At 41.8% G+C, this 72,089-nt stretch overlaps 1 protein-coding gene across 7 annotated transcripts; it reads left to right on the forward strand.

Moving 5' to 3' along the window:
* The first annotated feature begins 29,062 nt into the window (after window positions 1–29,062).
* On the forward strand, window positions 29,063–51,004 carry LOC118386760 (single-minded homolog 1-like). Of its 7 annotated transcripts, XM_035774538.2 has the most exons (13): window positions 29,063–29,228; window positions 29,638–30,185; window positions 39,631–39,713; window positions 39,845–39,865; window positions 40,093–40,182; window positions 40,404–40,512; window positions 40,618–40,703; window positions 40,922–41,121; window positions 41,660–41,766; window positions 42,363–42,510; window positions 46,435–46,600; window positions 47,031–47,424; window positions 48,810–51,004. In XM_035774538.2, the coding sequence occupies exons 2-13, from the start codon at window positions 30,011–30,013 to the stop codon at window positions 49,604–49,606; spliced, it is 2,376 nt and encodes a 791-aa protein (XP_035630431.1). In that variant the 5' UTR covers window positions 29,063–29,228; window positions 29,638–30,010; the 3' UTR covers window positions 49,607–51,004. The 7 variants fall into 7 exon arrangements, with proteins under 7 accessions (XP_035630431.1, XP_035630432.1, XP_035630434.1 ...); XM_035774539.2 differs by lacking the exon at window positions 39,845–39,865; XM_035774541.2 differs by lacking the exons at window positions 29,063–29,228; window positions 29,638–30,185 and adding an exon at window positions 38,284–39,029.
* Window positions 51,005–72,089: the final 21,085 nt, after the last annotated feature.

Genomic DNA, 72,089 nt, shown 5'->3' on the forward strand with positions numbered 1-72,089 from the left:
GTGGCTGAATGACTCCCCCCTTGAATCCAGATTCTTGTTCTTCTGTAAAGCCGTTTCTGAGCAATCGATAATGCAGGTTTTTCCTGGGTAGTTTTTCCTGGGTCCTTAAAACATTATGGCATTGTAGCACGGATGGTCTCCCTTGGCAGCCATGGAATGTACTCCCTCAGATTCTCTTCCATCATGTCAATCCAATAACTAATGACTCGGCTGACAATACTCTGGGTAACACCGAACCTTCCTGCTAGGTACTGCTGCAGCAATTTGAGCTTCAGCTTCATCAGTGTCATCAGGAGTTGGTCTGTCAGGTCTAACTGAAAGCTGCCTTTGTAGATGGGTAGAAGATGTTCTGCCAGGGTAGAAAAGGCAGCAAGAGACAAGCCTGTATGCAGTCAACAGAGTGGAATAAAGCACCGTACTACATGGACGCTCCTAATAATATTTATTAATCACAAAATGAGAGCAGAATGAGAGCAGGCAAACTGCTCTAGCGTTTGGCTTACCTGTCACTGATTACTGCCTGAGCAACACCCGACACTTCTTCACAAGTGGAGCATCGTAGCCAAGCCATTTGTCTGGGTAAGGATGCTGCACTGTAGGCTTCTTGTCAAAGAAGATGTGGGGAGCACACAAAGGTACGTTTTGGTGTTTTTCTTAATATTCAACGCTTTGAGACAAAGCTTCAAAGACTCTGTGTCTTTAGGAGGTGGGTGCAGGTTGTATGGGGCACCTCAGGTACATTCAGATCGACGTGGATGTTGGTGTTCAAAACATTGCCGTTGTAAAAAACTGCCTCCTCTTCATCCACTTATTGTGACAGCCTCGAAATGAATATATAACGTCTATTATGGTGATAGATTTTAAGATTTGGGCGGTTCTGTCAGTGTAAAACTATCGAGCCCTCAACGGAAAGTATCACTTTTGCATGTGCTAGCGTCACGCGAATGTTGCCGGAAACAGAAACACAATTGCAATGAACTCGCTGTGACCACTGTGACGTTCCAGAATAAGGAGAATAGGGCTCTGATCAAAAGCATTGCACTATATAGGGAATATAGTGCCATTTGGGATGCAACTATATGGGTAGAAAGGAACTCACCCCAGTGCTAGACAAAGAAAAAGGTTGTTTCCCTGGTAACTAACATACAGTTGAAGTCAGAAGATTACATACACTATGGTTGGAGTCATTAAAACTTGTTTTTCAACCACTCCACAAATTTCTTGTTAATTAAGAAACTATAATTTTGGCAAGTCAGTTAGGACATCAACTTTGTGCATGACAAAAGTAATGTTTTCCAACAATTGTTTACAGACAAATTATTTAACTTATAATTCACTGTTTCACAATTCTAGTGGGTCAGAAGGTTACATACACTAAGTTGACTGTGCATTTAAACAGCTTGGAAAATTTCAGCAAATGACATCATGGCTTTAGAAGCTTCTGATAGGCTAATTGACATCATTTGATTCAATTGGAAGTGTACCTGTGGATGTATTTCAAGGCCTACCTTCAAACTCATTTCCTCATTTCCTCATTGCCTCATTTCTTGACAGCATGGGAAAATCAAAAGAAATCAGCAAAGACCTCAGAAAAAAAATGTAGACCTCCACAAGTCTGGCTCATCCTTGGGAGCAATTTCCACATGTATCTGCACAAACAATAGTATGCAAGTATAAACACCATGTGACCACGCAGCCGTCATACCACTCAGGAAAGAGGCGCGTTCTGTCTCCTAGAGATGAATGTACTTTGGTGCGAAAAGTGCAAATCAATCCCAGAACAACAGCAAAGGACCTTGTGAAGATGCTGGAGGAAACAGGTACAAAAGTGGCTATATCCACAGTAAATCGAGTCCTATATCGACATAACCTGAAAGGCCGCTCAGCAAGGTACAAGCCATTGCTCCAAAATCGTACTAAAAAATCCAGACAACAGTTTGCAACTGCATATGGGGACAAAGATTGTACTTTTTGGAGAAATGTCCTCTGATCTGATGAAACAAAAATAGAACTGTTTGACCATAATGACCATTATTAGGTTTGGTTGAAAAAGGGGGAGGCTTGTAAGCCGAAGAACACCATCCCAACCGTGAAGCATGGGGGTGGCAGCATCATGTTGTGGGGGTGCTTTGCTGCAGGAGGGACTTGTGTACTTCACAAATAGATGGCATCATGAGGTTGGAAATTTATGTGGATATATTGAAGAAACATCTCAAGACATCAATCAGGAAGTTAAAGCTTGGTTGCAAATGGGTCTTCCAAATGAACAGTGACACCAAGCATACTAAGTTGTGGCAAAATGGCTTAAGGACAACAATGTCAAGGTATTGGAGTGGCCATCACAAAGCCCTGACCTCAATCGTATCGAAAATGTGTGGGCAGAACTGACCTGACTTAGTTACACCAGCTCTGTCATGAGGAATGGCCCAGAATTCACCCAACTTATTGTGGGAAGCTTGTGGAAGGCTACCTGAAACATTTGACCCAAGTTAAACAATTTAATGGAAATCTTACCAAATACTCATTGCGTATATGTAAGCTTCTGACCCACTGGGAATGTGATGAAAGAGATAAAAGCTGAAATAAATCATTCTCTCAACTCTTATTCTGACATTTCATATTCTTAAAATAAAGTAGTGATCCTAACTGACCTAAGACAGGGCATTTTTACTTGGATTAAATGTCAGGAATGGTGAAAAACTGAGTTTAAATGCATTTGGCTAAGGTGTTGCCAAGACTTCCGCCGAAGTCGGTCTCTCTCCTTGTTCGGACTGCGTTCGGCGGTCGACGTCACCGGCCTTCTAGCCATCGCCGATCCACTTTTCATTTTCCATTTATTTTGTCTTTGTTTTACACACCTGGTTTCAATTCCCCAATTACATATTCATTATTTAACCCTCTGTTTTCCCCGTGGTTTTTGTGCGTGTTTGTTTTATGTATTTCGGTCCTTTTGTGTGGGCTTGGTATTACTCATGTATTTGGTCATTTTGAGTAAAGTTACTTTTGTTACTCATCTCTGCTGCCCTGCGTCTGACTCCTCTGCACCAGCTACACCCAGACTATTTACAGGTGTATGTAAACCTCCGACTTCAACTGTACTTTATTTTGTTGGTTCACACACAGAAGATTGGTGATCAAACATCTATTTCATAAATGTTGCTGTTGCGACTGTGTGGCTGGGTTGTTGGGAAAACATTTTTTCCACGTTACCTACAAGACTTTGGGGAACTCACCTCAGAATCATATCTGTGGGTTTTGTTTGTTCGGAGTCCACAGTACTTTTTTGGGGCATAAATTGACCATAAAGTTACATCAAATGACAATAATTATGTATCTTTACCAGGGTTGAATGACTGTTTTCCAGCATTACACTACCGGAGATGTACATGTTAAAAACATCTTGGAAATACAATTGAAAGAATTATTACACAACAATAAATTGTATTGTAACACAAATGGATTTGTAACATGTTTAACATACTTTCTACCTTGTCTTTCCTTTCACAAACACCTGAAAACTTTGTTTGGAGTTCATTTTCAGTTCCCAAATACATTTGAAATGTATTGGAAGCTGGTTATCAAGTCATTTCACATGCCGTGGAATTTTAAAATACCAATATATTTGCCTATTCTTGTGTGAAATAAGGGTATCCCTACACACGTTTCTTTGTGTAGGCCTATGTTTGCCACACAAACGAAGCTTCACCCAGTGAGTGGCTACTCTGTAGTCCGCACCGAGGTGATCCTCAGGGGCCTAGACTCAGTTCTTCCAATGATAAGCTCTGGGTGTTAGCATTAGCATTGTTAGCATAGTATTAGCATTTCCCCTTTGCACTTTTAGCGTTAGCATCCCAGCTAATCCCAGTTGTCTGAAGACAGTGGCTGTGTTTGAGCTAAGCTTTTCCCCCCCATGTATGCACAGTCCCTGCCAAGCTGCCTCCCACATCCCCGTAATCCACAAACAATTATCATATTTGCCTCTCCAGACAACTCACAGTTTGTTTACCCATGACAAATTAACAATTTACACAGCTGTGTATTTAGTCACGCTTCTCATTGGCTGGCACAGGTCCACACAGAATCAAAGCTGCAATATTTTGTTTGGATATTGACTTGGAATTGGAAAGGACTATCACTGTAGCCATGTACAAATAGATTAATATTGTTGTGGAAAACTTAATCCAAAGATTAGGCAGAGACTAATTTATCATTATAATAGTGAATCTTTAATACATATGAGCAGCTGCAACGTAGATCCCTCTCTGATCGCAGTCAGGGAAGAAGGTCAGATAATAAATGGTTCCATGTCCCTTTATATAGTGGGAGGTGATAATACAATCATATTGTTTACGTAACAGTTAGTTTATACAAGGAACCGTTCCAGAACACAATGGACTTGTTTTAGGATGCAGACATACCAGGAGTCTATGAAATGCATAACATTACAGTCCAATACTGAACACTAACATGACCCTTGAGAAGTTATAACAGAGCAACCCAATTCTGCAATAACAATGTGTTTGATCGATGGAGAGAATAGCTCTGGTTGGTTTTGTTTGAAAAATATGTTGATGGATGTAGATCTTCTGAAACTGAAAAAGGAGAAGAAACCAGTGACTCGTTCTATTTCCTCATTTCCATGTCAAAACAATTACCCATTCATACTCTACTATGGCAGCAGCAGAATGGGGGAAAATAGCAACAAAGCATTCCCAAAACATCAAAACTAGGAATTCTAACAATTACAAACTGGAGTGACTATTTGATATTCATGGCTAGTTGACCTTTTCCTGTTAAGCGATTGAGGAATAATGACTTAAAAGAGGCATAACTGTTAAGTGAGGCATGGAGGCAGAAGTGATAAAACTGTCAGACCACAGAGAGATGCAGGCTGAAACAGACTGGCCATAGGGCAGTTCGGGCATCTGCTAAATGGGCTGGTCCATCTTTAGCCCAGTGGGCCTGTCTAAATTGTTTAGCATAACTCCTCGATGCCATTGAATGAATCCCCAAACGTGTTCCAGTCTGTGCTAGCCAAACTGTCCTGTAGCTTAGCATACGCCTCAGAGTACCACTTCCGTATCATCCCAGACACCCTGGACCAACTCCAATTTGCATACCTCTCCAAAAGATCCACAGATGACTCACTTTTGCTCTCAACAAGAGGAACACCTATGTGAGAATCTTGTTTTCGTAGACTACAGCTCAGCGTTCAACATCCTCAACTGCGTGGCCACGCACGACTCCAACACAAACCATCACGTTTGCAAATGACACAACGGTGGTATGCCTGAACACCAACCACCTACATTTTGTTACACGTTTGCCAAAATCCATCTCTTTCACGCCACCGCCAGCTGCTGCACCGAAAATTCTGGTTGTGAAAATAGCTCAAATATTTCTGACACACCCCTACCTCTAGCTCTAAGATTTATCATTGCGTTAGGTTTGTTCAAATAGATTCCAAATATTTGACAGATTTTGAGTAGCATTTGAACTCAGGTTTGACTGTCAAATGTAATTTCACAGAAAACAGTTGCCTTCTAAGAGATGGACCATCCTTAGCATTAGGGAAAGTGTATGGGTCACATAGAAACGGATACGTTGCTTAAGTACAGTCAGGTCCCAAATTATTGCCACCCTTGATAAAGATGAGAAACAAATGCTGCTCTACATTATATGCAAAAGAAAGGACAATTGTATAATTGTATACTAATCCAGTTGCTAAGAGAGATTTTCTCCAACATTTTGTTTTATTTATTTAACCTTTATTTACCCAGGTAGGCTAGTTGAGAGCAAGTTCTCATTTGCAACTGCGACCTGGCTAAGATAAAGCATAGCATTTTGACACAACAACACAGAGTTACACATGGAATAAACAAACATACAGTCAATAATACAGTAGAACAAAAGAAAACAAAAAGTATATATACAGTAAGTGCAAATGAGGTAAGTTAAGGGAGGTAAGGCAATAAATAGGCCATGGTGGCGAAGTAATTACAATATGGCAATTAAACACTGGAATGGTAGATGTGCAGAAGATGAATGTGCAAGTAGAGATACTGGGGTGCAAAGGAGCAAGATAAGGAAATAAATACTGTATGGGGATGAGGTAGGTAGATAGATGAGCTGTTTACAGATGGGCTATGTACAGATGCAGTGATCTGTGAGCTGCTCTCACAGCTGGTGCTTAAAGCTAGTGAGAGAGATATGAGTCTCCAGCTTCAGTGATTTTTGCAGTTCGTTCCAGTCATTGGCAGCAGAGAACTGGAAGGGAAGGCGACCTAGCAGAGACTTGTAGATGACCTGTAGCCAGTGGGTTTGGCTACGAGTGTGAAGCGAACATGTAATTCTTTCTCAAAAAGATAGGTGTCAAAATGATTGCCAATCCTGTTTTAAATACCTTTCAATACCTCACATTGCAAGAATAACAACACTGAGCCTTTTTCTAAAATGTTTAATGAGATTGGAGAACACAAATGGTGAGGGATCTTAGACCATTCCTCCATTTAGAATCTTTCCATACGTTGATGGATGTTGTCTTTGCTCACAGTATTCCGATTGGTGTTGTATAAGGGTTTTTGAAGTGTAAAATAGTCACACTAGAATGTGATGGGCATTCTAGTGGCAGTGCCAGTCTTATTGAGACATGTAAAACTCTGTCACTGGCAGAGCTAGGATATATAAGAGTTTTGATGACTGCATAGGAGAAATATGCTAATTCAGTATGCATCACATTATCCCACCTGTCACAATTTCAAAACGTTTTAAAAAAGAATGATTGATTATTACAATTGTTACTAATGACACATGATTTGTATATGTTCATGTCTGGGAAAAAAATGTGGGTTTAAATGAGTTAACAAGGGCCCCAGGACCAGTGGAAGCAAAATAGCCCGTTAACATCCACTACCATATTTTGCAGTAGGTCCGGGGTTCTTTTTTTTTGCATATGCATCTTTCTTTTGACACCAAACCCACCACTGGTGTGTAGCCAAAGAGCTTTATTTTCATGTCATCTGACCATAGCACCGGTTCCAATGCAAGTGCCAATGCCATTTACCAAATTACAGGCATTCACATTTTTTGGATGACATGAGCTTTTTGGCAACGCACACCAGTGGTGGTTTTGGCGTCATCAAGGGTGACAATAATTTTGGGCTTGACTGTATGTGGCTAGAGTGGATGTAGAGAGGACACGGAGCTCTGTCTATACATAAAACAGCCAACTAATCAGGAAGGGGTGATCAGTGAAGAGGAGCAATTGAAGAATGAAGGAAGATGTTGAGGAGAGGAGAAGAAGAGCATGATCGTTAAGAAAAACATGAAAAGAACAGTGGAGCTTTGGAGCAGATTACTAAAGAGAAGTGGCTAAAAGCCATCATAACCCACTTAAGCCAGCAGGTCTGTAGACAAATATAAAAATGGCTGTGAAGTAGGAACCCATGAATTGTCATGCTTATGGGTGGGAGCATGTGTTTGTTGGGGATGGTCATCATCTTAAGAATGGATGGAGGGATGAGAGGGAAGAAAGATGAGGAGGCTCATCTGGGGCTAATTATTACTCCCTGTTGCTATGTCCCCTTGTCTTTCTACCCCCTCGTCCCTCTCTCTGGCTGGGTGCAGGCAGGGGCTGTGCGTGTTTGTACATATCTAAAAGTAAGGGTAATGGATTGGCTGGTTAGCACTGTGGCCCAGGCCAAACAGCTCTACTCGGGATTTATGAGCTAGGCCAATCAGTGCGTCTACAAAGACAGCCTTCTAATCTACTGCCCTACTCTTCCCCACCTCCCCCCACTATCAATTCTAGCACCCATTTTCTCTCAGCAAGCTTGCCTCTTGATAGGGTAGAGTAGAAACAACACAGAGCTAATGTCTAGATTTTTTTTTAATCACTTAAAAGGGTTTAATTTGTATGACCACTTTTTTGCCATCTGTCAAGTTAAAGGTTATGTTGGGTGTGGTGAAATTGCTTTCCTAGATTGGTGTATTTTGAGATAACATATTGACAAAATAACATTTAATGAGTGGTAGCTCTTTTTATTTTATGCTACATAAATGACCAGTTATTTCTTTAAAAATTACATGATAAAATGGTAGTAACACAGTAAATGCCTAAGGAATTACTTGCTTGGTTCTTTTGGATTCATTCAAACAAACACCACTAGGTACAATTTGGTACCAGGTAGTTAGTTATGCATTGTGTTCACTTCTTTGGGAAAAAAAAGCTGAAAAAAACAGTTTCCACCAAACAAATTCCTTTACCAGGTTAATACCAATGGAAACGGTACTGTAAAATAAAGTGCTACTTAAAGTGATTACGCAACATGAAAGCTCCAGCCCAAGAACCCTGAAGAGACTTTGTACCCCAGTATTGATGAAGGTCAGGCAGTTCGGTAAATCACATGTAAATGAACAGTCCAAGAAACCAGCAGAATTGTGTAAGTGTAACCTCAGGCCACTCCAAGAGAATCACCATACGACTGATTCTCCAAAACAAGACCACAACCCTGACAATTAGTGAACCCTACTTCACCGGCTCCAACGCTCGTCTTGGCTTGGAAACTATTACGAACTACAAAGGGAAGCACAGCCACGAACTGCTAGGTGACGCAAACCTACCAGACGAGCTAAATAACTTCTATGCTCACTTCGAGGCAAGCAACACTGAAGCATGCATCAGAGCATCAGCTGTTCCGCACGACTGTGTGATCACGCTCTCCATAACTGATGTGAGTAAGACTTAAACAGGTCAACATTCACAGGGCTGGAGGGCCAGATGTATTACAGGGACGTGTACTCTGAGCATGCGCTGACCAACTGGCAAGTTTCTTCACTGACATTTTCAACCCATCTGACCGAGTCTGTAATACCAATATGTTCAAGCAGACCACCATTGCCCCTGTGCCCAATATCACCAAGGTAACCTTCTTAAATGATTACTGACCCATAGCACTCAAGTCTGTAGCCATGAAGTGCTTTAAAAGTCAGGTCATGATTCACTTCAACACCATTATCCCAGAAACCCTAGACGCAATTTGCATACCGCCCCAACAGATCCACAGATAATGAAATCTATATTGCACTCCACACTGCCCTTTCCCACCTGGACAAAAGGAACACCTACGGGAGAATGCTGTTCATTGACTTCAGCTCAGCGTTCAACACCATAGTGTCCTCAATGCTCATCACTAAGCTAAGGACCCTGGGACTAAACAGCTCCCTCTGTAACTGGATCCTGGACTTCCTGACAGGCCGCCCCCAGGTGGTAAGGGTAGGTACAACACATCTGCCACGCTGATCCTCAACACGGGGGCCCCTCAGTGGTGCATGCTTGATCCCCTCCTGTTCTCCCTGTTCTCCCTGTTCAAGTTCCTTGGTGTCCACATCACCAACAAACTATCATGTTCCAAACACACCAAGACTGTTGTGAAGAAAGCATGACAACGCCTATTCCCCCTCAGGAAAAGATTTGGCATGGGTCCTCAGATCCTCAAAAAGTTCTACAGCTGCACCATCGAGAGCATCCAGACTCGTATGGTATGGAAACGGCTCGGGCCTCCGACCGCATCTCACTACAGAGGGGGCCAAGCTTCCTGCCATCCAGGACCTCTATTCCAGGCGGTGTCAGAGGAAGGCCCACAAATTTGGCAAAGACTACATCCACCTTAGTCGTAGACTGTTCTCTCTGCTACCGCACAGCAAGCGGTACCAGAGCGCCAAGGCTAGGTCGAAAAGGCTTCTTAACAGCTTCTACTCCCAAGCCATAAGACTCTTGAACAGCTAATCAAATGGCTACCCGGACTATTTGCATTGCCCCCCACCCCAAGGTTTTATGCTGCTGCTACTCTCTTTTTATTATCCATGCATAGTCCCTTTATCTCTATCTACATGTACTGACCAAATACTTATTTTCCACCATAATTTGCAAATAAATTCATAAAAAATCCTACAATGTGATTTTCTGGATTTCTTTTCTCATTTAGTCTGTCATAGTTGAAGTGTACCTATGATGAAAATTACAGGCCTCTCTCATCTTTTTAAGTGGGAGAACTTGCACAATTGGTGGCTGACTAAATACTTTTTTGCCCCACTGTATCCCTTACGCCACAGAGTGAGTGAAAGCGCCTTGGAGGAGGTGAGATATATATGGGATGGGTCATTTTTTACAAGCCTGGGACATACAGCTTCATGTACACACAAGGCAGACACAATTATCAAGGGTTCTACATCCTTGTTGTTCAATCACCCTTTTCAGTGCAATGGAGATGGTATTAGAGCTTTGTCTTATAGAATCAGCTTACAATCTGCACATTCGGGTTGTGTTCATTAGGGCATGCAACATAAATGTTTTAATACGTTTTGCAACAGAAAAGTTGTGTTTCTTATTGTAGAAGTCCACAGAAAGCCCCTTTCAGTCACATGTTTCCATTTGTTGCCTAATTAACACAACCCAGTTATATAGTTCACGAGACAGAATCCCTGACTGCATGTCGAAGATGAATTTGAAGATGAGACGGACAACATCCTGGCAGATTGATGCTCTGTCTTTGTGTGTGTGGGTTAACTTATAACTGACTACAACGCATGTAATCATAAAAGACATCTCAGTGCTAATATTAGAGCCGTCTAGCAGTGCTTGTGTCTCCACGCATCTTACAACAATGCTAAGTGTTGGGTGGAACTTTTCTACGGCTCACTTTCTTGTCAATCCCTTTCAGCCACTGTGTGTGTCAAAAACACTCACACGTACTATGAATCTACGAAATGCTAATAAGCAGGAATAGCCTACTACATTACTAGTAAAGGATCATATGTTCAGTATGTCAGACTGTATAAGTGAGTTAACAGCTGTAGGAAGCTGGCTTAGATTTTTGTCACAGTGTAGGCTACAAAGTGGAGACATGGTTGGATGGGTGTAGTAGCCTTCTAAGTAAGCTAGCTAGGTAAGAAAGGCTTGGTTATGTGTATTAGCTGCAGTGAGCAAGCTACACTTTGTGTTTTAGCTGTAATGTTGGCACACAGGCTTGGATGTCTCTGTTCCCTGTAACAGGAAAGATATAGGCTTAAAGGGTCTTTCAAGCTAAGCTTGGCTTGGCAACTAAAATCTAGCATCAACAATTTTTTTGCTGCTCGAAATTGACACACAATATACAAATAAAACAATGAAAAAGGTGACATGGCCGACGGCCCATTTAGCTGTTACGTTTTTGTTGTTATTGTCTTGAGCCCTGTAATAGTAATTTACACTTAGGGTAGGTGTTGATTCAGGAGAACACATGACAGGCACTCATTTGCAATATTTACATTTACATTACATTTAAGTCATTTAGCAGACGCTCTTATCCAGAGCGACTTACAAATTGGTGCATTCACCTTATGACATCCAGTGGAACAGCCACTTTACAATAGTGCATCTAAATCTTTTAAGGGGGGTGAGAAGGATTACTTTATCCTATCCTAGGTATTCCTTAAAGAGGTGGGGTTTCAGGTGTCTCCGGAAGGTGGTGATTGACTCCGCTGTCCTGGCGTCGTGAGGGAGTTTGTTCCACCATTGGGGGCCAGAGCAGCGAACAGTTTTGACTGGGCTGAGCGGGAACTGTACTTCCTCAGTGGTAGGGATATAGTCTTGTTAGCTTGGCATTTATAATGTATAAGGCTTAAGCAGGCAGGCAGACAGACAGACAGACAGACAGACAGACAGACAGACAGACAGACAGACAGACAGACAGACAGACAGACAGACAGACACGAAGAAGCACAGAGTGACAGCAGAGAAGATGCCGAGAAAGATAGAGAGCACAACAGGAAGGCACATGTAATGGAGCTAAGAACATACCGTAAGCTCACTCCACAACTAGCTTGAATTGTTATTGATGGAGCCATCCAATTGGTACCTTTTGGGTGGCTCAACCCATTTGGACGTTGTCAAGGAGGGCGGTCATGTGTGTTGCGAAGCAGAGGATCACTGGTTTGAGCCCAGTATGGGGCAGTCGGTCAGTGGAGGAAGCTAAGTAGTACACTGACCCCCGTTACACAAACCTTAGCCTTAACGGACATCCTTAGTGTTGAAGAGAGTGCAAAGCTGGCCTACATGTGTTAGCAATAGCCTGTATGTGTTAGCTATAGCGGGTGTGCTAAGCTGGCCTGTGTGTGCTAGCCTAGCAGACATGCTCATGCCAAGGTGGGCTGTATGTGTTAGCCGTAGCAGGCGTGAGAAGGTGAGCTGTGTTAGCCGTAGCAGGTATGCTAAGCTGAGCTATGTTGTACATGTTTGCTGTAGTGGATGTGCTATGCTAGACCGTCTGTATTAGCTGTAGCATAGCAGTATTGCTAAGCTGGGCAGTGTGTGTGCCAGTGATTTATGCAGCTCTTCTGCCATGTTTCTGCTGAATGCAATGTAGTGGCTAGAGTCCCTGCTGCTGGAATGACAGGTCTCCAGTTTAAGCTGCCAGAAACCTCAGCGGGAGAGCACCACCTCCCTGCTGGATCCCTCTCTCGTTCTGTCTGTCTATATTTGTATCTCTCTATCTCTCTCTTTTGCTCAAACAGTCTTATTCACCCTCAGCTTCTTGTTAGCTTCCTCTATCTGTCTTGGATTCACATACATGCAAACATATGTACGTACACACACACACGTACACACACACAAGCACTAACACACAATCCCACACACACACACGTTGGCCTGATAAAACTTTCAAGATGAGTGTCGAATTGGCTATCAAACATTTACACTTTTCCATGTATAAATCCAACCCACTTGTTTTAACCATGAAGGTTCACACTAGTGCTTGCATGTCCATTTATTTAGCTTGAACATTCTATTCTCCTTTGACTGGCAGCACCGTGCCCCTCCCCTTTCTTCCCTCCCAACCAAACATCACTCTTAAAAGACATATCAATCACAAGTGGCCATATGTGTTGATGGTAAACCCTCATGGAGAAAGGGAGGGGCCTGGTAGGCCCATCTGCTTTGGCTCTTGGAACATTCCTAAACTCTTCCATTTTCATGGCTGTCAGGCAGACATTTAAGAGTTAGTTTCTGTCTGTCCGGGAGAAGAGAACACAAACAACACCATTATTCCAGAGCCATATATTTGGAAATACATGGCTCTGTTCTATCAGTTAAATTAGAAGACAGAGAGCATATTTTATAGGCCCACTATCTGATCTCCGATGACTCATAGGCTGAGGGCCTGAGATTGGATAACACTTTCAATTGGACTTCTATTGAAATAAAGAATGTGTACAAACACAAAACTACATGACACGTGAAACCTAAATGCTATGCATATAAAGTTAGAGAATTAAAATGAAAAATGTAATGTTTTAATACACTTACAAGAACCCATTAATTTGATGAATGGTTAGTTATTCATGGTGCCAGTCCTGACTAGTGATTTACTCTCTCTCACAGACTCTGTGAAGACTTTAAAGGAGTGTTGATGACCCTTAACTCGGGGCTGCAGAGGGCACAAACTGACCTTTTACCCTAACTCCTGTAACACACACACACACACACACACACACACACACACACACACACACACACACACACACACACACACACACACACACACACATGTCACGTCCTGACCTTAGTCCCTTTTGTATGTTTCTATTTTAGGTTGGTCAGGGCGTGAGTTGGGGTGGGCATTCTGTTTTGTTCTTGTGCTTATATTTCTGTGCTTGGCCTAGTATGGTTCTCAATCAGAGGCAGGTGTCGTTCGTTGTCTCTGATTGAGAACCATACTTAGGTAGCCTGTTTTCCCACTCTTGTTTGTGGGTGGTTATTTTCTGTTTAGTGTCTGTCACCTTACAGAACTGTTTCGTTTCATTCTCTTTGTTATTTTGTTTAGTGTTCTGAGTTGAAATAAATATGAACATGGACACTTACCACGCTGCGCATTAGTCCGATATTTCATACTCGTCGTCAGACGACGAAGACAACCGTTACACACCAGCCTCCTAGGATGCTTAGTGGGACTTTCAAAGCTCTGAGCAACAGCAGTCAAACACCTCTCCTCCTGCTACATGTGCCATGAAGCAATTACCACCATTAATCTACTCACCAACTATTCACTGCCATGTAAATATTAATTCCAAGCAGGCTCAGGGTTTTTCACTACCTCCCTGCATGGAAAGCACTGGCCCAGTAAATCACGCTGTGACAAGTCAATGGTGAGCGACACAAAATGTTATTGAGCTCATGAAATGTAAATGTCTATGATACAGCAGGAAAACATACAAAGGTTGAGGGTAGGCGGATATTGTTTGGCAAGTGGGACTATTTCAGCAGAGACATATGCATAAAATGTACTTACTCCTCATGGATAAATCTATTGCATATTGTCTGGAGTTGATCTCACTTTGGATAGCAGTTCAGTAAGGATACAGGATTATAAACAGCTTTGTTGTTTGCTTTTGCCTCTGTACCAACCAAGGTTATAATCGTAAACAAAAACTAAATGTAAGACTAAACCAAGCCATGAAAAACTATTTAATAAACTTAAATAAAATTAACGGATCCGTTTGAGAAAATAAAACTATACTGAAACTATTATCTTTGGCAAAAAAATATATACTAAAATCAAATCAAAACCAAAGTAAATTATATAGTTTCCATTCTTTGGGTTATGATAGAGAAAGACATTTATGTAAAAGCTTATGAGGCATTTCTAAGTCAGGCTATAATTCAAGAATCAACGGGTATCCTGATAAAAATTGTACTAGATTGTAGGCTAGCTCTAAAGCTACAAGCTGTAAGTGTTCCTACATATAGGCTACTTTTTGTCCCTAACACTAAAACTACATAATATAAATATAAACTATTAAACTAAACAAAACAGGTTTGACACTAAACTGAATTACACATATTTTTTTATACAACTAATAGAAAGAAAAACGAATGGAAAAATACAAAACAGTAATAACCTTGGTGTCAACCAACAACTGAAAAACAACTGGGTTTATGACTCTGGCAGGGAGCACAGCTGTTCTGCGGTTGAGTGTTTTTCATGTGGAAGTGGTTAGAAAGTGAGTATGGAAGCCGTATTTGCTGCATCAGTGTCCTGCCTCTAAGTACATCAGAGGGGTATACTACGTACTGGGTTTGAGGAGTTAGCGAGGAGACTTTAGTCAACTCTGAGTTCAATTCGGCATAACCGGTCATACGAAGTGGCTCAACTTTTATCAATGGTACATTTCTATGGCAATGAATCCTTCAGACCTAACCTGCTCCGGAGCAGGCTAACTCAGACCTAACTCCTGAAAGACAGTGTCTGAGCCACGAGTTGAGGACCAATGAAATCAGATACCCACCTTCTCTCACATCCCCTTCATCTGAGGTAGACAACTGATTCTATATTTTATTTATAAAATGTGTTTTTTTTGCATGTGAAAAAAATGTCCCGTTAAATAACTATCACGTAAGACATTTAGTAATGATAGCAGTATTTTGACTTTTGCAAAAGGAAAATGACAGCCGCAACCAGCAATAGATATATAATCCATAGATTGCCATTCCCATTCAAGTCAAGACCGGCAGCCATTGCTAGTGTACCCATGAGTCAAATTGACAGGTTTAGGGGTTCCAAAACTCTTCTATGGATTATACTTCTATGGCCACAATGCGACAAGCTGTTCCACAGATAAAAGAAGGAGCTATAGGAGAGGGAGCACACCAAAGAAGGCATTAACGATAAGTAATAAAATAAAGATAGCACTTCTAAAAGCCTATATTACACCATAGCCTACTGAAATTGCAAGATAACGTTTCTTTCATTTTGATTTCGGTACAAATAAAAATGTGGCACTGACTTGCCCATGGATTAATGTTTCAGCTTTGAAGAGTTTGGCGTTATACACATGCAGTTACAAGTCTGCTGGAGTTAGCGGCAAGCGCATGAGCAATATCCACCATCGTAGTACGGATGAAGCCTGAGCTGGAATGTGTAAACATGTTTTTCTGCTTTTCTAAATGTGTTCCACGCATAAAATTGTTCTCTCACCATCATTCCCTCCACTCTGCATTATAGCAACATGAAAAAATATATTTTCATCACCTCTTATCAAGACATTGACACTGTATTGTGTCTGGGTAATCTATCCCTTTGTTATAAAACCGGTCCTCTACACTCTCAGTGCTACCATGTAGCTGGCTGTCTAGACATCATGACACCGTACACTTGTTGCATGTGTCTCTGTCCACCCCTACCGCCAACCCCAGTTCATTGATCCCAGTTCAAATTGCACCCTATATTCCCTTTACTTTGCACTACGTTTGACCAGGGCACTATAAAGGAAATAGGATGGGTCGTGGTCTAAAGTAGTGCACAATAAAGGGAATAGGGTGCCATTTGGGATGCACCCCCAGTTCAGCTGAGATGCAGTTTGTTAAGGGACGGAATTAACGATCTGCAACCAAACAGTGTTTTGTAAACCAATATTACATTAAAAGGTGCCGGTTTTATGTCCCACCACTTCCTGGCTTGTGTTTTACGACCAATGTGGGATTTGTACTAGACTGGAATCCAAAATTCTATGCTCCGTTTCACCATTGATCAATGCAGCGGTGGCACCACGGGTACGAAAGTGGTGTGGCAAAATGTGTAATTTGTCTTTTCTGGGGCCTGGATTTTTCCCTGTTCAAATGACCTGGCCAAGTAAAACTCTGGGTCCTATTTGTAGGCTATGACAAAATAGTATTATTGTACTATTGATATGCAACAATTTCAAAAATGTTACTGAATTACATTTCATATATGCAAATCAGTCAATTGTAAAAAATTGATTAGGTGATTAATCTATTGATTTTACATGACTGTGAATAAAAGGCAATCCACAATTTCAATTAAGACATTAATGAGCGAACAAGGATGGACATAGTTAATATAACTATTTGTTCAGCACTTTTGAAATGTACAGCGATATAATTCAGAACATGGGCCGTTCTTTCAGTGTTTTCTCTGTACACCAAGTCAGAATTGTAGGATAAATAAAGGGGGCATATAAGCAGACAATGAAAACTCTTAAAATATTTGATGATTGCATTTCTCAAAAACAGGTTGTAGGCTACATGTGCACCACTGAGTCAAAACAGTAACGTTAGGTGAAATTAAGAGGTGAAGATAGACCAAATTATTAGGGTGAGGAACATGGGCTACTAACAGCTTACGACACAACATACACTTAGTATTACTTTCTTAGCTACAGTATACATATCTCCCTGGAATATTACATAATTAATACAGCAGCATATAAGGCATTTTTGGACTCACCTTGTTGTGCTCACTTGAACAGGAAGGTGGCGCGGTGGTCCTTCATGGGCAAATTCTGTCATCAAAGAAAGAGGAAGAGAACTCGGATTTACAATTCCGAGTTGGATGAGCGTTCAAAACATATTTTCCCAGTCTGAGCTCATTTATTCCAAACTTCCCAGTTGCAACGCTTGTAGTTAGCCACTGTCACCGATTCCTTCCAAACAACTCATTGTTGAATTTGCAATTTTTAACTTGTTGAATAATGTTTATTTCCAATGACTGATGAGCACCGATACATTTTATCTATAATTTCTCTTCATTCTTTCTCTTCAATGAACAAGGATTAGAAAGGATTTCTCAGTAAATTGTCGACTTGATTAATGATGATGACTGCTAGCTAAGATTTTGAAAGTATGATGTTGACATGATCAGTCCAATCAAAGCTACTGTAGATATAACGTGATTTGACGTAATTTTATCTGTGGCCAATAACATTGAGCCTTCTTAGATGGGAACTACTAATGTAACTCTATGGCAGGACCCAAAGGGCTTGAATTTTTTATGTCTGCCCTTACTTAACACTTTGGCCGTGACGTAGTTGGAGTGACAGAACACTGAGCCAATCATGGGGCAATGCTCCAATTTTCTGCTGGCTTGTCCCACCACAGAAAGCACTGAGCTAGGCTGAACACCTGCATTTTGGAGCTGCCTTAGTCAAGAAAACAAAAAAGAGACCATGTTTGTATTCGGCTTCATAAGCTCAATGATATATTTTTTTACATTGTTTGCAGACTGATATGTGACTCGTATTAATGCCAAACATGCAAGAGGCAACCCCTGAAAAAAAATATGTAAATATATATTTTTTAAATGCAAAAGAATGCTAGGAATGTGGGGCTCAAAACAGGTGGGGGCTCTGCCAAGGAAGAACTGGGACATGTTCAGCTTCCAGGAATTGTGTAGAGATCGGTGCGACATGGGGCCGTGCATTATTATGCTGGAACATGAGGTGATGGCGGCGGATCAATGGCAAGACGAGGGACCTCGGGTCATTATTTACACATGCTCATGCCCCATAAACTATATGACTGTAACGATACACAAACATGCATGGACACACGTACACACACACATGTCATCCTTACAAATGGACACTCATGTACGATGTGCGTGGACAAACAGAGAGACACACAAGCAAACCTGTGTGTGACTGTGTACACATACAAACTCACATGGATATGGCACATTCATCTTCCCCTCCCCCTACACACACACACACACACACACACTCTCCTATCTTACGCTTCATTCAGACATGCCTCCTTATGAGTCCCCTGACAGATCCCTGCCGAGTCGGCTCAACACATACACACACACACAGACATTCAATCAGCGGTTAGAGGACTCTGGACCCTGATATAAATCCATCCAGTAAGGTATCTCCCAGACTGTTTCCAATGTGAAGCCTTGCATGCATTCCAAATGGCACCCAATTCCCTTCATAATGCACTTGTTTTAACCAGGGCACATAAGGCTCCTGTAAAAAAGTAGCGCACTATATAGGGAGTAGGGTGCCATTTCAGATGCAGCCCCTGGTTCCGGCTAAGGAGTGTCTGGAGAACAACGTCTGTGATCTAAGCCCCTGTAATTGTTAGGAGAACAGTTTGAGGCTTGTGAGGTCATTGAAACGGAGACAGGCTAAAATGTAGTGTAAATCCGGCTTGTAATTTGCTGTAAATCCTGACGTGTAAATATATTTTTTTCCATTCTGTGGATCGGTCTTTGCTGTTATTAAATGTTTTCTCTTGCCTGTGAATTCTGAACCGTAGTTGCTTTTTTTCCCTCCTCAGCCTGAATGTGGAGAATAGCGCTGTCTTGTCTTCGCCCTTTCTGGTCTTCGTGCCTGTTCTCCAGAATGGCTGGTTAGCTCGTGCCCAGCAACTCACAGCTGCCAATCCACAAGCCCATGTGACCAAGGGGCCGTGTCTACCCCGCTTGGGCATCAATGTAGGGTGGCAACGGGCCTCTCTGCTTTGCCTCTTTATCAGTATTGGGAATAGCGAATTACATGTAGTTCAACTAGGAATTTAACCACATTTTGAAGTAGCGTGCTGGTAGCTGAACTAAATTCAAATCTAGGTAGTGTTTTCAGCAGATAATAACTGTTTTGCCATGTAGCAGTGTATCGAACGATTGGAACTACACACTAATCGAATCAAATCAAGCTTTATTTATACAGCACATTTCAGACATGGACTGCAAAGCAACGTGATTTACAAGAAAAATCGAATGAAAAACCATGAAAATAAAAACAGACATTTGTATTACACTGGAGAAATTACGTAAAAGCAAAAGAATGACACAACCTGAACAACTAAAAAGCACCCTGAGGAAAAGCAAAGAAAAAAAGACGCGTTTTAAGATCTCTTTTATATATGTCCACAGTTTTGCCCCCCCCAGGTTCTCTGGCAGGCTATTCCAGAGGCTGGGAGCATAATAACTAGAGGCTGCCTCTCCATGCCTCTTGTTCTTAGTGTTTGGGATAGTTAAAAGGTCAGGACCTGATGGACCAACTGAGTACATAACTTAAAAGCATGTCTGACAATCGTGGATTGATTAAAAAAAACAATAGAAGAATCTTAAAATGTATTATAAAACTCGCAAGCAGCCAGTGGAGAGACCTTAATACCGGTGTAATGTGTGCTCTCTGTCTGGTCTTGGTCAGTACCCACGCTGCAGCATTCTGTATGTTTTTCAGTTGACCAATGGCTTCCTTGGGTAGACAAGACAGGAGAGCATGACAGTAGTCAAGCCAGTTTGTAAAAAAGCATGGATGAGTCTCTCTGTATCAGCCTGAGAGAGAAACGGCCAAACCGTGGCAATGTTCCTCAGGTGGTAAAAAGCTATTTTGGTCACATTACAATTGTGTGATCCTACATTTAGTTCAGAATCTAAATTTACACCTAGGTTTTTGCCTGGTGTTCTATCTTTATTGCCCATGAATTAAAATGTGAGGCTTGATTCTGTGTTTTCTCTGAATTACGTTCACCAACATTTTTATAAGTTGGGGGAAGGCAAACTATATTTTCAGAGTAGCTTCCCCAAAACTGCTCTTTATGGAAGTGTATAGTATGAGGGTGCAGGACTAGAGCGCAGGAACAGTAGATGTCTCTAGGTACAGATCTAGGATCAGGTTCCCATCCCCCAATCCTAATTATCCATTGAGTGTAGACAGATGAGCACAATATTTTGCTGCCATGATTTACTGTATATGACAGTCACGGCAATGGTTCAATATGTACAGGAGCAGAAGACTCAGAAGACCCATTAGAAAACCGTTCATATGTATAGGTCTATGGAGAGTTAGCCGTGCATCGGTCTGTGTCTTTGTCTTTGTGAGCAGAGTCGTCTGCATTTAGCCCGTTATAGTAGAATTGGACACACACACACACACACACACACACACACACACACACACACACACACACACACACACACACACACACACACACACACACACACACACACACACACACACACACACACACACACACACACACACACACACACATCCTTCTTCTACTGCAAGCTGCCCTGTGGGTGACCTCTGGGCTGAAGGCTGGGTGTTAATGATCGCCCCCCTGGCAGGGTCAGAAAGAGTTTACTTTAACGACATGGGAGAGGGGATCCCAGTGGGGAACATGACCCCACCCATCACTCATAAGGAGGAGGAGGCGGGGGGTATCGACAGTGCTTCATTTGTAAAGCGAGAGGGTACCGGAACGCATGAGAAAAAAAATCACCTTTATAATAAAGCATTGCATGCAAATCATCACATTTCCATAGTGGCATAGAGCAGTAGAGTAGAGGCATATACAGAAGTTGTACACATGGGGGGAAAATTAGGTCAAGGAGAATTAATGAAGATGCAACTACAATGAACTTTGAGTGCGTTTATTCAAATTTTTACATTGCAAAATGAAACAATTATTTTTCATGCTACGAGAGGTACCGGATCCGGCCAAATAGGTTCTGGAACGAAACAGTCCAAAGCGAAGAGGTACCGGATCCGGCCAAATAGGTTCTGGAACGAAACAGTCCAAAGCGAAGAGGTACCGGATCCGGCCAAATAGGTTCTGGAACGAAACAGTCCAAAGCGAAGAGGTGCCGGATCCTTTGTGAGGAAGAATCCGGCTCAAATTAAGCACTGGTATCGAGGTGGCAAGGGCAAATGACATGGATACCCCTGCTGCTGTACTGTTCTCCTAGTAAGTATGAAGAAATGCACGAGTATCAAACATTGTCTGAACATGATGGGCTTAATATGTAGGTGTCTAAATAAACTAAAACATTTCATCAGATTAAACAATAAATGCCCAAACAGGGTTGACAAGATTAAGAAAACTTGCAGCAAAACATTTCAACACTTTCACATTTATATGTTTGTGTGTGTATGCGTGCGTGGTGTGTGCTTGCATGCCTGCCGGTCGTGTGTGTTTGTCACCATTCTTATGAACACGTGCCTCACACACACAAACACACACACACTCCATCTGACACACAGGAGAGAATCCGAATCGCAGACCCCAATTCCGCTCAATTTCTCCAGGAATCTTGGTAATCCCACTGAAGGGCTGCCTCCCTCCCACAGTGACATCCCATAATGGCCCTAACGCCCAAGTGTCTTGGGCCCCCCAGTTACTTCTTCACATCCCCGGATCAGCCGGCGTTCTCAATCTCCCAACCTGTCTGTATGCAAACAGAGACCCCCGCCTCAGCCACTGATCTGACAGCCCTTTTACTGATCCCTGTGTAGACATATTTAATGCCTCAATAATGTCTCAATAACCACTGAGTGATGAACGAAGCCCTGTCAGGAACTTCTGTTATTTTAGAATGTGTGTGTATCAGTAGTGTTTGTGCGTGTCCATGTGTGTTAGAGTCAGTGGTCCCACATATAATATATCTTTGTTTAATTACCTGTTCTGATAGGGAGCATTTTTTTTGGGGGGAGATTCCAACTAAAGAGAGCACAACATTAAGGGGATACCATTTCTCATAGGATTACAGATGTCCTCCAGGCACTTCCCCCTGTTATCTAAGAATCACTGCTTTCCACTCAGCAGCTGGAAGAAAAAGGCAGAGAAGCAGCTGAGACCATAATAACAGCAGGATAACTGTGCAATGGCATCAGTATCAGGGCTTTATACACACGTGGACACGAAACAAAAAAACATAGAAACATATGCACACACACACACAGAAACACAGGATGCAAGTTGGTAGAGGTGATAGAAAGAGCCAGGAGTTTGGTCCTCTGGTCTGTCTTCTCTCTTTGTGTGTGTGTGTGTGTGTGTGTGTGTGTGTGTGTGTGTGTGTGTGTGTGTGTGTGTGTGTGTGTGTGTGTGTGTGTGTGTGTGTGTGTGTGTGTGTGTGTGTGTGTGTGTGTGTGTGTGTGTGTGTGAGAGAGAGAGAGAGAGAGAGAGAGAGAGAGAAAGAGAAGTTCCATCGAGCCTGGCAGAGGGATCAATTTGCCCACCGTGCGCAGAAACTGCTAAATGTTAATCACAACTTTAATTTGGACTGTATTAGCATTTTGATGAACTTGCAGTGGTTGGCTGGCGCACTCGAAGCACCTTCAAACGCGACGAGCGCAGAGGAAATTACTGTGATTAATTAGGACGCACACACACCAGATGGGCACCGTGAAGGGCCTGAGAGAGAAGTGTGTGTGTGTGTGTGTGTGTGTGTGTGTGTGTGTGTGTGTGTGTGTGTGTGTGTGTGTGTGTGTGTGTGTGTGTGTGTGTGTGTGTGTGTGTGTGTGTGTGTGTGTGTGTGTGTGTCTTTAAGAGAGAACGAGAGAGAGCCAAGAGAGAGAGCCAAGAGAGAGAGAGAGGGGGGAGTTGATATGTGGTAAAGAAAGAGAAAGAGGGAGAGAAGATTGTTGCACACAATAATTGTGTGTGATCTCCAACTGTCACTCTCTACATCAGACGGTTGGTCTACAAACACACACACACACACGCACGTGTGTGGTCACCGTAAGGGTATATAGTGATTCCTACACACAGACTGAACTCAATGAGAACGCAGGAGAGCTAATACAGTCTTTATCCCAGAAACAAACAGCCAATCCAATCATGTGTCAGTGTTGGCTTACTGAAAACACAACAGGCAAATCCTGATCAAACATACGCCATGTTTACACACCGTTTGAATTATCTAGGACAGAATGTCTCTGAAATCATACACTCTCCCACCTTACAACCTCTTTTCCCTCTCTCTGTTTTCTATCCATCTGTTCTTATTTCCTTTTATTATGAGTAAAGGAACACACACACATTCCCTTCTCCAGCCCTTGTCTACTTCCCTCTTCTTCTTTCTCCATCTCAGATGAGGTGCAGCCAATCAAGTTATCAGGATCCTGCCGGATAGTCCATTGCACTCAAAGTGTTATTGATGAGATGGGGTTATCAGCGTGAAGTGTAGAGGGAAGGGAAAGTCGAGAGGACTGAACAGAATGAGGAAATTAAGGAGAAAATATAAATGACAGCGGTGAATTTCCCTCAATGAACCTTGGCAGTCACATTTCGAACTTAACTCAAATGTAATTGTGCTGCTAAACCCTACATTTCAGAGAATGGAGGAAGATGGTTTGGGGGTGGAATACCCTTTGCCTGGGATCTGAAGATTTGTGCTAGTTCCCCGAACGAATGCCTAGACTTTAGCTCAAATGGCTAACACAGACCTATGACATGCATGAGAGGTATGAATCCCTGGAAGTCACATTGGCTCAGGGCACATAATGTTTACAAACACATATCCTGGTGATATTCCATTATGATAATGTAATTGTTATTATTAACATTAAATGTTCATTGGATGATCATGCTCAATGTTTACATTTCTAGCCAACAGTTGGTTGGACCAGCCACTCCTGCTGCGTGAAAACTGTTGTGTTATTTTAGCACCCAAGAGGAGAGATTTTATGGGCTTTAGTGAAAACTCCTGTAAGCAAACACTATTAACATTCATTCTTTAAATAACCTTTACCGGTTCCATTTGCTTGCTTTTTTCTTTTCGGTACTGGGGAGAATTTCACGTGCCCCACCGCAAAGCCTGATTTGCAAAAAAATATATATATATTCAAACGGAATGACGGTCGGGCAGTGCAATGGGCCTGGGCCGGGAGGCATGGATTCCCTGCTGTGATAGCCTGCGGTAGAGCAGGATGTTCAGGCAGGACAAAACCCATCGACCACGCATTGGCTGAGCTCATGGGCTAATAGCTCATACCCACAGACCACTTCCTGTTTCTATTGGCCTGACAGGCTGTCAATCAATCACTGTACAATAAGGAAGATGACCTTTCAAAGGGAAGTTTTCTTAAGATACTGTATAGTGTCTTTACAGTAGCTATCAGTCAATCAACTCTGCTTAACGGTATTTGAGTGTTCTACTGTACAGTACATTTAAATTTGACTCTATGTCTTGGGGATATGAATCCAGACTTTGATATATGTGATTCCGATTTTTTTTTCACGAAGAAGCATTATGCTACTATCTATTCAAGCGCTGTAAACCGATGACCAAAACTCCCCATTTGTTTGGTGATTGTAATATTCTGACTTGTGCATAGGCCTAATACATTTAAATCTCAAAAGAAACCGAAGAGCAAAAAAACTGTCTACAGTCGTGTTGTGTGTTCTTACTCAGTGGAGATGTCTATAAAAAGCAAACCACCCCACTAAGACGAACTCTGACTCTGCGGGTGTCTCCGTCAACTCTGTCGACGGGTGAAAAATTGTCCCAGGAAATGAGTGGATCGGTCACAGAGAGGGATGGGCTCCTCTGGAATAGTTGTACCGCTTTGAACAGGGCTGCAGTCAGGCTTCAAAAGGCATCATATAGATGGTGTGGTCCACCACGTCACTAGTTGATATATGTTCTGTTACATATTACAGACTCAGAGAGATCATATTAATGGAGGTGACTGTATCCGCACCCACAGGCTGTCTGATGTTTTGTGGGGTTTGTTTGTGTTTGTTTGTTTGTTTGTTTGTTTGTTTGAATAGTCCTTGTAAGTAGATCATTAAGTTGTAATTTAGGAAGTAAGGAAAGCTTTCTATTTGCCAAATGATCTCTCCTGCCATTCAAATAACCTCATCTATTTTTTATGTGTGGTGCCAAATCCCTATGCAAGGTCTCTCTCTCTGTCTCTGTCTCTGTCTCACCCACACACACACATACACAGACAGACAGAAACACACATACACACACTCTGATTGCTACAGCGGGTTGGCGAGCTGCTCTCGGGCATCTCCAGAATCCCCAATTATCGCAGGATGCAGCATCAATTTAAGTGCTAATTGTCTGCGTAATGAGAGCGGCTGGCTCGCACCCGGGCGGTGCGTCCATGCCCCCCTCACAGCGCCGGATGTTCCATCCTGCTCAACGGAGCGCCGGTCCGCTAATTGAATAAGTGCATGCGCCGCGGCATTCTCATCTGATTCACACGATGGAGATTAATCGTCTGATGAATATGTTTGACTGATACCACTATTTTGTCATTTCAATGGCTGACCCGCAGCTACGCGGATATTCTCTGTTTCCTGCTATGTCTCTGTCAGTTGCCCTTTCTTGTGTTGTTCGCCGTCTGTCTTGTTGAAACACGGTGTTCTTTGAAATACTTTAGGCCTACTATTGAAAGAGGGAGTGATAGGGAGTCGATGTCCTTATTACATGAATTCGCATGATCAAAAAAGAAAGCGGCAAGAAATGTGCATCGCGAGAGGCTATGAGCACAATTGTAGAACACTGAAGAAGCTTCGATGGGAAAATAGCTCTTACTTGAGCCAGGCATTTCTCCAAATAACATTCACTAATTTGTGTTTACTGATGTTACATATTTATTGTAAAACGTTTATTCCAAATTCACTGTTGGTCAGATAACGCAGACGTCTGCAGGATAGCCCTAACCCTACATATTTATATTTGTTCAATGTTGGCCTATTGTGCGCAATGGCTTCTGATCTAGGCTATAGTTGATTTTGTGATGTAGGCCTATAGGAATAGGATTAAATGATACAAATGAGAATATGTTTTCAATTCCTCTTATGCATAAAAATACTTATTTTAGGGTACATGCAACCTATTCCTTAAAAAAAAGATATTGTCACATGTGGCCAGAGAATGTGGGTTATAGGCAGCCTACAATTATCTTTTGACGATCTCAACGTGTCAAAACATTTTACTCAAATCTAGTATCAAAATGCGTAGATGTATCATATATGGGTTGTGGCATATACTACATCATATCACGTAGGCCTAAAATAAAGTGTTACAAAATTATTTTTATAATTCAAAAACATAGCTGCTTTTTCAATTTGTTTTGAACAGCACAACATGTCAGTCAGAACGTGGATGAACGACTAATTCTGCAGCGAGACTGTGAGAGCTTGTTGTGTCAGTGCAGTGTCTACAGTTCACGGCTGATGTAACACTGCAGCGTTAAAGAACAATAATTAGATTGCCTTTTAGAGAGCAATGCAACCTGAAAGTTGAATTATCAGCATCCGATCCGTGGTCGCGTAATTTGGTGAAATTAATTAATAATTGGCAAAACAATATGCCAAAACTTGATCCATAACATATATAGTGTTTACTTTATCGATATATCCATTCTTTCAACTGGACTTGAAGACGTGGAGGAGACCTATGTTAAATTGTTTTGTTGTCTGAAACCGTTTAATCGGCAGCACATTTCCTCATTTATCGGAGGTTAACTGCGTAATTTTGCTATTTCGTGCGCAACGTGCAACTGGGATTATTTTCTCTCCCTCTCGCGCGCCGCAGGTGGATTTCGCATTTAAAACTGGACACCCCATAACCAAAGCCAAGCGCGATGTCTATCCGTGATGAGGATAATAAGATTGAGAAATAGGCGGTCAGAATTCATTTAATTTGGGCCTCAAGTGTGTGTGTGTGTGTGTGTGTGTGTGTGTGTGTGTGTGTGTGTGTGTGTGTGTGTGTGTGTGTGTGTGTGTGTGTGTGTGTGTGTGTGTGAGAGAGAGAGAGAGAGAGAGAGAGAGAGAGAGAGAGAGAGAGAGAGAGAGAGAGAGAGAGGGGTGAGAGAGAAACAGAGAGCATGGTTATAGGACGTTTTGAGCAACTTGTTTGTTTCAATTTATTAAAGTAATTTAGCTTCTAAGGTTTGTGAGATTTGTTGTTTCAATGATGCTACTAAGAAAACATTACTTAATTCGACTTTACATGTTAGTAATTTAGCAGAGCGACTTTTACAGTTACATTTGAGTCATTTAGCAGATGCTGTTAGCCAGAGCTACCAGGGTTACATCCACTGCGCAATGGCACACCTAGTCGGCATGGGGCTTCTGGCCCAACTCTCTCAACCACTAGGCTACCTGCCGCCCAGTTAGTGCGTTCCTCTTAAAGTAGCTACAACCACGTATCACAGTCATATTATTGCTTGTAATACTGCTTATGTGGACGTATACTGACAGTGTTGTAGCAGCAGCCCGGGGGCTGTATTTCATGACAGAGACACCGATTGCATAATATACAGCACGCTTTGCAATAAGTAAACACATTCAAGCTTTGAGATCCAGAGTAAAATAATCTATGCGTTGACAAATCAATATTTTTCTGTTATTAGATTAAGACTACATATCGCTGATATCCAGTCGTGGATTAACGAATTAATATGTTTTTTAAAGGAATGTATAAATCAATAATAGACATACTGTAGACTACAGGCCTAGTACAACTACAACACCATAGAAATGTAGCCTATAATAACATTTACATGTACATTTTAGTCATTTAGCAGCACTCTTACCTAGAGCGTCGTACAGTATGAGTGCGTACATGTTCGTACTTGTCCTATAACATGTAGTCCTACACAACGTTTAAAATGCCAGTAAGCATAAAACAAACAGATTTTGAAATAAACATTTTAAACGATTTGGCTAATAAAAAACATGAATTAATTGGCCATACGATTCAATTCCGGTAAATTAATACTCTTGGATTTGTGTAAAAAGATAAGTAATAACCTAAGGTAAAACAGCCAAGAACGATTGGCGCTATATCACTCCATGCACAGGCTACTACGCCCATAATAAAAGGTACAAGCAAAAGGTTGAGGGGCAGACAAATCAATTCAGAAACAAATCAATTCAGAAAATATATATTCTGTAATGTCTTGGCTATGGGCTTATTATTGATCAATTGTATTAAAGTAATTTGGTATGGCACAGCTGCCTATACAAAGGACACTCAATATGTGACAAAAGGAGGGAGATTAACTGTTATATTGGCGTAAATACAACCAGATTTCGAACTAAGCAGTCCACTCAACAACATAGAAATAAAATATATGACTTTTTTTTTAAAGTCTACAATGCATATGTGCATTGGTGAAGTTCAGAATGATTCTGGTTGGTTTAGCTATGTAAAACACACCACCGTTAGCGTAGACTCATTCTCCCATGGATAGCCAATTGTGTTTAGATGTATGATGAATGAATACAGCTCGCCAGACAAAACAGTCAGGTCCGGCTAAATCTGTGTCAGACGTGAAAGTTTCACCCAAAACCACTTTCACTACGGGTTCCTGTGTATTTCTTTCAAGACTGTCCAATGAGAAAGTCGGTCTCGATACATGCTGACCAATAAGAGCGCGAGTGGCAGTGGGCTGGTCCTGAGCAGCTCGAGAGCGAGATTGAGATAGTTTGGAGACGAAGTCTGGACACGAATTCCACTCGTCTTGCGTCCCTAATTTAGAGAAGTGTATGCGTGGAATTCCGCGAGGAACTGAGACTAAACTAACTGTCTCGAGTGGTGAACTCGCTTCAGGACAGGTGAACTCGCTTCAGGACAGGTAAAATCCCCTGCGGGCAGCGCGAGAGTAGTGAAAGTTAGAGGATCTTTTTATTCGATGAGGTAAGTAGAAAAAAACATCGACAAAATGGGCTAAAATATTTCAATTTTCTATAGGCCTGGTCATTGTAGTAGAATTATCATTCGTTTGTTTATGATGTATTATTACATATTATTTGTTGCAATATATAATGTATAATTTGTTATCTATTATTGATATTATTAGGCAATTAGTATTATTATTATTTGTTATTATTATTAAACTATATGCTCAAACAGCCACATTGTAATAAAGCAATAATAAAGCCTTATTGTCACATGGATAATCCATTTGATTTATTTGAGAAAATAGCCTACATGTTTCCATAGTTTGAAAGTAGCGTTTTGGTATGACAATGCATTTTGTTGATCAAAAATATATTGGTAAGCCTTTAATGATAGTATGGCTTGTGCTGTGCCCTGTGTTTTTCAGTGCATGGAGAAATGCCAGTATCAGTTTACACCGTGGACAGGCCCCTTACCATTCTGAGGGAGAATTTATGTCGTGTGCTTTCAAGACATTCTTAATTTACACGAGAAGAACACGGGATATCAACTTATCCATTCGGCGCATGTTTCGGTGTAGGAATTCGGGAACCGTCTGAAGTGCATTGGAAGTGCTGCTCTCATTTCACTTGACCGTGGCCACAGCGCGCGTTTTAAGGGTGTTAGTTGAAAAGCCAAAATCATGACAAATAGACGAAACGGAAATCGTTCTATATTCTGGGTTTGATGGACCGACATGACAGTAAAGGAATGATAGCCTAACATTTAACAAAAGGAGGGGCAGAGAGAGAGAACACACAATGAAGGAGAAATCCAAAACTGCTGCAAGGACTAGACGGGAAAAGGAGAACAGCGAATTCTATGAACTGGCCAAAATGTTGCCTTTACCCTCGGCTATCACGTCTCAGCTGGACAAAGCGTCTATAATAAGACTGACAACAAGTTATCTGAAGATGAGAATTGTCTTCCCTCAGGGTAAGTATATTTTAAGTTTTAACAATCCAGTCTTCTCTTATATAGGCTATGCCATTTGCCATGTATCTGTAGACTATACTTATTTGTATTTTTCTGTGGGCCCATCTCTTATCTGTTATTTTGTTTGTTTTTTATTTATTCACCTGCATTTTCCTACTGATTAGGTAGTCTATTGTAATTGTATATTATGGTTATTGTGCATAGGTTTATTATGCTACGTTATAGCCTATAACAGCTGTTAATAGGCTAGATTGTGTAATTATATTTATTATATTTTATTATATTTATATATTATTATATTTATATTGCGATGACACCTAGCAGCTGCTGTCTTTCTGTTGCAGTCATTGCCGATGCTGTTTTATCTTATTAGCCTTTTGATATGTCTTTTTCATCTACCAGTTATTGCTACAATAGGCTACCATGTTGCTACAGTAGGCTAGTGTAATTTCATGCGTGCGTGTGCGTGCATGCGGATGGTCGTCGCAGATCCACGCCTCGGCGTGCCTACATTTAGGCCATTTTCGGGGTCAGGGGATCAAAATGCGTCGAAGGCGATTAGCCACCATCTTCCCTCGATCTCAACAGGCTGCTATGCTGTGTGACTGACAATGACGGCCGCGTCAATTATAAAACGCCCTGCCGTGCCACTGGCATCTGATCACCTGAGGCGCGAAACAGCGGGAGAAGAACTAATTCATCCACTCAGGTCGCTTTCGATTTTTCCAGATAAAAAATGTCTAGGCTTCTGGGGTGTGATCTCTTCATACTTCTATTCAGTCATACTCATATCTGTTTTTATCACACATGATAGCCTACTCATAGTCAGATGTACTCCATGATCAAAACCCGGAAGTGCACTTTAAATGCTGGTAAAGCCTAAAGTGCACATTACTGCTGCAAGCACTCAGAGATGCATCTTGGAGGGCATTGTTATGTTCCTTCACTCATTCACAAAGATTGTTCAAAGGTCGGTCTACCACCCCAACATATGAAAATGCACGTTTGACGTATTTCATCCTAGACAATTGTCAACGACACAGGCTAATTAATAGCCTAATGCATGGCTGGCTACTACTGCCAGCATTTATTTTATCTCCTGATAGGCCTACTTATGCTACAACATTTCCACAATCAAAATATATGATCTACATTAGTCATTTTATTTTCTAATGGTCTGTTGCTTGGGAAACATGCCTGGGCGAAAATAAATAATAATAGCAAGAACGACATAACGACATAAAGTCAGCAATGGAATAATTATACAGACAGAAAAAGTAGGACGACTAAACAACGGCAAGTAGAAAGTCATAATAAACCCTATGGCCTCGGCAAAATCGACAGAAAATAACTAGATTGAACAACAATAACTAGCAATGGATTCTGATTCACACACAATGTTTGGAGAAGAGGGGAGACTTGTGTCCTGAGAGGAGTGACTGAGTGTGAGTGAGTACAACAGAGCGACGAATGTCTGTCTGGGGAAATGAGGGCTGAGAGAGAGCGGCTTGTTGTAATCCAATCATTGCAGCAGGCTCAACCTATACCCCGCCCGTTCCGGTGTTTGGAGGATATGTTGGAATTGCTGTTGTTTGGCCGGAGAAGAAGTCGAGAGGAGCCAACATATTCAAATGATGATTTATATATTTTCATGAACCCTTGTGTGTTGTTCATGTTTTTGTTATTCTCCCAATGTTCGCAGGTCTGATGGACCCACAACATTATTGGGTTTTTAAAACAATACAGCCATAACAATTAACGTAAAAAATACTTAATACTTCAATGTTGACTTACATCAGTTAGAAGCAATATAGATAGCATACATGGTTAATATTTGCCATTTACCTCTGCTCGATCACCTTTATCAATAAAAGCGCTATTCATTTTATAATCAAGACATGGGTAAAATAAATCATGCTTATCTTGAAGAAATATAAATGACACAAGGTTTTCATCAATATAGATGTTTATCGCTTTGAACTGAAAAAAATTGTACATACAGTATTTTATGGAAATGATAAATGAACCTTGTTGAACACAAAATAAGGCTGGTCTATACACCACATGAGGGACAGAGTTTTACTGTGTGTGTGTTGCACATTTATTTCTTGCACTTGATGCATGTGTACTGTGTCTTCCTGTCCTTCTTGTGTTCACACACATCGCAGTGCTTCTTCTTGTTGCTACCGGCTGCAATTATATAGTGATGAAAACACTTAGTTCAGGAATTTTACTAATATCTCACTCACATATACAATTACAGCAGGCCAAAGTAGGAGAGTCAGACACACACACACATGCAACAATATCATTCACACTTACTTCCGGTATTGGAGTTGTTGGTTCTGTGGGTCGGGCGGATGCGGCACCAGCATCCTCCTCCTGAATCCTCCTCACGAAGGCTGCAGAAGCTGGAGCACTTAGGATATGTTGCCTCCTCTGGATTTGAGGTCTTAACAAAGCCTTGGCTCTTTCTCGTGGTGCTGGGCGTCTCCTCTGGAACTTCCCTCTGTTCCAATCTGGGTTTAACGCCATCCAGATGACAAACGCATTTTCCTCTGAGATGTCCAAGATGTTGAAGTATATATCACAAGTGGCCAGCGTACGGTTCTTGTTTTTCAGCTGTAGCCAGTCACCAGCTTGTCTAAATTGTCCACCCCTCCTTTTGTGGCATTGTAATCCATTATGATTTCTGTTTTTTTTAATGTTCCTGTCCACAGATTCTCCCATCCCTATGCAGCGTACTCAAGAGTACCATATTTTTGCCTTTCTTGGCACGTAGGACACTAGGGACGTGTCGGCTGTGAACACAAACTTAGAGGAATTGAAAGGCCTGTTCCGTGTTTTCAACAGCGGAGGAGGTAGCTCTGGCTTGTTTATTCATACTGTTCATACCATCATCAGCTTCCTCTTGAGGAGCTCCTGTCCAAGCTTGTGCAAAGTAAAACAGTTATTGCATGTGATGTTGTGGCCATGGAGTCTCTGTGTCACTTCCAGGAAAACCCGCATCCCTTGGTTCTTCTCAGGGGCTCCTCCATCTACACTTGCAAGTTCCACGCATATGAGGAAGCAGCATCACAGGCAGCCCAGATCTTGATAGCATATTTTGCATATTTATACGGCATGTACTGCCTGAAGGGGCAGCTGCCCCTAAATGGCATAAGCTGCTCATCAACAGTAGTGTTGGGTCCAGGGTTGTAAAACAGGGAAAGGCAGTCCACCCACTTGTCCCATACTGACCTGATTGCAGTTAGCTTGTCTCTCTGCACTGACCTGATTGCAGTTAGCTTGTCTCTCTGCTGCGGAGATGGTCTGGTGTCTCGGTTATTGAAGCGGATAATCTTGGAAATAATGTGGAAGTTTTCCCAGAGAACTTGTTGCACGGAAAGGTTCCCTGCCAGTTTCTGCATCCCACAGGGATTCTGTGGATTCCCCATTTGATCTGAGAACACCAGCAAGGATAATAACCCTGAAGTATCCAAGTAAATTAGTTTGGATCTCTGCAAAAACACACCTTCCCTCCAAATCAGTGCAGTCCAGAATGATTTTCTGTATGGTGTCTGGGATGAACAGTTCAAAAGAAGACTTTATGTCCTCCATATTAGTGACAGCCATCTGCGTCGGCCTTGGTTGCATCCTTATCACGTTGGCATTCATGCGGGGCTTTTTTCTTTTACATCCATATGTCTCCTCCTGCAGGCTGCTGATGAGGTGGTTGCTGACTGGCTGGTCCTGGGGCTGGCTGAGTGTCAATCTCATCCTATTCTTCCATAACACTGTCAGACTATGAATTGACAGACACGGGACCCTCCTATTCTGAAATTCTTCATCTTCCACACTAGCTCAATGAAAATGCGTTCTTTTACAAGTTCTTCACAGAAAATGAGCCAAGGCCAACGAGTCTCAGGTTGAATTGTTTTTTTTCATTGTATAATTTTTCTTCTAGTAACCTTTGAAAATGTGTCCCACAGACCCGAACACCACACAGGGGTTAAGAATGTTATTTTCAGGAATCTCTTGACACTATTTCATCCTTCCACAAGATGTCGTCCTGACACGAATCTAGGGTTGTTACCCAAGCAGGCTGGTTGTTCGTTCTATCAGTTCTGTTGGCAGAGACATTAGTTCTGTATCTTTAGACACCACCCAGTAGTTGGTTTTAAATGTCTACTGACTTACTGGCTGGCAACCCCTTACTTGCTAGCTAGCCAACTACGGCTAACATATAGTCGGGTCAAACAGTCAAACAGTGCAGCCATAATAACTACAAAGTAGCTGTATTTGCATTTGTTTAAGCTGTTTTCTAGTGACATTTATTTGGATTCATGCAAAACAATGAGCTAATGATGCTCGATTTCACCTGACATAGAAAATGTGCTCACTCGCCAGGACACCGTTGTTCAGAGGAGCTAGCCAACAACACAGCTAACACAATCACTTCAAACTGAAGCAGGAAATAACTAGCTGCACTTCATTTAGTTGTACCTGTTTTCTATGCTGATTCGTGATTTTGACTGGCTGAGAAAAGCTGCCTGCCTGTCTGTCTCATAGCCTACTATGCAACAGCTGGAGATCAAATTTGAATATTGAAACAATGTTGCAAATGTCGGAGAGACAGACAGCAAGGTTTATACAAATCTCTGCTGTTGAAAACAAAATGTTAGTCTAAAAGAAATGTGAGATAATGTCTAGATGCTTTTTATAGTGGAGATCAAGTCTATTAATTGCCTGGCTGGGCTGATTAAACAGTGGATTGCACAGTCAGATAGAACAGAGTAGGCTTTTTAATGTCATATATTTAGCCAGTGGTAACTTGTGGCATAGACACCGGCAAGAATGCGGTTTTAATCAATCAGCATTCAGGATTAGACACACCCATTGTATAAACAGACAGAAGAACTAGCCAAAAGTTGTTTAGAGAACATGGCTCTTCACTTTGTTTGAGTGAAAGAGAGATGAGTACTGCCTGCTGAAAATTACTTTTTTCAGATCACAAATAATTACAAAAAATTATTGTGTCATGTCATAATCCTATTTGGAAAATTCTCCATATAGTTACATACTAGTTTTGTTCAAGTACTGGGCACACCCCTACTATAAATCAAGTTATAGTAACTAGCTTGTCTAACTATCTTAACTGCCATGCCTGCTGGCAAGGTTGGTAGACTTTAGAAAATAAGCAATTACTAAATGTAGGCTACTGAATAAGACTCACCATTTTAGCAGGGATGCAGAGGGCATATTTAGTTTCTTAAAGAAAGAGCACCACCATTCAGGAGGATACAGACAGCTCAAGTGGTATGCTTAGATATGCAGAAAAATAAACACATTTTTGACATAGAATTAAGCATAATAATTATGGCTCCAGGTTGCAGGAAAAAGCTCTTTCAGATGTTTGAAAAATGCTTAAAAATGCTTAAAATCCCCCCCAGCAATCCTCACATAATTTGCTCCCCCTAAGATGTCTGGGGTTCATGACATTCCTGTGACTGGCATGGTGAATAATATGTGTATTTGCATATTTGCTACACATCTATTGGTTATCTAGGTCTTCACTTTATCTAAACCATAAAGTTTCCCAGCGTTGTGTTTAGGTAAGCTCATGGCAAATGCAAGGAATGACATTGCAAGAATCTTAAAAAAAAGTTGCAAAAAATAGCTTATAGGCCTGTAGCATCTGCCATATCATGTTATGACAGTGTTATCGCAGGTCACCTAAACGGAACAGACACATTGAATTGTTTTCACTTTACGTACACAATTACCGGTGCAAGTTGCAAGAAATCACGAGGTAGGCTACTTAGATGTGATGATACACAGTGACTAATGAGGACTGATGATTACAAAATTATAATAGGCCTATGCTAATTAATTGTATGACAAAGGCCTACTGATACAAAAACCAACACCATTATTTGGAATGCTTTCTCTGGGCTATTTGTAACGTTGCACTATTGTGTTTGCATAAGCCTATAAGCTATCAGCCATTATGTATTAGAAATATCTGATTATTGCTAATCAGAATCATCTACAATACATTTTTATTGTGACCAAGTAATTGTGCACATTAGAATCAATCAGATTATTCTACATCATATCGGACTCTACCTACTGTACCTGTATTTGAATTAGAAAACATTATATTTGATTACCATTTGTGATTATAAATGAGCCTACATTGTAAAACATTTCCCATTGATTTTACAGTAACTTACTGGTGACCAGTTACATGTAAGTTACTGTAAAAAGCAACAGTATATTGTTTTTTATGGTTTACTGTTGCATTAATTGACTTGCAGTGTCAATAACGCTTATCAAGTTGTTTTATGGTAACAAATACTCTTACCGTGAAGCCTTCTTTGCATATTTCCCAGTGTGCCTTGCCTTTTGGGAGAATTGTACAGTCACCTACCATCCATGGCTGTTAGTGACAGAGACATGGTTCCATCATTTTCAGTCCTGTGGCTTTCACCAAGTGAGTTCCTAGGTGAATGTTATCATGACAATTAAACTATTTTTGACAATACATTATATATCTCATAATAACGTATTTTGATGTCTAGTTTTATCCGAATACAGCTGCCTGAAACTCATGGTTTACAGGCCACATTAGGCGTGCAAGTAGTGTTGCAAAATTCCACTCTTTCCCAAAAATCCTGGTCGAACGATTCTGGATTTCCTGCTTATTCCTTCCTGTTTCCAAGACACTTCCAACTGGGATTTCTGGAAAATATGGGAATTTTGGGAAGGTTACAAGTATTTTGCAACCCTACCTGCAAGTCACATTATGCTGGGTTGCAGAGTAATGTGTAATTCCTAGTGGAATCTTCATTCACCCACAATTTGCATTGAGATTGACTGTCACGGTTCAGGACATTGGGAGTAGACTATCTAAACCATTTAAACTGGAACAACCATTTCAATAACGGATGCAAAAAAAATCAAACTAACTAATTGGATTAGTTTAGATTTCTATTTAATTTAACTTTGTGTAGAATGCGTTTAATCAATGAATCAATGTACATGCAAAAAACACAGATAAAAAATAAACTATTTAAACAAATCTACCTGCAGTAGAGCATGCTGGGAAATATGATACAAATTATTTCTAAGACTGTATGGTACCAATTATAATACTGTAGTCTTTTTATGGTACCAAATTATCTTACTGTATTTTTTTTTAAACTGTTGTTTTACAGTAGCTTACAATTTTACGGTACCAAAAGTTATAGTATTTAACTGACGGTACCATTACTGGTATTTAATATATTGACAGGGGTGGGAGGGGAGGGAGAAAGTTGTTCGAACTCAGACAAAATTGTTGCAATTCGCCTAATTTCCACAAGGGGCCTGCGTTGTACAAGTAGCCCCTTTTTTTGGGGTGCTTGTTTTACCTTTTATGATGGACGGTGTACGGTAAAGTCCGAAATGAATTTTTCCCAAAATACAATGTTGTTTACGTTATTCTACTGTATTCAATTTATACAGTATGTTTCTATTCACTATATATTAATTTACTAGGGCAATTATTATTATTTTTTTTTTTTTACAGTGTACCCATCCTTTAGAAAATCATTATTACGGAAATATGCCTAACTATTTATTCAGCAGTTGACATAAGTTATCAATTGCTTGTAGAAAACATAGCTGAAAAATAGCCAATATAGGCACAGGATGAATTATTTTGGACAACTATTGACATGAATTGGCTAAATAAACATGTTGATAAGGCTTGTATTGAATTTGATGAATGTTTTGGTATATTTTGTATTTATTTTTTATTGAACCTTTATTTAAAACGTCAGTTAAGAACAAATTCGTATTTACAATGACGGCCTAGGAACAGTGGGTTAACTGCCGTGTTCAGGGGCCTAAACACTAGACGTTCTTTATGAAAAAAGAAAATGTGCCCAATTAAAATAGTCAAAAATGTGTCTAAAAACAGAGAAAGCCCTAAACCGTTGTCCGCCCAAACTAATGTTAGGCCTAATAGTCAAACAGAATAATATTTGTTTAGGCCTACCTGTAATGGGTTATTGAAACTGGGGAACAGCTCAGCCTGTCTGAAACCTCGTAATCATCTGAAAAAATATCCCTAGAGCAGAGATGTGAGATGTTAACCCACCGGGCACACACGGGTTGTTTCCAAGTAATTTCAATGAATTGACGTCTGTGCCCAGTGGGAAGTTTCTCTGCTCACATCGACTATTCTATGGTTCAGGGCACTTGACGTCCGTTAAGTAGCACTTCAAACGCAAGGTGCATCTATTCTTTGCCTATTAGGCCTATTTGTAAGACATGTAGGCTAGCCTTAGTGCTCATTGAGTCCGCGGTTTCGCTTCTCGAATACATCAGACAAATTAGTAACCTGTACATATTGTGACCCCTGTGATATAGTAGCTGAGTTGAATTGCGAGAAAAACAGCCTCTCCTCCATGATTGCAGCGGCTAGCAATTTGAATATGACGCATGCAACGAAGGGACAGACATGCATGCACAACAACATATCACAATCTTATATAATCCTTACATTCATGTCAACATGTTTTAAATAATGTGTCTATAAAGCAGGCTTACTTTCGACTGGTCATGTTTTGGAGCTAAAATTAACAGTAAATTGCCAGACAAAAAAATATACGTTTTTGCTAAAAGAATAGCATCGCCTAATTGTGAAAATATCAAATAGCCTATAGGCCTTGCGTAAAAGAAAAAGGCAACAAATATATCAAATAGGCTATACTCTCCTTGTCCATTATTATAGGCCTAAATCACTGCGTCAAGCTCATTGCAAACCAACGCTGCATGTTGTTTTCAGAGGGAGGCTCCTTTGCATGCGTGCAGAATGTAAAATATGTTTTCCACGGCACCTGGGTTAATTTGACTTCTAAACAAATAAGGAGATGAGCTGTGCAAAAGCTATTTCAAATGTTGACCAAATAATTTGTGTATTGTTGTTGAGCTGTGTAAACGCGAAGGGATCGTTTGGACAATATTGAAATGTGAAATGGTGGTGGGTTATTCGAGTCTTTACTCAGACACTGATTGTTTTTGTACGATTAGCATTTTCTATCTGGCATGGCGTTGCGAGAAGAGCCGCTTGTATTTATTTGCATTATCGTGTTTTGTTGGTTCCGTTGAGGATGTCATATGTTTAATGCATTTAAAGTTTTGATGTTCACTTAATTTGTAACAACTTTCTGCAGCATTTTGTTCATCGTACTTAAAAAAAATTGGGACACACATTAGCTGTATGTATGTATTATTATTATTATTATTATTATTATTATTATTATTATTATTAAAATATATAGGCGTAGGCCGACAGAGAGAACTAGCGTAATAAAAACCAGCATAAAGAAACATTGTCACATGCGTTACGTGTATTATTGCACGACTATATGGTTTGCGAAAAGGAGCTGATATACATACTGGTGCTTTGTTTCAGGTTTGGGTGAAGCTTGGGGTCACACGAGTCGAACGAAAACTTTGGACAATGTCGGACGTGAGCTGGGATCCCATCTTCTCCAGGTAATTTAGGAAGCTTAGTCTACCAATTTAATAGAACATTCACTGCCAAATATGATGGTTTAAATAGCCTACTAGTAATGAAAATAATCATTCTTAAGATGTATGTAGACATGTTGCATTTGATTTGATAGGTTGGATCCCACATCCTCCAGGTAATTTAGAAAGCTTACTAATTTATATTTTCTAAATTACTGTGAAATATTATATTACAAAAAATAATGATTCTCAAAATGTAGCCTATATATGTCTGCCTAGTCATGTTCTGTTACGTTTAGTTTGATATTTGATCTCACGAATCTGACTGTAATGCATTGAGTGCTCTTGAATAGGTCTCATATTTCTTTGATCTACGCATTAATTTATGCATTTTTTTCTCCAGACATTGGACGGCTTCATCTTTGTAGTGGCGCCGGACGGAAAGATCATGTACATATCTGAGACAGCATCAGTCCATCTGGGACTCTCTCAGGTCAGCACCTGGTCATAGCCTATTAATCTTAGCCTATTTAGTGTTTTTGGTTTTTCAAGTTTTATTTGGTCGAGTGAGTGGAGTCTTTTTATTTGCTATGCATAAGGCTTAAGAGCTCGTGATATCCATATTGCAAATGTTTTTCATGTTCCATATTATGGAATTATGTTTGAATGGTTGAGTGATTAATACTGTTTAATTACCGAGGTAATTCTTAACAGGTAGAGCTGACCGGGAACAGTATTTACGAATATGTCCACCCCGCCGACCACGACGAAATGACTGCCGTTCTCACCCCACATCAGCCGTACCACTCACATTTCGCCCAAGGTAGGCTATATGAATATAGGCCCAACTTGGAGAGAATAAAACCCCATATAGAATACATTTTTGTACGTTGGATAATAGACTGATATTTTCAGTCTCCTCTTCCAGAATATGAGATGGAGCGCTCTTTCTTCTTGAGGATGAAATGTGTGCTGGCAAAGAGAAATGCCGGCCTCACCAGTGGTGGATATAAGGTAGACGATTTGCAATGGAAGTATATAGCCTAATGCTGCTTGAAAGTACTATCTATGTTGTATACACATTCTATTGATTTAAAAAATGCAAAATTAATTATAACTTAATTAAGCGTAAAGATAGGTGTAAGTATAAGTTATGGAAATGTTTAAACATTTACAGTGAGTGTAAAAAAAAAATACATAAGACTGGACAAAATAGCAACAACCCCCCCCAGGTGATCCACTGCAGCGGTTACCTAAAGATCCGTCAGTACAGCCTGGACATGTTGTCTTTCGACGGCTGCTACCAGAACGTGGGCCTGGTGGCAGTGGGACACTCTTTGCCTCCCAGCGCCGTGACAGAGATCAAGCTGCACAGCAACATGTTCATGTTCAGAGCCAGCCTCGACATGAAGCTAATCTTCCTCGACTCGAGGTAGGTCTACAGCAAAACATACAAATAAAGCATGGGTTGAAGGATAGGATATGGAGGAGAATAACTGAATTACATAGTCCTACAGCAGGTGTTTTGATGAGCCAGCCATGACATAAACCAGCTAAAGTCGTTTTTTAAAATGTTTTTTCCACTAGTGCTCGGTGACAGTTGTTAAATGACTATTAAGTCCCCAACTTAATGGAACAAAAACAGTATTGAATTCACAAACATGAAATGCTACAATATATTCCATTATTTATGGAGTTATAATGGCTTACTGCATCTAAAAAGTATAATGTCTTATTGTTTTAAAGTGGAATCCTGGACCTCAAGCCACTGGGGTCCACTTTACAGAACATTCTGTTCCTTCTCAGCATGAAAACACGTTTGGATCCAATAGAACTCTGAGCATATAATGATACATGGAGGGAGAACAGCATGAACTTCAATAAATGAAAGTCCATGGCTGAAAGAGAGGACAAAAACATTTGCCTTCTCACCCCTTCCTCCCTCCTTCCCTCCCTCCTCCTCTCCCTAGGGTGGCAGAGCTGACTGGTTACGAGCCCCAGGACCTCATTGAGAAGACCCTGTACCACCACGTCCACAGCTGTGACACCTTCCACCTGCGTTGTGCCCACCACCTGTGTGAGTTAGTTACAGTAGGTTGGGCCCTGCCTCGTCAGACTACCTTTTACTGGACCTTTGGCTCTTTTCCTTAACTTTATCCCACACATTGAAATACATTTTTATCAAAGGACACAACTATAAACTACACCAGACCTTGACCTCTAACACACATACAGTATTAGCTAGCTGTGCATTTCAACACTCCAGAGGAAATCATAACTTGAGATCCACACCACATGTGGTACTCTGACTTAAAGGGTATTGATTCAAAGTTAGGATTCAGCCCCTTTAGAACACACACCAGAATGCTGGTCAGCAGAGTGCAACTGAGTGCCTCAGACCAGAATATCGGCCATCATTATCAATACATTTTCCAACGGTTCGACATGTGGAATCGAGGACAACAGCCACCGCTCGTTGGCACACAGCAGGTGGTCTCTGTAACACACCATGGGGACAGCAAGTGATGGAACGGCCCCCTGCCGCACTCAGTTGTCAATCATCCAAAAATCATGGTCAAAACAATCCAAACTAAAATATGTCTCCTCTTCTCCTATCTTCTCCCTCCTCCCCAACTCCCACCCCTTCCATCTCCTCTCCTTTGATCCTCACAGTGCTGGTGAAGGGCCAGGTGACCACTAAGTACTACCGTTTCCTAGCCAAACAGGGAGGCTGGGTGTGGGTGCAAAGTTACGCCACCATTGTCCACAACAGCCGCTCCTCCAGACCCCACTGCATCGTCAGCGTCAACTACGTTCTTACGTGAGTCTCATTCTGTCCAATTCAACTCCATTCAATTCAGTTCCATTCAAATCGATTCAAGCTACTCCATTTCTCTACTTCATCAACATCTGAAGTTGTGGAGGACTAAATATATAAATATCATCATCATCATCATCATCATTATTAGTATTATTCATTCAATTGAATTTGATTTGAGTTTATGAAACCCCTCGGGGCAATTAGAATGGCATTGTCAGAGCAGAAGCAACAAATAATTGAATGAATAAACATAACTATCTCCACATACAAAATATGACCTTCTCGTGGCCTGCGATATTAGTGAAATACTGACCTCGTCCCCAGGCTATTGCTGACAGTGAATATAACTATTCAAAGCCGGCCTTAGTGGGAGTCTATTACTAAATAAAGTATTTGTCACACAGGCATAATCATGTCTGGAAGGGAACATCTGGAATGGTATCGAACTCATCAAACACGTGGTTTCCATGTGGTTGATACCTTTTTACGTTGACTCCATTCCAGCCATTATTATGAGCCGTCTTCGACTTAGCAGCCTTCTGTGATTTGTCATCATTCCTTTTTTGCGAATCACACCGAGGCGTGGCTCTGCGCTTGTGGTGTGCTAGCGTACAGGGAGGGGTAGGGGGAAGGTGTTGTGGGAGATGATTGTTTGGTAGATTAATGCCTATGCGAGGGGAGGTACTCCCGACCTTTTTGTATTGGCTAATGAAGGCCAAGTTTGACACATTGGTCCACCAGACAAGTGTCTGGGAATGAGATCAGTGAAATACCAACAAACTTTGTTCATGACCCCAGCTAGACTGATAGTGGGTAGGGCTGTGTGTACCTCTCACATTCTCAGTTTGTTCCCTTTATGGCCACCTCTATTGATACACCCTACTTTACACAGAACATGTTTTTTCGGGTGCGATAAGACCTTTGAGACCAGTAAGATAAACATTGGGGGAAAATACCTACTTTCATTATTGACCTGGTGTCTAAGGAAAGAAAATCTATATGACAGTAAACCGGAAATCGATAGCCATCTCATAAATGCTGCCCGTGTTGGATTTTCATTGTTAGGTTTGGATGATCCAGACCAAGCTCTTTAATCTCTCTCTCTCTGTGTGTGTGTGTGTATTCATTTAAGCCGTCTGCATTTCAGCTCTTGTGTATTTACTATTGTTTTGTATTTACCGCAAACCCCAACACACTCAGAAATACAACTCAATAAGGAGTGAGGCTTCTCTAGTGTATTCATACTGTATGTTTAGCTTATATTCAGGATGAAACACGTTTAGCTTGTATTCAGGATGAAACACGTTTAGCTTGTATTCAGGATGAAACACGTTTAGCTTGTATTCAGGATGAAACACGTTTAGCTTGTATTCAGGATGAAACACGTTTAGTTTGTATTCAGGATGAAACACATTTAGTTTGTATTCAGGATGATACTACGTTTAGCATTTGAGCTTGTATTCAGGATGAAACACGTTTAGCTTGTATTCAGGATGAAACACGTTTAGCTTGTATTCAGGATGAAACACGTTTAGCTTGTATTCAGGAAGAAACACGTTTAATTTGTATTCAGGATGAAACACGTTTAGTTTGTATTCAGGATGATACACATTTAGTTTGTATTCAGGATGAAACACGTTTAATTTGTATTCAGGATGAAACACGTTTAGTTTGTATTCAGGATGATACACATTTAGTTTGTATTCAGGATGAAACACGTTTAGCTTGTATTCAGGCTGAAACACGTTTAGCTTGTATTCAGGATGAAACACGTTTAGCTTGTATTCAGGAAGAAACAGGTTTAGTTTGTATTCAGGATGAAACACGTTTAGTTTGTATTCAGGATGATACACGTTTAGTTTGTATTCAGGATGAAACACGTTTAGCTTGTATTCAGGATGAAACACGTTTAGCTTGTATTCAGGATGAAACACGTTTAGCTTGTATTCAGGATGAAACACGTTTAGTTTGTATTCAGGATGAAACACGTTTAGCTTGTATTCAGGATGAAACACGTTTAGCTTGTATTCAGGATGAAACACGTTTAGCTTGTATTCAGGATGAAACACGTTTAGCTTGTATTCAGGAAGAAACACGTTTAGTTTGTATTCAGGATGAAACACGTTTAGCTTGTATTCAGGATGAAACACGTTTAGCTTGTATTCAGGATGATACACGTTTAGTTTGTATTCAGGATGAAACACGTTTAGTTTGTATTCAGGATGAAACACGTTTAGCTTGTATTCAGGATGAAACACGTTTAGTTTGTATTCAGGATGAAACACGTTTAGTTTGTATTCAGGATGAAACACGTTTAGCTTGTATTCAGGATGAAACACGTTTAGCTTGTATTGAGGATGAAACACTGAGTTACACTTGGGTTCTCCCTCTAAAAATGGTCTAAAGGTAATACAGATTTATGTGTTTTTGCAGCAGATGGAACACGTTTTCCCCCTCAGCACTGGTTTGATTGAACCCTGTGAGATACACCAACATACAGTAAATAAACATCAAATACCTTTCAAATACTGCTGAATTTTACAATACATACTAGACCAGCAAAGCCATTTCACCACCTTAACCTACAGCATTTTATTCCATCTGTTCACATCATTCCATTAATAAATCATGATTCTGGGATGGAGAGCCAGTGGCTTATTTCAGATGGGAGGTGGTCTGACTTTGACCCCCATGTGGAATTCAGCTAACACAGCTGAGTTTGCACAAAAGCCTATATCAGCACTATTGGCTCTCGCATAGGTCACCGAGAGAACACATAGGATGGAGAACCAGTCACTGCTACTGTACCTGCAAGAGCAATAACCATGTTTGTGTTTCAATTAACACTCTATAGTGCACTACTTTTGACCACGGCCCATAGGGCTCTGGTCAAACGTAGTGTACTATGTAGGGAATAGTGTGCAATTTGGGATGCCCCCTATGTCTCACAAAACACGGACTATCCAAATATTGCCTTTCCCATTGCAAGGTGCCACACACATAAAGAGCGGGTCATATTAAGAAACATACTACAGCAACTGGTTGAGTGGGGTCAGAGACAGGGAACAGGGGTTTAAAATGCCACGTGCTGGTATTACATACTGCTGATGTGATAAGTTAAGAATAGGGTCATGTTTGCAGAGAGTTTGACACAGGAAGTGCTTCATGACGTTGAAGTGTGATAGAGTTCATTCCCAGGACAGTGGGTTAGAATGCTAAGGTGGTAGATGCATTATATGATATGTACATGCAGGTGACAAATGAATAGTCAATGTTATGTTATTCAATCTGGGAGGGGGTTGTGTGTGTGTGTGTGTGTGTGTGTCGGGGTACATTTTCACCTCAAGAGAATGTAAGATGAGACTGAGGGAGTAGATTCACAACAGGCATGGTGTTGACATTATGGGAATGGTTGTAATTTGTGTGTGAGTGGAAGTGCGTGTGTTCTGACAATGTTTGTGCAGTAGAAATTAATTATTAACTTTGCTTCGGGTGTTGGTTGTGTTTCTCAAAAAAGGAGGGTTAATCTCTCAACCTAGTTTATCTTTTATAACCTACTCATTTCTAATTGTCATCCCATTAATAAATTAATCAAAACTCCAAAGAAGGTGTTGGTGAATTATGTCTCTCTCACTATCAATAGTAAATATTGGCAGAGACATATATATATATATATTGGAGAAATTACTTATTGTACATCATTTTATATACTGTATTGACACAATTCTGTGAAATAACATGTTTTAAATGTGCTCACTACGTGTGCAAGTCACACCTCTGTGAAACCCTGATGAAGGTCTATTGAGCAAAATGTTGGTCGAGGGATCCATTGAATTGTTCATGGAGTATTCTGGATTACTATTGTGCCAGAGTTCCATCTTTTTTTGCTAATGTGCTCGCTCTCATCTGTGTCTGTGTGTGTAGAGATACTGAGTATAAGGGAATGCAGCTGTCCTTGGACCAGATGACCCCTAGCAAGCCAGCGTTCCACTACAGCAGCCCTCCGAGTCGTACAGAGGAGAGGAAGGGGACCAAGTCCCGTATGACACACACCAAGGCCAAAATCAGAGTGTCTCCCTACCCACAGCAGGTAAGACACTTGGTACCGGTGTGGTGTACACAGTGATACGATTAGAACAGGTCTGATTATTTCGCCCTGAGCCACAAACTCTCTTAAGCCCGGTTCAGGTACAAGAGCCGACATAAAGCAAGACGGTGCCTCTTTACAACGACGTGATACATATTTGATACAAATTTGACACTTGTTCTAGGCAAGGTGTTGTAACAAACTAGTATCCTGACATACATACACCAGAAACAAGGCAGACTTTGTGACTTGACAGACCAGAATACATGACTCGTGTGCAACATTCTTCATCAATAATCAGTATAATGTGTCTTTAAGGTAAACATCACAGAAGATGGAGAGGGTGTAACACCACCTTCTACTACTTTAAAACGTAGTTGAAACCTTGTACATTCCAAGTTCTAGTTTCCAAACATGTTCAACTTTTTTCCAGTTTTCAGCCTTTCACCCCGAGCGTTCCGAGTCCGACCAGGACAGCCAATGGGGAGGCAGCCCTCTGACAGAATCTGCCTCCCCTCAGCTGCTGGACCAAGGTGAGGGAGCGGAGGGCGGGGCCTGTGCCTACAGACTCTACCCAGACTCCGGCTCCCTCTGCTATGGCCTGGCTCTCTCCGAGGAGGACCTTACGCACAGCCACTCCCACCATCCTGCCACTGCCTGCGACAGCGGTGCCCACTGCCAGGCTGGCCGTTACTTCCTGGGCGCTGCTCCCCAATCTGGACGGGAGGCCTGGTGGGACGCAACACGCTCCGTCCTCTCCCTGCCCAAGTCGTCTTTGGATAATGGCGAGGGCTACGACCTCACTTCCTACCACAGCGTGGTCCATGGTGAGGCGTTAGGGTCACAGCCATCTGGTTAGAAAATCATCAAACATCACTTTTCCCTGGTAGCTCCTTTATTGAATAGGCCAAGGGCATTATGGACCATGGGAAGTTGTTTACACTGTTTCTCGCCAGTATGCTGATTGTTACCGTCTGTTTGCAATAATTTGCCACTGTTCAAGAAAACTTATTTCATCTTTCATGTCCTCAAACTGAGAGACAACTCCCAAAGATGCTGCTGCCAGGAATGTACTGTCTGTTAGGGATTTACATGACTTGTTCAGTTGTATGCACATTATCAAATATCATTTCACGCTTACTGTGCAAACAATAGTTGAAACCGGTGCCAGCTAGGTCATGTGGATGAATGAATATAATGACAAAATGTAGTCCTCCATTCCAGTCCTATTTTAAGTTTGTATTAAAAACCCCTAGAGTCGATGTCTGCGCCCAAGTGGAAAACGAATTAGCATAATACAATCTATCAGTTTAAGATGGAGATATCTGCATTGGATGTGTCTCAATCCACCGCATCTGCCCGATGTCGCACTTCCGCATCTGCGGTGAAAGGTGCCAGAGTCAGACCCTGAGACATCCTGACAATCGGTCTGCTCCCAAAATCGTCTGCAGCATCCGAACGGTTTGGCCTACAAACCCTCACAAACACAAGGGTGTTCTCCCTTTTGTTCTACGACCCCCACAAGCGTCTTGGGTCTCGTCTGAAGTCGGTTCAGCCGATCTGCCAACTTCTGTCTGTAGCGTCCGAGCAGTTTGGGCTCCACACTAATATGACACATTTTGGAAAGGTGAGACTCTCACGAACATGTACATGTGGGTTGTTTTGCTCGAGGACGACTCGTCACGAGACTCATCTGAAGGTCCCCCGGTACCAGTGGAGTGCCAAAAATAAGGGGTTAAATACATGTTAAAAAAATATCTTCCTGATCTTTCTTAAATCTCTCAGAACAACCTTCCTTTACATTTCTTTGGTGGGACTATCTGTTATTTCATGTAGTGAATCTGTTATTCAATGCATTTTTATGGGCTAATAGCAGTAAGGCCCATTTCATCAAATCATTTATTTAGATTTTTTGGGGATACATCAAGGGGTCTTAACATTCTAAATCAAATAGCTAAATGATCCTTCGTCTTAAAAAAATTCCATATAGCTTAGGCAGGGGTTAGACTGTTATGGGTTAATTGCAGTCATAGGCACCAACTCACATGATTATTACATAAATATGCAATAAATCCATGTACTGTGAAAATCATATGTACATTTGAGTTTGGGATGGCTCTAAGAGTTTTGTTGATTAAATGGTGGTATTATTATTACATACATTTTGAGATTTTAACCTTGGATTTCTAAACGTTGCCACTTTGTCTAACAGGAAGGGGTCACTGGGACGAAGAGAGCGTGGTCAGCTCACCAGAAGGGGGCGGAGGCTCCACCAGTGACTCGGGCGAGCGCTGCCGCGATGGCACTGGCAGTGACCATTTCCGGGCGAGTCCTCAGGAGCCCAGCAAGATGGAGACTCTGATCCATGCCACGCAGCACATGATTAAGGAGGAGGAGAGCCGTTTGCAGTTGCGCAAGGGGCCACTGGACGCCCTGGGCCCAGTGGGGGGCCCCTCCAACAACAGCCCCTGCTCCTTCACCCCCTCTACCCTGCCCCTCCCTCAGGCCGCCATGCCTGGCGTGGTGTGCCGCGGGCCGGGGGTCGCCAACGGCATCAACCTCACCCTCACCTCCGAGCGCCTCTATCCCCGCGTTGATGGCGGCAAGGTTTTGGATTCCCACGGCAACATCGACAACAACATAGCCAGTCCGGCGTCTCTGCCGCGCCTCAGCAGCCCCAGCACCGATGGGATCCCCAGGTCAGGCCTGTCTGTCTCAAAAGACTACCTGCAGGGTCAGACAGACGTCCCACCCCACCACCACCCTCTAGGGCAGCAGGGGAGCCCACTGCCTTACCAGGCCCAGGAGATGCAGCCCCTGGACAGGCATGCTGCCTATGCCCTGACCGGCTACTCCCAGGTGCACCTGTATGACGCAGAGAGCCTGAGGAACTACTCGGGGCTGGGCTGCGGAGGGGCTCAGTACGACATGGTGCCCCACATGAGGATGCAGGCCGACCAGATGCAAGGACACAAGGGTACATCAGTGATCATCACCAATGGGAGCTGACCATACATAACGGACAGATCCATCCTAGTGTCTCAATGATGGAGTGTGTATGTGGGACTTATGAACTGAATCCTCCTCATACAGTTTGGTCTTTTCTTTTTGTTTATTTTTTTGCGCCTAACATAGGACATAGGATATTCCCCATAACACCGGTCTGCTCTGTTACACTTCACTGTGCCCTTTAGAGCCCAGACCCAGCAAGCAAAGCTGGTTGCAATGATGTCAGGCTGGCAGCTTTTGTTATGCCTTAGTCAAGTTGTATACTGATAATAAAAAGGTAATTCTTTCAATGCCTTTTTACCGACCAGAAAAATATGTCTTGACCTGGTTGTAACCTACTGAAATTGTAACCAAAATATGACATCATTAAAAAGACATCGTAACTTGTCATCTTGTTATCTGACGTCTACAAACCACTTTACAACCAGAAACTGACGTAATTATGACGTTTCATTCCAAATATTGCCCTCTGGACAATTGAATTCCTACCCCTGCATTGAACTGAGACGCTGCAGAATGACTATTCAAGTTCTCAGTGAGTTTTCAGCTTGGTTAAAGATAAACCCAATGTTTTAGGCCCAACAGTCATGCACCAGTAAGTAGGTCTATCGGAGTGAACTCTCACATTTTCTCATGGTAGTAGACAATATGCAATTCAATTGCATTTACCCCCTTGACCTCAACTGAGTCAGTATTGCTTAACTTTCTCAGAAATACTTCAAATTTTTTTTTTAATGAAATGCCAATGTTTTTCCATATTTATTAATTGTGTTGAATAAAATTATTTTTATTTAATCTCATTTTTTCAAAGTACAACATTTGGTGGCAGGGTTGCTTTAGTTTCAAAGTCTGCATTATCTGTGTACCCCTTTGAAGGATTATATATTATTTGCCCAATTTCCCCTGTTAGTAGAAATTCTAAAAGGATACTGTGAGATTCTGGCAATGAAGCAGTTTTTCTGCTTACCCCTAGGTGTATGCTAGTGTATGCTACTGTACCTGTAGACTTCCAGTCATTACGCTAGTTAGCATTGGCTCGAGAAACTACCTCTAACTTCCTTCTTACTGCATGCAGAGGCATACAAATTGTATACACAATTTCATCTGACTCTGGGTAAGTCAAAGAATTCATAGACAGAATCTCACAGTATTCCTTTCAGGCATGACATCAATGTGTATCACTTTAAACTTCTGGTGCTTCTTCATGTGTTTCAATTGAGAAAATAATATTGTTCCATTTCACTTTTCGTTTCCGAAAATATGTAAAGTATCTCTTGTCTAATTTTATTTATGAAGTAAATATGTTCAGAAATTGCTTTCTTTTTTTGGACAACAGGTCATAAGAGTATTTATTAACTGGGGATAAAACATATTTTGATTCTAAATACAGGTGCAATCAAACCCTCTTTGATGTTGTGGTTTTAATTTAGCCTTTAATGTGTGGGAGGACTCGGTTTGATCAAACGAGTGGATACAATTTGTTAAATAACACTTTGAGCTGCGTTGTGCGGCTCTAAAAGTAACATTTGAAGCTACAGTTATTTTGGTTGTAATTTGTTCCAGTTGACAGTTGGCCTCATATCACTCCATCACAGCACACAGCCTGTGTTACTCACTTCCGCTTTAAAACCCTCTTTGATGTACCCATCCCGTCAGCAGGATCATTTTCGTCAACATCCGCTGAATTGCAGAGCACCAAATTCAAATTAAATTACAAAAAATATTTAATTTTCATGAAATCACAAGTGCAATATAGCAAAACACAGCTTAGCTTGTTGTTAATCCACCTGGCGTGTCAGATTTAAATAAAGCTTTTCGGCGAAAGCATACCAAGCGTTTATGTAAGGACATCTATCTCAGCAGACAAAACATTACAAACAGCTAGCAGCCAAGTAGATTGGTCACGAAAGTCAGAAAATAAATAAACTGAATCGCTTACCTTTGATGATCTTCGGATGTTTGCACTCACGAGACTCCCAGTTACACAATAAATGTTCCTTTTGTTCCATAAAGATTATTTCTATATCCAAAATACCTCCATTTGGTTGGCGCGTTATGTTCAGAAATCCACAGGCTCGAGCTGTCACGACATCGCAGACGAAAATTCCAAATAGTATCTGTAATGTTTGTAGAGACATGTCAAATGTTTTTTATAATCAATTCTCAGGTTGTTTTTATAATATATAATCAATAATATTTAAACCGGGACTGTAGCTTCTTCACTCTGTTGGCGCATGCAAAACGCTGCTGGCACCCAGCCATCCAATGAAGCGATGGGATCTTTCTCGCTCATTTTTCAAAATAAAAAGCCTGAAACTATGTCGAAAGACTGTTCACACCATGGGGTGGAGGAAAAGGAATCTGGTTGATATCCCTTTAAATGGAGCGACGGCATGCTATGGAACAGAGAGCTTTCAGGAAAAACAACACTTCCGGGTTGGATTTTCCTCAGGTTTCGCCTACAATATCAGTTCTGTTATACTCATAGACAATATTTTGACAGTTTTGGAAACTTTAGAGTGTTTTCTATCCTAATCGGACAATTACATGCATATTCTAGATTTTGGGCTGGAGAAATAGGCAGTTTAATTTGGGTACATTTTTCATCCAAACATCAAAATACTGCCCCCTACACTCAAGAGGTTAAAATGTTCTTGCCTTTTCCTCTCACTTACAATAAGACAGTGCCAGGAGTATAAAAGGGAATGCATACGGTATGTTCCTGCCATAGGGTTCATTCTGACTTGCACATTTAAACACTTTGACCTCACTTCAGCTGTAATAGTCCTCTGATGATTTTCTAATGTACTTAAGTTATTCAGATGTAGTCATCCACTGGCCTGCCTGATTTAAAGGCCTCCTGACTCTGCCTGGCCCCTGAGAGTGGAGCTCCCATCACGCACTCTTGACGTTTGCATGTGATGGGCTGCCAGGGACTGCATGTGTCCCCCGCCAGCCAGCACTGATGTTCCAGGATATAGAACCTTTACACCGCTCTCTGTTGTCATCTTCAGATGAAGGCATAAGAAAGAGCGTGTGTGTGAGTTCATGTGTGTTTTCTAATGTATCTAAAGGGGGGTTAGGGCTGCAGTCCACTGGCCCCTTGCCTGAAGTGCATTTGAGGCATTCACATGCAGAGCAGGCCACAACTCCAGCCAAATACTGGGGCCATTGCCCAGAGCCAACACTGCTCCATTAATAACCCAGCTACAACCCGAACAGCCACCTCTATCCTCCACACTTCTTTGACATATTCAAACAGCATATCAAATCCATCGGAGCCAAGGACTGATTGTAAATGAACATTTTTCTAGATGTCATTTTAGCGACTAGATAACAACCAAAATATGACATTGCCAGGCATCTCGAATTTATCAAAATAAATATACTGTAGAACTTCAATTAACACAGTCTCAAATAGTTGCCTGTCCCTTTTAATAGCCAGGGAATGGCACACATTTCAAATGAACATCTATTTCAAATAAACGCTGGGTCAAAATTAATTGTTTACAAGGTTAACATGAATGGTTTATGAGGTTTAATCATTAGATTTTATCACCAGTAAGAAACTGTCAGCCATTGGCTGCTAACAGCTGAGAACTGCTAACTAACTGTCAAGCACATAAACAGTCAACAACTTCAGAAATATAGGCCCTTTAGTGGCAAAAGTAAGAACTGCTGAAAATGCAGAGCCAAAGCGCAGAAAAAAATATTCTGTCAAGGAAGTCTTTTTTTTTTTTTATAGTTTTTTCCATACACATTTTTTATGCTAGTAAAGTCATTCTGTATAAAAAAACAACAACAAGACAGCTGTGATGGAAACAAAGTTTCTGTTAAATTGTATATATGTCGACAAATCAGTTGTTAAAATGTATTATGCGAGAAACGGCAGTGGAAACGCCTTGATGCGCAAATATTTTTTACAATAACCATCACATTGATGTAAAACGTAAGTCATGCGATGATATGGTGTGTGGTCCTTCCACTAAGACTCGAGAAACTATGCCGTTTATGGGCTACAGACTAAATCAATTCTAATGAATTTCATAGGTTGATGAAAGTGCACAGTGACCTCGATTCTCCTTTTCAATGAATATCAAGGGTCTTATTGCGGTGACATGATGATCAATGTTTTACTGCCATTTGACCCCCCCAAAAAATAATCTTGCTCTTATCCATAATAATGTCATCATGTAGACTTTCCTATCGGCACAACCTACCCATACTGTATCTGCCAGCGGTTGGCTAGAGCGCACGTACCAAGACCAGAGTAGGCACATTGGCTATTTAACACAACAGTCTTTGTGACAAAATTATCAGTAGAGTTGAAAATGCGATGGAAACACATTGCACTTTTGATTTGTATTCAGCACATGAAAACTTAAGTGAAAAGTACATTTGTGTACTATGTCATCGGGAATTGATTTTTATCCGCACTGATTTTCGTTTGATGGAAACACCACTGGTGGGAAAATGTGCATATTTTCTTTAAGCGGGTTTTTCAATATTTACATGAAAATCTGTCTCCAATTGGATGGAAACCTAGCCATAGAGGCATACGAAGACAAGAGAAACGTGACACAGTATGCAAATGGTAACACATTATTGCAGGAAATGACGAAATGTATTAAAATGCTGGAAGTGAATCCTGGAATTAAACAATTAACTATGCAAATGAGCAAAAGCTGTGTGCATTAAGGACATAGACGCCTGGCTCAAACAGAAGCCTGTCTCTAATAAGCGCCTGGGCTATTAATTTAAGTTTCACGGTATATTTAGTTGGTTGTATTAAAGGTATCTAAAGTCACTTCAACCAGAAAACCACATTTCAACAAGAAAATGACATCATAATCCCCGATAACAAATATTTATCACATGAAACCAGAAGATCCATTTGTTCTTCTCGTGTTCTCACACATCACAATGGAGTACAAATAATAATAAAAAACACAACCACAACACTGCTAAATGAAATAATTCATCTAAAACAAAAGCATTGTTGTGAATTAAAACCCTGCAGTGTTTACATCAAGAGGGGCACAACTGAGCGTGCCCAGATTGTGTTAGCGAGGCGGCTAAGTGTGACATGCTTTCCTATGGGAAAGGCTAACAGCTGATAAAGACCCAGAGACATAACTGCATAGCATGTGCTGTGGTACATATGCCATTAAGTATTTTATGGAAAACTACATTCAAACCACAGCAGAGAGAGTTTCAACTTCTTCCTCTGAAATAGAGGTTGGGAAACGATAGAGGAGAAAGGAATAATCGCCACAGGGTGAGGGAGTGCACAGCACACGGCCGAGCCCAGACAAACCCAACCGTCCACTTGATTGATTTCAGGTCGGGGATAAAAGCACGATTGCATATTCATACCTCAATGAAAGGGTTACTCTAGCGTTTTCTCTGTAATTCAACCTGGCGTCTGGTAAAGCTGCATGCTTTTCGCACATCTTTATTTACCGGGCACAGACCAGCGCTGATATGAAAAGGTTTCAGTATCTTAAAGACTACATATGATTAGAATGAAAACACTGCAGCGTTGCATCTTTCATCTCTGTGCTGTTTACTATTGGAAAATACCACTAACTCTATCTCATTGAAAAAATATGTGTGTGTGTGTGTGTGTGTGTGTGTGTGTGTGTGTGTGTGTGTGTGTGTGTGTGTGTGTGTGTGTACATATGTGCATGTGTGTATGTGCTTGGAGTGCGCTTACTTTAAGACACAAGATATGACTATCCTGCTGTGAGTAAATCAGGTTTTCTGAAGTTAAAGAATGATGGCTCGTAATGGTTTTATTCCAGGTTATAAACATCACCTCTGATTAGGAGAGACGACCCATCCAGAACCTTAATTCCTGGCCGATTTGCCATCCGTTGACAGGGAAAGTGTGCTTCTAGAACATTTGGTAACCCTTTATGAAGACTTTCAAGAATACGCATGAGTAAATTATTAATAAATAGTGGTCATTTTTAAAATATTTGGGCAAGCCAGTTAAGAAAAAAAATCATATTTACAATGATGGCCAACACCGGCCAAACCCGGATGAGGACGATTGTGCGCCGCCCTATGGGACTCCCAATCACAGCCAGTTGTGATACAGCCTGGATTTGAACCAGGGTGCCTGTGGTGATGCCTCTTGCACTGAGATGCAGTGCCTTAGACCGCTGTGCCACTCGGGAGCCCCCCATTGCTCCTGCAGAGTAGGTTACATACAATTTACAAATTAGTATTTTATGATTTATGGAATGTATAAATAAGCATTATTCATAGAACGCAAATTTGTAGCATTCTTTTAACATTTTCTTAATATTTTCTTAAGCATGTAACCAAAACATTCTAGAGCTTTAGACTAAATTTGCACTATACCATCCACAAAGGTATACATAATCTGTTGCACTTATAGATGTATATATATATGTTATACAATCATGAACTTTACAGGTATATATTGTAAGGAGACACAACTAAGTCACTGCAGTGATTTTCAAACCTCTCCTCGGGGACCCCAGACCTTTCATAATTTGTTGTAGCCCTGAGCTAGCTCACCTGGTTCACCTCGTCAAAGGCTTGATAATTAGTTGACAAGTTGAATCTGGTGTGCTCGCTCTAGAATAGTTATAATACATTGGAATAGCTGGGGAATGAAGACTTGGATGCAGTGGAATGAAGAGTTGGGAAAACACCCTAGACTAACTAGTTAGAGACACCTTATTAATCTCCAAGCCAGACCTCAATGCACCTGAGCCCATTAGATGTTCTGATTGGCTGGACCAGGAGATTGGAGTCATAATTGGTCAATCTGATTGGGTGACCGTGAGCCAGGAGACTGAGGTCAGGAGGACTGGTTCAAGGTGCGGTGGTCACAGAGGAAATTAGGTTTCTATTTGTGTCTAAGTGCTGGAGCACTGTAACAGGAACTGGTGCATGACAGCATGGATGAGCACTTCCTTTACACACTCTCTACATACTGATTGGATTATTTTTATCCTACGTGACCTATCCAACACACAATTATACCCTGTTCTCCACTGTTCTTTCACAAACACTAACATATGTGCACGCATGCACCCACACAATCCCTTTTCCAAAACACAAACACCATCACTCAGATGGTGTGTGTGTGTGTGTGAGTCATAATGCTCCCCAATCACGTGAATTCCTTTGTTCCTGATTTCACGCTAGGTTTGCACACAGCTTGAGCCGGACTGGTGTCATCACTCCTCTGCCTTTCACTCCTGCCAAATATCTCTCTCTCACACACACACACACACACACACACACACACACACACACACACACACACACACACACACACACACACACACACACACACACACACACACACACACACACACACACACACACACACACACACACACAGATCCCTGGCAACTCTTCCTGGTTTTGTGCCACACGTTGGTTCCTTGTTTGTGTCCTACTCTAACACGTGGTGTTTTTCTTGTTTCTTTGTTTGTTTGCTTTTCAGTCTATTATTGGTCCATTATTGGTTCATTAACATCTCAATGTGAGGAAATGAATGAATCTGAACAATAGAGAGAATAAAGTAGACGGCACGGGTCAAAGTTTTGATTTATGACCCTGTGTCCATGATGACGTGTACATGTCCAAATAGGGTGGAGGGTGTGTTATTTTATATCTATATTGCATCCTTTGAAGTAGTCATGCTGATTGATGTCTAGGGACCTGTTTGAACTGGGGGGGGGGTTCAGTGTTTGAACTTTTGAACGTGTATGGCCCCCACCCCCAGTTTTATTGCCCTTATGGTTGTTATCTGATGAAGCAGGAATGTCCGGGGTATTGGCTGTGGCAGACGCATTATAACTAAATGTCCAGAACAAGGCTTGCGATCCCAGAACAGTAAACAAGATTTTTAAACATGGATTTTGCGATCAGTGGCAAAGCTGTGATGACAGTAACAACGGAAGCAGGACCGCGGCTGAAACATAGAGAAAGGGCCAAGTATAATGCCGCAATATACGATGCTCCAAAACAGCAGTTTCTAAGTGTGTATAGAACCCAGATACCGCCCGCAACTGCGCTGAAAGATCAAGTGCTGATGTCTAATGGAGAGCAATGGGGGTATCTGTTTGATTACTTGGCCTGTAGAGTGAACCTCTACGGTAGCCGAAGGAGAAGAATATACCGACCAGACATTAGGAGTGGACTATGGTGTTGAAGACTGGACGGTTTTTCGCCAGGTTTTGTTTTTCGCCAGGTTTTGTGTCCCGAACTGAGACTTATCACCAAGGGGTATAGCTTGTTCACAGGCTATGAGACCCGTTGGGAAGGTACCCCTGACTCCTCAAGAAGAGTATTTCACAGGGTGAAAATACAAAGAAAGAATGGACTTCCATGTGGCTGCGTGGAGTTCTATATCAGCAACGAGGAAATCCGCAACCAAAACATTCGTGATGGAGGCCTGACCGGGGATTTTAGGTTGCGCATGCTTATTCCTTTTAAAAGTTGGGATTTCATGGAATTGAAAATGTTGGAGTTGCTGGACGCTCTGTTTGTACAGAGCCAACAGCGACAGAGCATTGTTCGGCTAAAGAAGTGCATAATATATACGAATCCCGAAGATCATGATTCAAAGGAGCCCCAAGAAGGTACATCGTCAGAAGGGTCACCCCCCGAAGAAAAATAAGTACGCGGCTGCGTTAACCACGCCCTGATACCCAGAGGACTGGTTCAACAATAAAAGGAGGGTCCTTAAAACCGACAGTTCTTCACTTACGCATTAACCATGGATATTCCTACCGCATACCAGAACTCCGAAACGTCATGGGGGCCCGACCCTAAGGATTGTATGCCTCGCAGCCCAACATTCTACTCCCTCCTGGCAAGACCCACAACATCCCCTACATGTACACAGCCTGAGGACGTGTTTGATGGGGTGGTCAGTACTATTTTTGTGGACACCATCAAGGCCTCTGTAGCCACGCTTTTAGACGTGGTGATTGGAGAATATATATGAGAAAAATGCATCGGTTGTGAGATCAATCACCCCAGCCAGCGCAGGCATCCATGCCTATACGATCCCCCAAGATACTACTTCTTCAACCATTTTGAGGCGCTGGTGAAAAGACTTTGGTCCTGCAGGTTTATACCATCGCTGGTCAGAGCCCTGGAGTCTATGGGCCTTGTGCAGTCTATCCCCAGAGTTTACGGGGTAACCGAGGCTTTCCTACATGAATTGAAGGAGGCGATCTACATCCACGAGAAACTCAAAGAAATCCGACACACCCTGGTGGACGATAACAAATACAGAGAGGCTGTGGTGGCTGATGTGATGACTTTCTGGCTCAATAAACACCAAGAGACCGAGTGACATTTCTGTTATTTAGATGTAAAGCAATGGGTAACTATGTGTATACGATGTTAGGGAGAATAAATAAATGTTTTCTTTTGAGAGAACTTACAAATGTTATGCATCAAATTATTGAAAATAAAGTGAACAATGTATCGTTCTACACAACACACAATGCCTGGGTTAATGTAGAGCGTGTGCTGACAATGGAACAAATCATGAATCGTGTACGACATGCGGGCGAGAGTCTACAATGGACACAATTTGTATCCCGTCTTGGTGGTGATTCTGAAGAACTAGAAAAAACATCTGCATGGTTTGTTCCCCCTTCGCCGTAAGAACAAAAAAAAAAGTAAATTAATTGTGGGGGACTTGGTGCGTATATCCAAGTTGAGGGGTGTTTTCGACAAAAAATATGAGCAAGGCTACAGCGATGAGTTGTTCACGGTTACCGAATGTCTGCCGCGCATACCCCCGGTCTACACATTAAAAGATTAAGACAGGGAACTTATAGAGGGATCTTTTTATGAGAAGGAATTACAGAAGGTACAGATGGGTAAAGACAAAGTCTTTCACATGGAGGAGATTCTAGATCAAAAGAGAGAAAAGGGTAAAAAATGAGTAAAAAATGGGTGCTGGTCCGCTGGAAAAACTGGCTCCAAAAGTTCAACAGTTGGGTATTAGAGCACGATGTGGTGGAGGCATCGGGGGTTAATTTAAACCCACATACATGATAAAATACATAATAATTTGTGTGTACACCGGAGTGCATCATGGAACACAGCGGCTTCTACCTGACTCTCCCCAGTAATGCGTCCGCACATATATATCGTAATAATCAGAGTTCGAATTATACAACCAATTTTCCAAAGCATATATGGTTATCAGAGGCCTGGGTAGTAGGTCTCAGTGAGATTACATACCCCCATAGCCACGCTTTTTATTTAAAAAGTGTCTGTATCTCCGGCAGTTCGTCGGGGTCACTCACAGGCTTTGATGAAAGGGAATGCCCTTTACCTTCTCCAAAGAATTACCATAAAAACCTTTAGCATACCTGTGGGCAGCCGAATCTGCAGTCAAGAAAACCTATTTCTAGGCCCTTTACCATGATACGTGGTTATAGGTTTGGTTGATCACGCCTCCAATACGGGCAGCTTAAATAAAAACCCATTTAATTTTCTACACTTCAATGCAGAGTATGTAGCTCTGTGTCAGGACGGACGTCAGGTCCCTGCTAAGGCTTTCCAACCGCAATTTAATAACAACATATCTGTGTGAGAATTTTACAATCTGTTCCTGGCTACCGGGAGGCATCTAAAATATCTCTCTTTACCTATTGACAGAAATTATTTTGCAGAGGGTTACACAATGTATGCTTTCAATTTATCACCTGATGATGACACCTCAGGAAATCTTTCGGTGGTGTCCCAAGGTAACCTCAGGCTGGAAATGCGTTTCCGTACACCTTTAGCCTGTACCGTTAGCATGATTGTTTATGCATGCTCTGATTCAATCTTGGAAGTGAATAGCCGAAGACAGGTTTTAGTAGATTATTATTAAGGATCGTTGAGCAAAGACATGAATACCCAAGAGTTGGAAGGGCTCATGAGCCGACTGATTGGAAAACAATTTTGTGGAGTGTTGGCTTGTGATGAATTACCTATGGAGAAATGGACGGAGCGGCCTGCCATGTTTATTGTCAATACCCATCCTAAACACATGCCGGGCGAACATTGGCTAGCTGTGACATTAGAAGAGGAAGGAGGAAGAAAAATCTCAACTTTTTTTGATTCCTATGGCTTTCCCCCCGGTTTTTCACATTTCCCCAAATCTATTAAAATAATTTTTGACCAAAAACTGCTCAAAGATATACTACAACATCAAACAAGTGCAAGATAACCTTTCCTCTACATGCGGTCAACACTGTGTATTCTACCTATGCCAAAGAGCCTGGGGAGTTTATTTTGAAGATGTTATGTCTCTTTATAAGGATGATTTAAGAAGTAATGATAACGTTGTAGCTTGTTTTGTTAGAAAATATCAAAAGTGTTCAAATGTGTATCATTTAAGACTGTAATCAAGGCGTATGCTCACGTCAAATGTTTCAAGAATGCCACAAATGTTAAATTGCTTAATTTTTCAAATAAAATGTATTGAATTTAATCATAGTCATTCAAAAGTCTAACCAGAGAGATCGGGATTAGGGAAAGGTCCGGTGGCGTTCAGGGGGGTAAATGGGTTATCATCATTCATTTCATAGGGATGCGGGGTTGTTGGGGCATCTTTAGGGGTGCTGTATCTCGTTGAAGGTTTTTGTTTTAAAGAGTGAATCTGTTGACGAAGCTTATAGTTGGGTACACCCGAGAGGGGAATGTTGAGGATGGCCAGGGCCTTAAGAAACTGAAGCCACCCTGGAGGTCTTCTGTCATCAGCAACCTTGTGGGCTGATGTGGTACTTTTAAGCAAGTCAAGCATATGTGAACCCTTGACAACAGTACCCTGAAGGTTAAACTCTCCTTTGTCGTTCCAAGTAGCTGCCCCATTTGAGTCTTTTAGCTTGTTCATAATGTAACTAACATTTTTCCTGTTACGTGCCGGAACATGGGTTAACAAGTCATGCATAACTTTATCTTCAACAGGCATTTGATCTTCAGACGGTAAGCTCACAGGTACAGGCCTTACAGGGGCTTGGCTCTCGCTAGGCTCGTCATCTTTTAAAGGGTCCTGTAGGGAAATAGTTAAATGGCCGGTCTCTCTCTCCCCTTGTTTCACCAAGGCCAAATACCTTTGGAAGAGGTTTGTGTATTTTTGGACCTTATCATAGGGGTCCAAGCCTTTTTGATTCAAAATATCCTTCATGGCCTTATCCAAATCATTTCCCGCTGTTTGTCTGATATTTTCAGGACCCTGCACTTGTTTTTAAGTCTATCCAACTCTTGTTGTGGCACCAGATACATTTTATTGGCCATCACCCTCTGTGTTCAACCCCCACGTCTGGCAGCAATAAGGCTGGTGATGAAGGGCACGGCTATACTTAGTAAAGGTAGAATAAAACCGCCAGACTGTTGTATGCTATGTCGTTTCTTTTGAAGACTGACCCTTTTATTGGCAAAGAGTTTGATCACGGTCTTTTGTCTCTTTAATTTTTTCAATTGGGTCAGGGTGAGTGGAATGCGTCCCTTGAGAAGATTCAAAGCAATCTCACATAGGGATTATATGAGATCTGAAGAACAGTGACCCAAGATGGCCTTCCGTTCATTAGATGTAGCCCTGACTAGGCTTCTCACGAGGGGCAGGTTTCTTTTTAAACGCAGAGACATAGCGGTTATTTTTTAGGAATGTACGCAGCCAGCCACTCCCACGGGAACAGACCTGTTCGTAGCCTCAGGTGTTCTGGAGTATTTGCTTTTAAATCCACGATTAAATAAGAAAATGGAGCTTTGGTAGCATCCTCGTAGCTTTCCATAAAGTAGGATTTCCTTCCCGGGTACATCTGCTGAGCTAGAGTGTTAGTTTGTCGTTTGTCTCTAGGATTTTTGAACAAAACCATGTAATTGGCGTTCAAACTGATGGTGTGGCTGTTTTTACCTTGGTGAAACACATTCTGCACCAAGTGAAGCACGGACAGGTTTCTATGATGAGTATATTGGGTAAACGCTCGGGCAATTTCGGGATGTTCGCTACCTGCAAATAGCATATCGTCCAAAACCAGCAGATTGTTTTTATGAGGAGGTAAAAGTTCAGACAGGGATTCAGGTATTCCTTTAACAAACTTGATTTTTATTCTCTTCAACAATTCATCATACAGAGGTTGATAACAAGAATAACACCACACAACATTATCAGGCTTTTGAGATAACACATGTTCAGAATTCTCTAAAATACTTTTTACCTAACAAGTTTTACCACTATTAGATGGCCCTGCGATTAAGGCCGAAAATGGTAGTTGCAACCGGGGGTCAAAACCTTCTACAGCAGTCATTATATCTTAAGCTTTAATGACACACTGCGGCTTGTAGCATAAGTCAGTAGCCAAAGGGCAATGTGGTCCCGTCAGGCAAAAGCAGTCTCTTGTCATGGACTACCCTGACTATTTTAGTAAGTGGGGCATTCCTCAGATGGAAGCCCTTTTTATCCCTAACAATCTTTTTGTAGGAGCTCAAAATCTCCAAGTCACTATTCCTGTCATTTAGGAACCCCTCGACCAAGTGTGTGATTGATTCCAAGTTTACACGCGGGGCATTTTCATAGTTTTGAGTCACGCCTTTGGCTTTCAACACCACGTGATTCTTTTTAGTCCTAAAAGCATAGGTTTTGGGACCACAGGAAGACCATTCTGTGATATGGTCACCCACTTCGAGTTCACTCGTTAAGCCACCCAGATAGTTGCTGAGTGGGGGGCTCCAATCCCCCTGTTTGCTTACATAGACCACAGAGTCTGTGTCGTGGTAAAGAACCCGCCTCTGAAGCTGCTCCGTGAGCGTGTACAGTTCAAGTCGGCCATAGGCCGTGGCAAATGCTGCAAGAAACACATTTACATTATCCGGGGGTAGAACCCACTTCTTGTTACGTCGCCATTGCACCAAGGCAATGTCTTGACTCAAGAATGAAAAATGTGAAATTTCGTATTGGTCCGAAAAAACAAATTCCCTAAATTCTTCGGGGTCTTTAATAATCGACGTTGTTAGCATATTACATCTCCGATAATTTGCCCCAAAGCGAATTTAAGTAGAGTTGACACATTTTGTTTGGTTTTGTTGACCTCTATTCTGTCAGGGTCAAGAAGTATGCCTTCTTTGTCGTGATAGTCTTGAATGTACCCGTCTTTGCTCTCTTGATCTGTGACCGATGCAGGATAGCCTGAAGCCATTTGCTTGCATCTCAAGAAGGTCTTGATGTACTCTTTAACCTGTTACTCCTACCCCCTACTTTTTCAAACATTCTGTTAACCACTTGCTCCTACCTGGCACGCAGGCGTCCCATCTAGAGCTCTGGATATGCAAATGCGCTACGCTAAATGCTAATAGTATTAGTTAAAACTCAAACGTTCATTAAAATACACATGCAGGGTATTGAATTAAAGCTACACTCGTTGTGAATCCAGGCAACAAGTCAGATTTTTAAAATGCTTTTCGGCGAAAGCATGAGAAGCTATTATCTGATAGCATGTAACACCACAAAAGACCCGCAGGGGACGTAAACAAAATAATTAGCATATTCGGCGCTACACAAACCGCACAATAAAATATAAAACATTCATTACCTTTGACCATCTTCTTTGTTGGCACTCCTAGATGTCCCATAATCACTATTGGGTCTTTTTTTCGATTAAATCGGTCCATATATAGCCTAGATATCGTTCTATGTAGACTGTGTGATAAACGGAAAAAAACTGCGTTTCATAACGTAACGTCATTTTTTAAAATTCAAAAAGTCGATGATAAACTTTCACAAAACACTTCGAAATACTTTTGTAATGCAACTTTAGGTATTAGTAAACGTTAATAAGCGATCAAATTAATCACGAGACGACGTGTTTTCTGTAGGGGTCCGTCTTGAAATACTGTCCGTGTATTTCTCAACCAAAATATCCGGTCAGAGCCTGGAAGAAATGGGCTGTCTCTTGTTCGTTTGACCAAGAAACAAATCCTAGGCAAATGACAAGACTGTTGACATCGCGTGGAAGCTGTAGGTATTGCAACCTCAGCCCCATTAAATTTGTTTCTTGGTCAAACAGACGCAAGGCAGCGCATTTCTTCCGGTCTCCGACCGGATATTTTGGTTGAGATTTACCCGGACATTATTTCCAGACGGACAGCTAAAGAATATACTTTGCCTCGTGATCAATTTGATCGCTTATTAACGTTTACTAATACCTAAAGTTGCATTACAAAAGTATTTCGAAGTGTTTTGTCAAAGTTTATCGTCGACTTTTTGAATTTTAAAAAATGACTTTACAAGACGCTATTTTTTTTCGTTTATCACACAGTCTTCATAGATCGATATCTAGGCTATATATGGACCGATTTAATCGAAGAAAAAGACCCAATAGTGATTATGGGACATCTAGGAGTGCCAACAAAGAAGATGGTCAAAGGTAATGAATGTTTTATATTTTATTTGTGCGGTTTGTGTAGCGACGACTATGCTAATTATTTTGTTTACGTCCCCTGCGGGTCTTTTGGGGTGTTACATGCAATCAGATAATAGCTTCTCGTGCTTTCGCCGAAAAGCATTTTAAAAATCTGACTTGTTGCCTGGATTCACAACGAGTGTAGCTTTAATTCAATACCCTGCATGTGTATTTTAATGAACGTTTGAGTTTTAACTAGTACTATTATCATTTAGCGTAGCGCATTTGCATTTCCAGATGTCTAGATGGGACGCCTGCGTGTCAGGTAGGAGCAAGAGGTTAAAAAGAGTGTCTGATTTCTTGGAAAAGTTCCACACTTCAAGGATTTTGGCCACACAATACCCAAACCCCTGTCACGGCTCTTTCTTGATCTGAGTGATCACATGGGGTTTGTTGTTTGTTTTCACTGCAGGTGCGACAAAGGGGAAATACATTTTTTCCTTGAGGGCCCCTGTAAGGCAACACTGGTATAAACAAACCCCTAGGAGGGTAGACAGTTGCTTTGATCAGACCAAAATAGTTTTGAGGTAAGTCAAAATCACGATGAATAATTTCCGGATGCCCCATAGGATAGCATGAGGAACTCATTGAATGAGGATAAAGGGATGTAAAATCTACATATCCTATTGTCTCGTCGGGTTGCGCAACATGGTGCGGCCGCCATACAAGGCCTGTCGGGGTTCCAGGGGTTCTGGGGTGTCATAGTTGGAAAGGAAGCCTTGAACATGAGGATCAGACTTTTTGAGGCCGGCCCAGTCGTGCTCCCACAAAACCTCCACTTTTAGCCCGTAAGTAGCCTGTAAAGAATCCAATTTGTCTTGAAACTCTTGGTACATTTCCCCAAAAGTCTTTTGGGTTAGGACACACATGGCCTGCCGCACAAAGCAAGATTTACAACCATGGAAGAAACAACCATTGTACTCATACACGGTCTCAACCCCGTCAATCTGGGTGTAGCCATCTACATGGTAAGAGCCAAACGCCTTCTCCCCCTGATTCAAAGCATGTTGAATAAAAATGTCTTTATCTTGGGCCACATACTCCAACCATTGAATGAGTATGACTTGAATTGGTATCGGTAGTTGTCAGGCGAGGGGATAGCTATAGAGGATGTAGGCAGATAGTGTGTACGATAGGTTTTCATGCATGCCGATGCAATAGTTGTACAACTCCAGGGGTCAATGCCTGCATCTTTGATTACCTCTTCTCTGAATCTGAGGCATCCTTCACGAAGTATAACCACATCATTGTCACAGTATGATTCCATCTCTTTATGGAAATCAAAGGTGCCATGTCTTAATGTCTCGTACCACGTCATGAATCTCACACACTCTTTGGGAGACATTTGATCACACCCGTACATTTCTGGGATATGATCCGACATAATGTAGATTCTCCTCAGATGTGAAGAAGTGGGGAAACCAGCCTTTCAGAGTTTTCAAAACCCAAGGCCTCTGGCATTTGAGCCAATTGCATGGGTAAGAAGCTTAAACTGTCAATGTATCTCTGGTTGAAGGCTGGGTCTACAAAACACAATATTTTACTAACTTGAGCTATGACACTGGGTGCCACGCCTTGCTGTATCAAGGGGTTCAAAAGAAGGTAAGAGTCGTAGGCTCTAGCATTGTGTGCTATAAACGTGACGTTTCTGTACTGTGGTTTTCTAAAGTGTTTTAGAAAGAGTAGTGCACAATTGGATCCTTCTGCAGACCACTTTTCCCCCTTGAAAGTCATGGTAGATACAAAAATAGGTAAATGAACCCCCGATTGCTGATTTGTCTCAAAATCATAGAACACATATTTCTCTGAATGTTCATCTTCTGCCAAGGGCTGAATATAACACTCGTGTGGCACTTCTTGAACCACTTCAGCGTCTCTGCTTTTCAAAGGCCCTTTACAGATTGGACAATGTATGATTCCACACACATGCGGTTTAGGGCTATCTATTTTAAGGTTGTAATTGCAATGACTTTTTGGGCATTTCTTGTTAATGTCACAAATGCTTACAGATTTACATGCCTTGGGGTGTCATGTTTCAATTTTGTGTTTTTCGTAACAGTAGGTCGAACGACATGTGCGATGGCAATCCTCACAGGGTGTCAAGTTTAAGGGTTGCATTGGGCACTCTGCATCCTGACATACCGAACAGTTATAACGGCACGAGTGCCCCCCCTTTCGGGTGTAGCCGGTATGGCAGGATGGACACACATATGGTGCGCCTATGAACGCCGTGATGTTGGTAACGGCGTAGTAATGTTCGTTTTGCACATAAAAGATACAGAATCTGAGGATGCGATTGGGGGTTGTTTTGGAACTTCAAGAGAGCTGCATTAGCTCTACTGTGGTACAAAACCACAATCTTGATATTCAGAAAGTTTTCAAATTTTACTATGTCAGAGAAAGCCACAGCATACTGTATACCGAGACCCACGGCCGTTTGGAGCTCTCTAGCCTTTTGCAATGCCGTCAGATCAGTACATCCAGGGTTAAGTAAATGCGCTAGGCCTATTACAAAACATAGCTTATTATTGTGAACGTTTATGAGGTAGGCCCTTTTATTGCTTATGATTTCTGACTGCATTAGACTATCAAGCTTCCTTCTCTGCCCACTACCACCCTGGGGTTGACGTATTATTTGCACTACAAGCTCGAGGGTCCGATCTGCTATGACGGCTAAATTTGACTGAACAAGGCGTTCTAGCAGCGCGATAAATTGTTCAAGATCTGCTACGTCATTGGGTAAATTAAGAGAAACTGTGTTATGCAGGCCATCTCCACAAATCTCCAACTGTAAGATATCACTTGGTTCGCCATAATCTCTTGCCGTGTCTAACAGATCGTTCAGAGTGTTAATTATCATTACGTAAAACACAGCATAGTCAAGATTCTGATTCGCACATAGGAAATTGAAAAACTGTCGAATCTCTGTATTGTTGAATTTATTCCGGTACACAACCCGGACACGTCTATCAATACCATCTCCCTCCAGATTTATTAGACAATTTTCCAATTCCCCCCAAAAATCATGTGGCGTTTCAGACTCCACGGACATGGGCGTTAACGGTTGGGATGTCGCTGTTGGTGTAGCGGGTGCCGAAAATGTCTGACTCTCGTTCATCCGATTAATTAAGGTTATGAGGGCTTCGGGAATCTGTGATAACAGGTTTTCATCGGGCGTCCCTGACTCGTTCATACGTTTAATAACTTCTATGAGTTCTGGCGGTATCTGTGCTAAGAGGCTTTCAACTGTCTCACCTTGGTCCTGTCGTTCTGCCATTTGGATAATTAAGGATGTGCGTTTTTGGGTATTTCTGGAATGATCCGTGTTACATATATGATTTTAGCGCCTGTATTTGCGTTTTTTAAAATCGGTTTGCTGTTTAACATGCGTGGAAATGTTCTATGCCAGAATAACATATCGTCTCGGTACTGTCTCTCAATTTAAATCCCCAGTCGTTTGTATTGCAAAACGTTCCTCGATTTCAAAGCCCTGGAAGATAATGTGAAAAACCTTGCTTGTTCTATTTCAGATCCTGATGTTGATGCCATAGAATTGTCGGGGTCAAGAAGGTTGGCCGCATCACAGAATAACTGGTCGTCAACCTCTGAAATGTCATTGAAAACCGGGATATCCTCCGCTTTGGTTGTTTCATTGGGCATGTTCGGTGAGCCGGAATCGCCCAACTCTAGATGTATGTGGCCTTCTGATTAGAAATATCAATGTTTAACCCCGGGGAGTCGGCAGATATCTGGACATGCCGTATGCATGATAGTGCAAACATTGGTTTTAAACGATTCTCTACAGATAGAATGCTTGGGCCCCTGTTGAACACACACACCCCCTTTGTTTTTGAAACGCACACACACTCCTGCTGCTCCGTGACACGCACACGCACGCCCCCTGATTTTCTGTGTATTTTTCCTTCACGACAGAGCGGGGTGATGATGTAAAATACATTTTCCCATCATTAAAGGGTGAGATACAGTTTTTAAATTCCTTTTAATGAATTCCAAAATATTTAAGATATTACAACCTTTAAGACATGTTAGAATGAATTACCAAATTTGACTAATCTTTAAACATGCAAGTGTTTTATGTAAAAACCTTGGAGGCCTGCAGTTGTACATTATTACAAACTTTAATAACCAGTAATGTTTATAACATACCATTGTAGGAAAGACTATAAAATAATACATGCTTTTTTTTCAGACATTACATTTCTCTGCGGCAGACCCTGGCGTGAGAGAAAAGACAGCTTCCCCTTTCGTTAAAGGGTGAGATACATTTTCAAAACCAATGATTTAATTCAGAATATTTAGTACATACATTTTAACACACGTTATAATTTTTTTTTTTTTACTATTTCTTACAGATAAAGGGTCCGGTTAGCCCTGACCATTGTCCGTTTCCAATTCACCATCACATAGTCGTTTGCCTGCTCCATCGAAGCGCTGGACGTTTTCACTCCAGGGAAAGATCCGCCTTCGGCCTTGTGGGTCCTGGGTATGTCTCAACGATAACCTCGGCCATCGCTGTAATTGTTCACGATTTTCGAAAAGACTGTCCAGCTTATTCGTCAGTGTTCGGAAAATATGGTAATCGCGCCATTTAAAACTGAACATTGTTGTAAAGTAGTTTACATCCTTGCATGCTTTGGAAAATACATATGAACTGACAGTTTGTCGCATTTGCACTATCAAATTGTTCACATGCTAAAATTGTCACTCTGGAGTTAGGGGTATACACCATTGAAGCGATTCTTAGGGCCATCAGATCACTTTGTCCGAAGACCAGTTCTTCCAACGCATATCCGGGTAGATTTGAAGCACTCAGGGCCTGTTCAATTTGACACAGCACGAGTCTTATTTTAAGCCATTCTCTCATCCTTAGCGCTGGAGAAAAACTCTCGGGTTCTGCCCGATAAAGGGGTTTGGAGCCGCTGTCTGTGAATATCTTAACCGTAGATTCCTCAGGTTGGAATATGTAAGACATATGTCCCTCACTCGTACCCAAAACTCCTTTAAAACATTCTGGAGCCTCACGCAAAACATCCTCCAGGCTTTTGTCATTGGGTTCATGACATGAGCTGCAGAGCACCCCGAGAATTGGCCGAGGAGACATATTTTTATGTTTAATACATTTTACATTTAAGTCATTTAGCAGACGCTCTTATCCAGAGCGACTTACAAATTGGTGCATTCACCTTATGACATCCAGTGGAACAGCCACTTTACAATAGTGCATCTAAATCTTTTAAGGGGGTGAGAAGGATTACTTTATCCTATCCTAGGTATTCCTTAAAGAGGTGGGGTTTCAGGTGTCTCCGGAAGGTGGTGATTGACTCCGCTGTCCTGGCGTCGTGAGGGAGTTTGTTCCACCATTGGGGGGCCAGAGCAGCGAACAGTTTTGACTGGGCTGAGCGGGAACTGTACTTCCTCAGTGGTAGGGAGGCGAGCAGGCCAGAGGTGGATGAACGCAGTGCCCTTGTTTGGGTGTAGGGCCTGATCAGAGCCTGGAGGTACTGAGGTGCCGTTCCCCTCACAGCTCCGTAGGCAAGCACCATGGTCTTGTAGCGGATGCGAGCTTCAACTGGAAGCCAGTGGAGAGCGGAGGAGCGGGGTGACGTGAGAGAACTTGGGAAGGTTGAACACCAGACGGGCTGCGGCGTTCTGGATGAGTTGTAGGGGTTTAATGGCACAGGCAGGGAGCCCAGCCAACAGCGAGTTGCAGTAATCCAGACGGGAGATGACAAGTGCCTGGATTAGGACCTGCGCCGCTTCCTGTGTGAGGCAGGGTCGTACTCTGCGGATGTTGTAGAGCATGAACCTACAGGAACGGGCCACCGCCTTGATGTTAGTTGAGAACGACAGGGTGTTGTCCAGGATCACGCCAAGGTTCTTAGCGCTCTGGGAGGAGGACACAATGGAGTTGTCAACCGTGATGGCGAGATCATGGAACGGGCAGTCCTTCCCCGGGAGGAAGAGCAGCTCCGTCTTGCCGAGGTTCAGCTTGAGGTGGTGATCCGTCATCCACACTGATATGTCTGCCAGACATGCAGAGATGAGATTCGCCACCTGGTCATCAGAAGGGGGAAAGGAGAAGATTAATTGTGTGTCGTCTACATAGCAATGATAGGAGAGACCATGTGAGGTTATGACAGAGCCAAGTGACTTGGTGTATAGCGAGAATAGGAGAGGGCCTAGAACAGAGCCCTGGGGGACACCAGTGGTGAGAGCGCGTGGTGAGGAGACAGATTCTCGCCACGCCACCTGGTAGGAGCGACCTGTCAGGTAGGACGCAATCCAAGCGTGGGCCGCGCCGGGATGCCCAACTCGGAGAGGGTGGAGAGGAGGATCTGATGGTTCACAGTATCGAAGGCAGCCGATAGGTCTAGAAGGATGAGAGCAGAGGAGAGAGAGTTAGCTTTAGCAGTGCGAAGCGCCTCCGTGATACTGAGAAGAGCAGTCTCAGTTGAATGACTAGTCTTGAAACCTGACTGATTTGGATCAAGAAGGTCATTCTGAGAGAGATAGCGGGAGAGCTGGCCAAGGACGGCACGTTCAAGAGTTTTGGAGAGAAAAGAAAGAAGGGATACTGGTCTGTAGTTGTTGACATCGGAGGGATCGAGTGTAGGTTTTTTCAGAAGGGGTGCAACTCTCGCTCTCTTGAAGACGGAAGGGACGTAGCCAGCGGTCAGGGATGAGTTGATGAGCGAGGTGAGGTAAGGGAGAAGGTCTCCGGAAATGTCTGGAGAAGAGGGGAGGGGATAGGGTCAAGCGGGCAGGTTGTTGGGCGGCCGGCCGTCACAAGACGCGAGATTTCATCTGGAGAGAGAGGGGAGAAAGAGGTCAGAGCACAGGGTAGGGCAGTGTGAGCAGAACCATCAGTGTCGTTTGACTTAACAAACGAGGATCGGATGTCGTCGACCTTCTTTTCAAAATGGTTGACGAAGTCATCTGCAGAGAGGGAGGAGGGGGGGAGGGGAGGAGGATTCAGGAGGGAGGAGAAGGTGGCAAAG

The sequence above is a fragment of the Oncorhynchus keta genome, chromosome 8 (genome assembly GCF_023373465.1).
Source record: "Oncorhynchus keta strain PuntledgeMale-10-30-2019 chromosome 8, Oket_V2, whole genome shotgun sequence".
In the NCBI taxonomy this organism is placed as follows: domain Eukaryota; kingdom Metazoa; phylum Chordata; class Actinopteri; order Salmoniformes; family Salmonidae; genus Oncorhynchus; species Oncorhynchus keta.

Coding starts and splice junctions, on each gene's coding strand:
- LOC118386760 (XM_035774538.2), top strand. CDS start 30,011: ATGAAGGAGAAATCCAAAACTGCTGCAAGGACTAGACGGGAAAAGGAG. Junction 41,122..41,659: donor CTAATCTTCCTCGACTCGAG/GTAGGTCTACAG, acceptor TCCTCTCCCTAG/GGTGGCAGAGCTGACTGGTT. Junction 47,425..48,809: donor CTACCACAGCGTGGTCCATG/GTGAGGCGTTAG, acceptor TTTGTCTAACAG/GAAGGGGTCACTGGGACGAA.